General features: G+C 38.0%; 4 protein-coding genes across 4 annotated transcripts; 2 read left to right on the top strand and 2 right to left on the bottom strand.

Moving 5' to 3' along the window:
- The first annotated feature begins 47,240 nt into the window (after positions 1–47,240).
- LOC129729172 (uncharacterized) lies at positions 47,241–47,714 on the top strand. Its single transcript, XM_055687657.1, has one exon. The coding sequence runs from the start codon at positions 47,241–47,243 to the stop codon at positions 47,712–47,714; it is 474 nt and encodes a 157-aa protein (XP_055543632.1).
- A 1,313-nt stretch (positions 47,715–49,027) lies between these two features.
- On the bottom strand, positions 49,028–49,474 carry LOC129729171 (keratin-associated protein 19-2-like). Its single transcript, XM_055687656.1, has one exon. It carries the CDS (start codon positions 49,472–49,474, stop codon positions 49,028–49,030), a length of 447 nt encoding a protein of 148 aa, XP_055543631.1.
- A 2,665-nt stretch (positions 49,475–52,139) lies between these two features.
- On the bottom strand, positions 52,140–53,624 carry LOC129731134 (beta-1,3-glucan-binding protein-like). Its single transcript, XM_055690911.1, has 3 exons — positions 53,284–53,624; positions 53,053–53,207; positions 52,140–52,990 (listed from the first exon to the last, which is right to left on the bottom strand). The coding sequence occupies exons 1-3, from the start codon at positions 53,554–53,556 to the stop codon at positions 52,207–52,209; spliced, it is 1,212 nt and encodes a 403-aa protein (XP_055546886.1). The 5' UTR covers positions 53,557–53,624; the 3' UTR covers positions 52,140–52,206.
- Positions 53,625–61,922: 8,298 nt separating this feature from the next.
- On the top strand, positions 61,923–65,625 carry LOC129729623 (beta-1,3-glucan-binding protein-like). Its single transcript, XM_055688338.1, has 4 exons — positions 61,923–62,235; positions 64,384–64,478; positions 64,553–64,707; positions 64,773–65,625. The coding sequence occupies exons 1-4, from the start codon at positions 62,004–62,006 to the stop codon at positions 65,557–65,559; spliced, it is 1,269 nt and encodes a 422-aa protein (XP_055544313.1). The 5' UTR covers positions 61,923–62,003; the 3' UTR covers positions 65,560–65,625.
- The last annotated feature ends 6,464 nt before the right edge of the window (positions 65,626–72,089 follow it).

Here is a 72,089-nt window from a genome sequence, read left to right as displayed (position 1 = left end):
TCATATTTGTCTTTTTTGTCATTTTTGTCATTTTTGTCATTTTTGTCATTTTTGTCATTTTTGTCATTTTTGTCATTTTTGTCATTTTTGTCATTTTTGTCATTTTTGTCATTTCTGTCATTTCTGTCATTTCTGTCATATTTGTCATTTTTTTCATTTTTGTCATTTTTGTCATTTTGATCATTTTTATCATTTTTGTCATTTTTGTCATTTTTGTAATTTTTGTCATTTTTGTCATTTTTGTCATTTTTGTCATTCTTGTCATTTTTGTCATTTTTGTCATTTTTGTCATTTTTGTCATTTTTGTCATTTTTGTCATTTTTGTCATTTTCGTCATTTTTGTCATTTTTGTCATTTCTGTCATTTTTGTAATTTTTTGTCATTTATGTCATTTTGTGTAATTTTTACCATATTTATCATTTTTGTCATTTTTGTCATTTTCGACAGTTTTATCTTTTTTGTCATATCTGTCATTTCTGTGTTTGTGATTCCATTTTTCTTTTTTTTTTTTGTTTTATTTTTGTTATATTTGATTTTTTTGTTACATCAGGAAGTTTTGTATTTTTTGTAAGTTGGGTATTTTATTGTATTGTCGTAATACTTGCATTTTTGCTATTTTTGTGATTTTTAATACTTTTACTCAATGGATTTTCTGTTTGTTTAATGATTCTTCTCCATTTCCTTTTTCTCATTTCTTCTTTATCTTTATTTCATTTCCCTCTCCAAATTCTCTTTTATACTTTCCTCGTCCATTGCCCCATTCTGTTTTCCGTTTCCATTTTTTTCCACTTGCTTCTTCTTTTTCAGTTTCTATTTTCGAGATTTGCTGTCTATGGCATGTTCACTTAATTTCTTTTCTTATTTCTCATCTCTTTTCCTATTTTCCACATCCACTTGCCAATTCCCTTTCTAATTCCTCATTTTTTCGTTTCTCTTTTCCTATTTTTCTTTCTCATTGGTTTTCCCATTATTTTTTTTCTTTTTCTTCTCTCATTCCTAATCCCGTTTTTGCATTTTCCGGGCGTTAATCTCATTTGGCCTTCCCCCTTTCTCCTTTTTATTTTCTTTTACAGTCTTCTTCTTCCATTACCCTGTCCGGTTTTTTTTCTTGCGCATATTCCTGTTCCATTTAGTTCTCCCGTTTATCTTTCCCTTACCCCATTCTAAAGTTATTTTCCATTGTCCTCTTGTCTACCCAATCTCTTTTTTCCGTTAATTTTTCGTATTTATCTCTTTACTTTGACTTTTATTCATTCAATTCATTTTTGTAATTTTTTTTTTTGAATTTTTTTATTATTTTCGCCTTATGTGTTATTTTTGCCATTTTTATCATTTTTGTCATGTTTGAGATTTTTATTCCTTTTGTCATATTAGAAGGTTTTGTAATTTTTTCAATCTCTGTAACTTTTGTTATTCTTGTAATTTTTTAAATTTGTGTATTTTCTTAGTTATTTACAATAAGTATATTGAAGTATTTGTAAATTTTTTGTAAATTCTTGTTATTTTTGTAATGTTTGGACATTTTGTAACATTTTTAATTTTATACTCTTTGCAATTTATGTAGTTTTGGTATTTTTTTAAATTTCTTGAATTTCCGTTCCATAAGTTTTCCGTCGTTCTACTCCATTTCCTGTTCCATTGCTCCCATCCTGTTCTCTCTCCGTTTTTTCCCACTTGCTTCTCCTTTTCGAGGTTTTCAGTCTGTGGCACTATCACCTCATTTCCTCACCCATTTTCCTTCCCTTTTTCCTATTTCATTTCCCATTTTTCTTTTCTCTTCCATGTTCCACCATTCTTCCTTTCTCTCATAGTATTTTTATTTCTCATGTGTTTATCATCACTATTTCTCTTTCATATGTTTTGTTTTCTAATCTTTCTCACATTTTGTGTTCTATTTTGCTCATTTTATCTTTCCACTTTCTCTTTTCTATTACCTTTTCCAATTTTCTTTTCCCCATATCTTGTCCCATTGTCCTTTCGCATCCCTATTCCAGTCATTCTCCTCTTCTCCTACTTCTCTTTCATTAAACCCCTTTTCAATTTATTTTCCTGTTTCCGTTTCTGATTTTCTATTAGTATTGCTCATTTGTTGTGAAATTTTTCATTTTTCTAATGCATTTCTCTATTTCATTTTTCTTTCTAATTTTCTTTTTCCATTTTTCGTTCGCATTGTCTCCCCAATTTTTTTCTATTAGTTTTTCGCATTTTTCTTTTCTGTTTTCCCTTCCTTCATTTTCTTTTTCTCGTTTGTCATTTCTAGCCCCCTTTACTATTTGCTTTTTCCACTTTCTTCCTTCCCTTTTTTATATCTTTTACTCACTCAATGGTATTTCCTATTTACCTTTGTTATTATCCTCTCTCATCTTTGTTTTCCAGTCGGCTTGCTCATTTCCCTTTTATATTTCTCTCTCCCGTTACCCTTACTCAATTTGCTTTCCCAACTCCTTTCGTAAATTCACATGTCTCATTTTTCATATCCTTTTTCTTATTTTTCTCTCCCATTTTTCTTTCTCATTTTTCTTTTTCAATCTTTCTCTACTGATTCTGTTTCGCATTTTTTGGTCCCGTATCCATCTTTTTTCACTCTTCTGGTCATTTAGAAGAGAAAATTGTAATTTCTTATTCCTGTTTTTTTCCAATTTTTCTATCTGATTGCTCTATTCCAATTTATTTTCTCATTTGGCTTTTTCCATTTTTGTCATATCTACCTTTTTATGGTTATAGAAATGTTTGTGATTTTTCACTATTTTTTTAGTTATGTATTTTTTGTAATTTATGTAATTTTGCTATATTTATGATTTTTGTATCTTTTTGTATTCTTTTAATTTTTTGTAATATTTGTAGTTTTTTCAGCTTTGAATTTTCTGACATACTAGTCTTTGGTTATTTTGTTTCTCAAGCATTTACCCAAGATAAATTGTCCATAACCACCCCAACCCGAGCAGAAGCATTCGGAAGACAGCGTCCGGTCTTCTTACCGATCCATGGCTTCGTCCTGGCCACCGCTCATCCTTTCACGTAATCAAAATGGAAGCTTAAATGAAACCCCTGGGGTAATCTAGGGCATCGAGCTCGAGAGAAGTGGAACCGGGTGAGCTTAGGGAGGTAAATCGCGTCGTAAAGTAGGAACAGCGCTTCAATTGCATTATGGCTTGAAAAGAAGTGCTGTTTTTTTTCTTGCTGTCCGCGTTTCTGATGGAAATCGAGAGTCAATAACTGCTCATAAATTAATTTTTTGTGTGTTTTATGCTTTTTCTGAAATTGCATTGATCAACTTTCCATACTTTGTAATTGCTTAAGTCCAAATAATAATTTCTGATAAAGCACTCGTTCTAATCTCGAACAAACATAGCATTACTCAACAAAATGAGAATAACGTCGTACTGGGCTGAAAATTCAATTTTTATAGAAAAAAGTAAGTTGTACTCACGTCATACAGAATACCAAATGAGTCTGAACCCAAAAATATACTACCAATTCTTCGCTCCACATCGAATCAGAACGCAAACTTTTTATGAACCTCTTTTTTAGTCAGGAGTAAATGATTCCCAGCAGGCACACAGGACATTGTGAGTTGAAGCAGGTACCTAGTGGAAGTGGGAACCATTCGAACTTTTCAATCCACATCAAACTTAACGACACCAATCTGGGGAGAGCTTCTACTGAAGGTCAAACGTGGCAGGTCTGTTTTTAATATTTCGTCGAAGTCCCGAAAGGTGCTTTGGAAGAAAAAAAAAATAGCTCCGACTTCAGGCACCCTTTCATTTAATTTCGTGTTTGTGAATGTTGTGGCAGCAGTTCGAAACGAAAATGGAAAAAGCCTTCCACAAAATGAAATACATAGGGCTTACTTACTATCAGATACAGTTCCATAAATTGAAATGCCATATGTAATACTTTTATCGAAAATATGTAAACCCTTAAAAAAATGCTCCCAGAAACGATAGTCAATAGATTGAAGCTGTCAAATTCAGACTACTCGTTTTTTTTGCTCTAATTAAACCCATGTCAAAAATAATGTCACCCGTTTTTGCTCCTCTGGCAGTTCTTTTCATATGCGAAACGAAAACGCAAAAAGTGCCCAACGGCCCTTCTGATTTCCCATGTATCGATAAAAAGCCAATTTACGGACTTCCCCAAAAATCAGCATAAATTTACGTATTTTACAAGCCACCAGCGAGGAAGAGTAGCAACACGTTCGGACCAAACTTTACAACATTAATTGAACATGACATTTGCTGTAGAGTAATCGCAACGAAAAGAACTATCACTGCTAGCAAAAAAACTCCTGCATACTTTTTTCACTGTGTCGTATGCCACCGAATTTTTTAATGAGGAACAAGCGAAACAGATTTCGACCAGCAGTCGGATAATCAAATTCCAAACTTATCAACACACGTGACGTTTCGCGCTACCCGCCAGAAATAGCGATTCTTCGAAAGTAGCAGGAATAAACTGAAAAACGACCACCGTAGATGTCACTGGGAAATGCTGACAATGATTGGAGTTTCGCGTGAGTAATTTAATAGAAATGATGAAACCACAATCCGATGTTATATGTAATTGTGTTAATTAGTATTTTCTGCTGCTGATGGATGAGAATTAAGTTATGCTAGCCGCGCTCGCATTTATCAGATACACCGCGAAAGGATAATTGTAATTGGCTGTCTCTCGTTACGCATTCTGCTCAATTAAAACGCAAATGAAAAAAAACCCTTCTTTGATCGCAATAATGAAAGATTCAAAAAATGTACAATTCGCTATTGGTGCGATTCGACTACAGATCTGCTGACAGCGAACGAAATGAAATGAGGTAGGGAAATATTTACGATTTATTTTACCATCAATGGGAATCAGACAGGATCAAGGTTTTATATTTTTTCATAAATACCTAAAATGTTTGGATATTTAAATTCTTAAAGATTTAAAATATGTTTCCTGCATATTTTTCTCCTCGTTCTGTATCTATACAATTCTATCAAATAATGTGTTTAGTAGTTTTCTAAAACTTTTTCTTACCTTACTTGGAATTTTCTTTCAGTTCTCATTTACTATTTGCACGCTCATCACCGAATAAATTTAATGTTTCAACATCACAATCTTAGTTCATTAAGGCAGACAATGTGTGCAACAGGGGAAGTGAAAAATAAGCGAACTGAAAATATGATACAGATTTGGAAAAATATACCGCGTCCAGACGACAATCTTAACTTAGCGTTTCTAAACTTACGTTTGAAACTTCTTTGTCTGATATACATATTTAAATTTTTTTCATGTCAATTTTGTTTCTAATGCAAGTTAACATTTTCATTTCTATTCCATTATCCAGTCTATCAATCATACTTCCATTTCTCTTTTGCATTTCCACATCATTTTCTTAATAACTAGGCAATACGGTAACAATCGACGGGGATGTGTTCGAGGTGGTCGACGAGTTTGTGTACCTCGGCTCTCTGGTAACTGAGAATAACGATACCAGCCGGGAGATAAGGAGACGTATTATCAGTGGAAGTCGTGCCTACTATGGGCTCCATAAAAAACTACGGTCGCATAATCTGAGTCTTCGCACCAAGTGTATCCTGTACAAAACGCTAATAAGACCGGTCGTTCTCTACGGGCATGAGACGTGGACAATGCTCGAGGAGGACTTGCGAGCACTAGGAGTTTTTGAACGTCGGATGCAAAGAACCATCTTTAGCGGTGTGCACGAGAACGGAGTGTGGAGGCGTAGGATGAACCACGAGCTTGCGCGCCTCTACGGTGAACCCAGTATTCAGAAAGTGGCTAAAGCTGGAAGGATACGCTGGGCAGGGAATGTAGCTAGAATGCCGGATAGCTACCCTGCAAAATTGGTGTTCGCTTCAAATCCGGCGGGAACGAGAAGGCGAGGGGCGCAACTAGCGAGATGAGTGAACCAGATGGAGCACGATCTGCAAAGTACCGGGTGCTCGCGGAACTGGAGGCAGGCAGCCATGGACCGAGTGAATTGGCGGAACCACGTTATGCAGGCCATGTCTTAGGACGTACGACCATCTAAGTAAGTAAGTAAGTAAGTAAGTAAGTAAGTAAGTTTCTAAATAACTTCCTTCTCTTTCTTTCATGCCTTATCAGTTTCATTCATCATATTTCTTTTCCATTCTTACTGTCTTCTCTCTATTCTATTTCTCTCCTTTTCTTACGTGTCATTCCCAAAGGGTTATCCCCTTTTCGAATTTTCCAGTCTAACTCCCATTTTCTATTTATCTTTCCCATTCCTCGTTTCCATCTTCCTATTTTTTTCTCCGTTCCCTATTTCTCATTTCTCTATCTCGTTCGCCCTCATTCTTCTAATTTCTATTTTTCCATTTCCCTGTTCATTATTTATCATTTCTCTTTTGCTCCTAATTTCCCAATTCTCTTTACAGGTCTCATTTTCCCATCCTATCCAGATTTCCAATCCTCTGTCTTATTTATCTCTTTGTAATAATCCTTTCTTATTTCTCTCTTCCATTTCTTTCAACCCAATTCCCTATCCCATCCACTTCGCTCAGCTATCCTCTCTCGTTTCTTTTCCCCTTTTTCAAATTCTTATTCCCTTTGTACGTCCTCCTTTCCTTTTATTTCGTATTATTCGCTTCAAACTTTATTTCATATGTCTTCTTCTTTTTGCATCCACTACTTTGGCCATTTTCGTTATTGTTTCTGTTCCCATTTTCCATTTCAATTTCTTCTTTGAATTTTTCTTTCCTATTGCTTTTTCCCACTTTCGTTTCCCATTTCCTTTTCCTATTTTCCGTTCTCATTTCCCCATCCGTTTTCTTTTCCCATCATGCATTCCAATTTTCATTCACCATTGCCTTTTTCCCATTTTTTATTCCCCTTTCTGTCATTTTAGTTTTCCAATACCCTTTGCCTATTTTTCTCCTCCATTTTTCTTTCTAATTTCGCTTCACCACTACCTTTCGTATTTCTTTTGCGCATTTCCCATTCATTTTTTCATCTTCTCTCTTTATCTATTCTCTTTTCCAATATCCCTATTTCGTTACTTTTCCCATTTTTCTTTCTCATTTCTTTTCCCACATCGCTATACCATTTCTCTATTCTCTTTCCAGTTTTTCTTTACCTCTCCTATTTCTATTCCAGTTTTTCATCAGCAATTTCTATTTTTTTTTTCCTTTTATCCTTTTAGCCTTTCTTTATAACATTCTTTTCTTTCTAATATTTTTTTCTCATTTTTCTCTTAAGCCTTTATTTCCGCTATTTATTATTTATTTTTCTCCCTTCTTCATTAAACTATTTTTCTTTCTTCCATCTTTTCCCATTTTTGTGTTCTAGATCCGTTGGCCATTTTCCTTTTCGATTTCTCGTTTCTATTTCCCTTTGTGCTGTTTTTTTTTCCTACTTTACATATCATTTACATTTTCTAGTTCCCTTTCTTATTATCCTTTCTTACTTGCGTTTCCCAAATACGTTGTTCATTTTCCTTTCTTATTTTCCTCTAGCATTCCCCTAGTTTTATTGCTCTAGCTCATTTGTTTTCCTCAGTTTTGCCATTTCTTTTCTAGTTTTTCTCATACTTTTTCGCATTTCACGATCCGGTTTCCCTTCCTCTTTCTCTATCTTTCCAAATTTCACTTTTCTTTTCTATTCCTATTTCAGTTTTTTTTTTTTAAATTTCTTTTTTCCTATTTCTTTTCCATTCCTCTTTCCCATTGCCCTTGCCAAATTACCTTTCTACAGTTTCCTGTTTTTCTCTCCCATTTTTCCCCCTTCTTTTTTTGCATTTTTATCCATTCTTTCTTTGTTTTCTTTTTCTCATCTTTCCTAATTATTCTAATTATTCTTATTACTTCTCTTTTCCTCTTTTTTCACACATTATTTCTCATTTGTCTTTGCTACCATTTTTTCCCAATTCTCTTTACAGGTCTCATTTCTCTATCCTATCCAGATTTCCAATCCTCTGTCTTATTTATCTCTTGTTAGTAATCTTTTCTTATTTCTCTCTTCCATTTCTTTCGACCCAATTTCTTATCCCAACTACTTTGCTCAGCTATCGTCTCTCGTTTGTTTTTTCCCTTTTTCAATTTCATATTCCCTTTGTTCGTTCTCATTTCTTATTATTCGCTTCAAACTTTATTTCATATTTCTTTTCCTTTTTGCATCCACTAGTTTGCCCATTTTCGTTATTGTTTCTGTTCCCATTTTCCATTCCAATTTCTTTTTTAAATTTTCCTTTCCTAATTTTTTTTCCCACTTTCGTTTCCCATTTCCTTTTCCTATTTTCTGTCCTCATATCCCCATCCTGTTTCTTTTCTCATCACGCATTCCAATTTTTATTCACCATTTTTTTCCCATTTTATATTCCCCTTGCACACTTTCTTTATCATTTTAGTTTTCCCTTCGCCTATTTTTCTCCTCCTTTTTTCTTTCTAATTTCGCCTTACCACTACCTTTCGTATTTCTTTTGTGCATTTCCCATTCATTTTTTCATCTTGTCTTTTTCTTTATTTCCTTTTCCAATATCCCTACTTCGTTACTTTTCCCATTTTTCTTTCTCATTTCCTTTCCCACATCGCTATCACATTTCTCCTTTCCCAATTCTCTATTCTCTTTCCAGCTTTTCTTTACCTCTCCTATTTCTCTTTCTGTTTTTCATCAGCAATTTCTATTTTCTTTTTCCTTATATCTTTTCTAAAGCCTTTCTTTATAGCATTCTTTTCTTTTTAATATTTTTTTTTCTCATTTCTCTCTTAAGCCTTCATTTCCGCTATTTATTATTTATTTTTCTCTCTTCTACATTTAACTATTTTTCTTTCTTCGCTCTTTCCCCATTTTTGTGTTCTAGATCCGTTGACCATTTTCCTTCTTCGATTTCCCGTTTCTATTTTCCTTTTCGCTGTTATTTTCCTACTTTACATATCATTTATATTTTCTAGTTCCCTTTCTTATTTTCCTTTCCTATTTGCGTTTCCCAAATACGTTGTTCATTTTCCTTTTTTATTTTCCTCTAGCATTCCCCTATTTTTATTGCTCTAGCTCATTTGTCTTCCTCATTTTTGCCATTTCTTCTCTAGTTTTTCTCTTACTTTTTCGTATTTCACGATCCGGTTTCCCGTCTTCCTTCACTATCTTTCCAATTTTCACTTTTCTTTTCTATTCCTGTTTCTGTTTCCTGGTTTTGTTGTCAATTTTCTAATGCTCTTTACCGTTTTTTTAAATTTCTATTTTCCTTTTTCTTTTTCACGATCCGGTTTCCCTTCCTCTTTCTCTATCTTTCCAAATTTCACTTTTCTTTTCTATTCCTATTTCAGTTTTTTTTTAAATTTCTATTTTCCTTTTTCTTTTCCATTCCTCTTACCCATTGCCCTTGCCAAATTACCTTTCTACGGTTTCCTGTTTTTCTCTCCCATTTTCCCCCTTCTTTATTTGCATTTTTTCAATCCTTTCTTTCTTTTTTCCTCATCTTTTTCTAATTTTTCTTATCACTTCTCTTTTCAACTTTTTTCACTTTCGCTCCTTCACTCTCTTTTTGATTTTTGATTTCTCTCATTTTTCCCATTTTTCTTCTTGCTTTTGTTTTTTTCCACTTCTCTATCTCTTATTATTTCCATTGCTCTTTTTTGTTTTTCAATATTTTTTTCCTTTTCCCTTTTCCATTTTTTTCGTTCATTCTCGTTCTCGTCAATTCCCATTTCTCTTTTCCGTTTTCCTTTTATTTTTTTTTTCTTATTTCATTCTCCGATTTTTATTTTGCATTCCAGTAACAACACCTTTTTCGAACTGTTCTTCTTGATCATAACTCACTCCTACCTCCTTTCCTCATCCTCTTTTACACTTATTTCCTTTCTTTTTTTCTCTCTTTTGTGGAATTTTGTTTAATTTCCTTTCATCTCACTTTTCGCCGATTGTCTTTCCCAATTTTCTTTTCCATTTTTCTTCCTTATTTTTCTTTCTCTTAACCCTTTCCCATTTCCTTTACTCAGGTCTCATTCATCATTTCTTGTTTTCCTTTTTCTCTTTCCCTATCTCTTTCCTTTTTTCATTTTCTCATTTTTCTCTCCATTTTTTTACTATTGATTTATTATATTTCCCGTTTTCGTTTTCCGCTTTTTCGTCTACAATTTTCCCCATTTTTTCTTTCTTTTCTCTTTTTCATCTCTCTTTTGTAGCTCCCTTTACTATTTCCCTTTTTTAATTCCTTTTCTGATTTCCCTCTTCCCCGATTTCCTTCGGATTTATATTTCCTTTTCACCTCTCTCATCATTTTTCCCATCTTCGCTTCCCAATCCTTTTTCATTCATTTTTTTCATTTCGCTTTCCCATTTGCCTCTTCTCTTTTTCAATCCTACTTCCCTTTCTTTTATTTTCCATTTACTTTCTCATTTTACATTCTTATTCTTCTTTTCCATTTTCCTTTTCCTATTCATTTTCCTGTTGTTTCTCGCTCCTTTACTTATTTTTTGCATGTTTATTTTCTCTTTCGCTTGCCATTTTCCTTCCCTAGCCCCCTTTGTAATTAACACATTACACTAACTTTTCTCATTTTCTTCTTCCATATTCCATATTTGTTGTTTCTCAAAAATATTACTCAGTTTTCGGCTTCAATATCCCTTTCCTGGTTCTTTTCGCATTTCTCCCTCCCATTTTCCTTCCTCTTTCACTCTTTCTTCCATTTTCCTTTTTTCCCATGTCTCTTTTCTGTTTTTTTTTTTCAATTTCTCTTCCTATTACTCTTTAACAATTATCTTTCCGTTTCCTATTCTCCTCTTTTTTACACATTTCCTTTACCTTCATCTTTTCCCATTTTTCTCTCCAAACTCATCTTTGCTATTTATTTTTCTTATTTTGCGTTTCTGCTTCTCCATTTACATTTTTTTTATTTTCATTCTTTATTTTTTTTTATTTTTTTAGATCCCTTTACGAATTTCCTTCAATTTTGATTTACCTTTTCCCATTTTCCTTTCGGATTTTTATTGCATTTTTTACTCTTCTCATCATCTTTTTGTTTTCCAGTCATCTTGCTCACATATATGTTATTTTCCAATCACGGCTTTCTTTCTACATTAATTAGTTTTTTCGCTTCCCCATTTTCTTTTCAATTTCTCTTTTCCATTTAATTTCCTATTCTCCATTCTTATATTGCTTTTCCATGTTCATCAATAGGGAAGTTTTTGCATTCCACCTTACTGTTTCTAGCTACTTCAAAAAAAAAAAGCAAAGCCTTGGTGCTACATTCCGATTAGGAACTCGACCTTCTGTTTATTATACACTGTCTTCGCAGCCAACTGTTAAGTGTACAGGACAATTGCGGGGCCAGCGCTACGATCCTACTAACACTAACAGTCTCTCCCGAGCCGAGACTCGAACCTACGACAACTGGCTTGTTAGGCCAGCATCGTACCTCGAGACCAGCTGGGAGGCTTCTAGCTACTTCACTTACTTGTTTTTCATTTTTTTCTTTTCTTTTTCCCACGTAGAAGCTACCCTTAGATTTTGGTTTATTTTTCGGTTTCTTTTTCCACATCGTGTTCTTTTTTTTTTGTTTCTCATTTTTTTCCTAATTCCCTTTCTCGGTATTTTTCCCTATTTTGTTTCCCAACTGTTTTTCTCATTTTCTCGTTTATTTTCCTTACATATTTTGCTTTACCATTTCCTTTTTTGAGTTCTTATTCTAGATTTCACTTTTCTTATTTCTCTCTCCCATTTTTCTTTCTCATTTTACAACCTCTATTTCTTAGTTTTCTCCTTCAATCTTTCTCATTTTTTCTCTTTCGTTTTTCCGTTCCATTTTCCCTTTCTGGTTTTCTACCCAATAATTTTTATTGCCTTTAACCGATTTTTTTTTTCCAATTTCCATTTCTGATTAACCTTTTCTCTGTTCTCATTTCTCGTTTCCTATTTTCCTCTCCTGTTTTTCTTTCTCGATTCCTTCAGCCACTACGTTTTCTTATTTTTCTCTTCAATTTTTTTAATTATTATTTATGTAAGATTTGGACCATTGCGACCATTATTTAGATCTTTTGTGGTTACCACGTTTACAATTTATTCAATTTTTCTTTTAGATTTATATTTGCTTTTTAGTCTTTTTATTTTCGTTTCCTAATCGCCTTGTTCATTTATATTTTTATTTTCCAATCATAATTTCATTTCCCTTTTCTTTCATTTTTTTTATTTCCCTTTCCGTTGCTGTTTTCTTTTTGGTATCCCTTTAACGTTTTCCTTTCTCGTTTCTTTTTTCATTCCTCTATCATTCTTCTTTCCGATTTTCCTATACTGTTATCTTTTATCAACTGATTCCGCCATTTACATTCCCATTTTCTATTCTCATTTTCTCCTTCCATTTTCCTTTGCATTTCCAATTTTTTTCTGATCCTCCTTTCTTTTTGTTTTATTCAATAAATATGTTTGACATGGCTCAATAATCCAGGATTTTCTCGGAGCCAGTTTTCTTGTGGAATCCGTATTTGTTCATCATCTCTTCATCTTTTCATTTCTTTTAGCTTTTAGTGTTGTTTTCAATGGTTCTTTACGTTTTTATTATGTTGTAATATAAAGTTCCCAATATTCAGTCATCTGTGTCTTGTTTCCAAATTACCCATCGCCATTTGTTATGACAGGCATGTCTTCCCTTTCTCATTGTTCGAATTTCTCACAAATCTAATTTTCTAATTCTTAATTTTCCCATTTCCACATTCCCTTTATCTCATTACATTTTTTGTTTCACTAATATATATTTTATTCTTAACATCGAGCTTTCTATTCGCTTAGCATCAACCTCAACTCCCACTTTAGTTTCTTGTTCTTTTTTCCAATACTTCTGACTAATCTATTTTCTGTTTTTAGTTACATTCACAGTTTTTCGTTTGATCTTTTTGAATTTCTTCTTCTCTGAAGTTTTTTTTTCTTGATTTTTCGTTCACGTTGAATAACGTATTCAAAATATTTTTTGATCCAGTTGAAGGCATCTAAACTCAAGGTTGGTTTTTCTGCTATTTTCGAATTAACAAATCATTTGCTTTCAAGAATCCTTGTACAATTTGCCAAAGAAATCTGCAGTCCACGAAGATTCTGATAATATGATAGAATTACGGATTGATATCGTTGCCAAGATTATTTTCTACTCGTAATAAAATGAATTCTACAGAAAAGGTATTCAAAATGACACACTTCTCTAGAGTTACCAATCACCAAAATGAGAACAGCTTCTGAAATAAGATCCCAAAATATAAGAGGTTTGTCTTTTACCAAGTTACACTTAAAATATTCATGGATTACATTTCAGATGGATTTTAAACTTCAAACGCAATTTTTCAATCAACAAAGTTTCATACAGAAGGTTTAAGCTTCACCGCAGTTCGTTAAAATTAAGTTAAATCCTTTTCTTCCAGCATTCAGAGCCGTTTAAAAAAGCAATTTTACCCTTCACCAGGTTTGAGTGACATGATTGTCAATTACCACGCTACCGTTCTTTTTTTTTTTTTTTTTGTTCTCGAGCAAGCTTTTATTTCTGCTGACTAACCTTAGTTTCCCTGCGGAAGCCTTTTTTATTTTTTTAATAACAGTACTCTGTTCTATTCGTTGTTCCGGAAGTTACCCATGAATGACAAAAATTAGCACAATCATTGTCTCGTGTACGCGTCAGAGCAGAATGTAGCCCGAGCATGAAATGTAGCTGAAAACTTGACCCAACGAATGGCGAAGAAAAAGGGCTTGTTGCTTTACGGCATGAATTTATACAGTTTGGTCCTAACTGAACTGAATCTACAATATGGAAATTGCTCAGGTGTATTTGCAGGTTCAAAAACAGTATTTTCAACATGAATGGTTGTTAGAAAAATTAGAATTAAATTTCACTAATGTACATCGACAACAGTACTAACCCTGAACATTGCATGATTCTTTGTCCTCCTGCGTCCTCTAGTAAGCATCACTTGTTTATTGTGGCAGTAAAATTAACGCTTTTGCTCAAAAAGTACGCAAAGTGTTAATGAACATAGCACTGCATCGTCACAAGGTTTCCACATAGCCAAAAACTGCACTGCCGTGTTGTTATGAGTTTGCACTTAACAACTTTAATCACACCGATCACCGCGCGCCGGTTAGCCACCGGTGAAAAGCTGCCACACATTTATTCAGCATCGCAATGGCAAAGAAAAAACGGTGCAACGTCAACAACATTAGACCCCGGTTCACACCAACCGTGCTTGCATATACACATTCTCTTGTCATATGGAAATTCCTTTTCCGGTGAATGTTTTGTGGCGCTGCAGAAAGGAACGGAAACTGCTTTCCTGTTAACGACACTCGCACCATTGACATCCTGTTCCCCGTTCTGTCGTAACGGGAGAATTCTATGGAAAACTCCAACGCGGGAGCAATAAAAATGTCGTTAATTTTTTTTGCACTGAGAACCACATTGAAACGCTCTCAGGTGGGCAGTTGATTTTTTTGCTGCCGTTGAATGCCAGCAGACAGCAGACTATAGTTCCAGTTATCCTTCTTTTTTGCAGATTGGGGATTAAGGAATAAAATGTTTAACGTTATTCATCGTTAACCTTTTTCGCATTTTAACGGTTGGTTCAAAAATAAATTTATTGTTCAGTTTGATAGCCGCAAATGGTATCAAAACCGCCAAGTATAATCTACTATATTGCATTGCAAGTATCATTCATACGCACACCACGACAAGTCATGATCGTCCATCAGCGGTGGTTGCGGTGCTCCATCGTCGTTTGCAGGATAAAGCTGTTTTTTCCTCCCCAGCAGCGACGATTTGATAGAGAGCTCAGACCCTTTGCTTAGAATTAGGCCAGCAGTGAAAAATTTCTTCACGCCGTTCCCGGAGCCGAGCTTCACACATTGCATTGATTGTAATTTATAACAGCAGCGGTACCACACGGTGGGGGACCGGGAGGGAATGTTTTATTAAAATTGACGACAGTTTCTCTCCCGACGGGTAACCGCTCTTAGGAGGCATTTTTTCGTCACCAGCGGCCACAACGTTCGACGGGAGTATTTCGATTAAAATAACTGGCAATTTTCGACGGCTGACGGGTGGCACACTTTTGTGTGTGAAGCATAAAGCGAGAGGTTGAATGCTACGGCGTCGGGAGGAGCCAAATGTGGAAAAATTTGCATATGGGCTGATTTACGCTACGCACTTGATGATACTTTCGGATAATCATGCTGTCATTTAAGCTCGTGTGAAGAATTCGTTCGACAAACATTCGTTAGAATGCTGTCGGTTTATAAGATTCATATGAAGCTTTCATTTTTTTTTTTCATTTTTTTGCAAATGTTTGTTTTGTCCGGAATTGAAGAAAAACACACACATATTGTATTCGATTTTTATAACAATCCTGATATAGGTATGATTCAAATAAATCGCGCCAAAATTTAACGAAAAGGCATGTTTTATTTTATTTTCAAATTTGTTTAATATAACTGCATCAGATATAAAACGTATTTTTATTTAAAAAATACTAATAATTTGAAAATAAATATGTACATGTATAGTTATTCCGTCATGATCTAGGACTTCAGATATCACTACAAGACCTGTGATATCAATGTGCCTTCTTTATCATCACAATGAACAACAAATGATAAAACAGTGCAACAAAAATTGACTTATTTTCTGCCTTCTATATATATTTTTTTGTGTATTTTTATGCAAAACTGAATTTCCCCGAAATTGAACATATTTCAACTTAAGGGGCAACAAGGGCGCCATTTTGAATTTTGGAGAAACCGGTAATTTTTGAAGTTTTTTCGACGCCATTTTGTTTTGCGGCCAAATTTCAAAATTCTAAGAGTTTGTCCACATATTAGCATCTTTTTACCCATCTTTTGAAAAAAACAGATCTTAAATCGGACAAAAACTGAGCTCAAAACGGTGATTCTACGAAACCGGGTTTGGCAAAGTTTTAGTATATTTCACAAAGTAAAATAATATCGATTATTTCTGAACATTAATGGTAATTCGCTAAAATCTCAAAGTGGTAGTCAAATTAAATCTTATATTGAGTAAAAAAGTCTCAGAAATCGAATGGTAGGTGTCTGATCTACGTAAAATGTCAGCAGAAAAACCTATTTTTGTATTGTAGGGGAATTGGGGCAAAATAGACATTTTGCTGACATTTTACTTTGATCAGACACCTACCATTCGATTTCTGAGACTTTTTTACTTAAAATAAGATATATTTTAACTACCACTTTAAGATATTAGCGAATAACCATTAATACTCAGAAATAATCGATATTATTTTACTTTGTGAAATGTACTAAAACTATGCCAAACCCGGTTTCGTAGAATCACCGTTTTGAGCTCAGTTTTTGTCCGATTTCAGATCTATTTTTTCAAAAGATGGGTAAAAAGATGCTAATCTGTGGACAAACTCTTAGAATTTTGAAATTTGGCCGCAAAACAAAATGGCGTCGAAAAAACTTCAAAAATTACCGGTTTCTCCAAAATTCAAAATGGCGCCCTTGTTGCCCCTTAAGTTGAAATATGTTCAATTTCGGGGAAATTCAGTTTTGCATAAAAATACACAAAAAAATATATATAGAAGCCAAGGCAAAAAAATTGTTGCACTGTGTTATACATCCATTCGATCATTGTTCCAACGATAACTTTGAACTGCATCTTGAAACACTAACGCATAGTTTCCTAAAAACCATGAGTTACGATAACTTACTTCACCTGAAAATTAGTTTGTAAATGCTGTAAATATTTGTATTTATGATAAACTATAAAAGGTTATGTTCGTAAAACTTTTTAAGAAATAATTTTTTAAAACCCTTGTATTTTGGGAAAGTTTCAAACCAATTTAACTACGCTTATCTCTACCAACAAAGATAATATTTAGCAAAGAACCGGACAGAAACCGACGACTTCGAGGAAGACCTTGCACGTACTGGATGCCAGAGCAGCGAGAGTAATAGGAGACTGGAGAGGTGTAGCCCAAGACCGAATTTTGTGAAGACGTATTCTGGATTCGGTATAGGATCTCAACGATCTGTCGCCATAATAGTAAAGTAAAGTAAAGTTAGTATCTCTACCAACATATTTTGACTCTCTATACACTAAAGCTTTTATTTTAATTTTTGGCTGTTTGTTTTCACGTGAGTTTAATTTTTTGGCTGCTGACACTCTATAAATTCATTTTTGGAACAAAGGAAAACCTATGTGTTCATTTGTAAAAAGTCTCAAATTTTCCTCATTCAACGCATTTATTATATTTTTTATTATATTTATTAGCACTTACTGTTTGAATATATTCGAATAAGAAAAGCTTTTGTTCGTAGCTAGTCCTGGCAAGACAAAGCTCTCTCTTGAGCACCCAGATAGGAGTTTGTTTTTACTCATCGTTACAAAGGGACAGTTATAAAAACCGTACAGACCTGTACGGGTCGGCAGCTTGATGTCTCTTTTAAAAATGAATTTCTCTGTATTTTCTAGGTTGTTCCCAGAAGATTTTTTCATCTAATATCTTTTTCAGACGAACAAAAAATTTTCAATTTTGAACTTTAATAAGTTGCAATCGGATATCGTGGAATGAGTAGAGAATCCGAGATCAAAAGTAAAAACGCAAGTAAAAAATTTTATCTAAACTAACATTTGAAAAGAGCTGATTTTTTTTATTAAAAATTGATACATCGTGCCTATGGCAAAATCCACGCAGCATATTTTCCGCTATTTTTTGACAGTAAAATTCACTAAGACATAGCTGATTTGTATTAAATCAAAGTAAGCCATGTTCTTTAATTACTGCCACCAACAACTGACAGATTTAATCTCACAGCCTAATAAAAAGTTCTTTTCTCATTTCTCTTTTCCATTTCCTTTTCCCAATTTTTCTTTCTGATTAAAATTTACTTTTTACCTTTCTTGTTATGCTTTCTCATTTTGCTTTCCCAATCGTCTTGCTCATTTATTTTTTTTTCAATCTTCTTTCCTTTTCTTTCCTTTTCTTTTTCCATTCATTTTTCTCATTTCCTTTTTCCACTATCCTTTCTTTTTCCTATTTTTCTTTTCTATTTCCTCTCTCCAATTTACTTTCTTATTTTTCATTCTCGTTTTCCATTTCCATTTTTCCCTATTAATTTCTTGCAGTCTACCTTTCTATGTATCGCTCCTTCACCCACTTTTTTTTCTTTTTTTCTCACTATCTCATTTCTCTTCTCTAGCGCTCTTTACTATTGGCTGTTTCCAGTTCCTTTTTTTTTCATATCGTTTTTTTTTATTGTTTCTGATTATTTTTTACCTATTTCACTTTCTCATAATTTTTTTTTCCTTTTTCTTCTCGCTCATTCTCAATTCTAATTTTTCTCTTCCACTTTCCTTATTTATTTTGCTTCTCCATTCCTCTGTCCTCAATTACTCTTTTCCATTTCTATACCCGGTGCTCCCACAGACCGTTATTATAATTATGAATACACCATTCAACTCGTTTGAAATTTCAAAATCGTCGTACGGTACAATTTTGAGTAATGCCTTCCTGAAGGACGTAAAGTACAAAAAATGTAAAAATAACGGAATCCTTATTATGAAGCACGTTTTCAACTACCCTTTTATGAAATAACTTCCAAAATAGTTTCTACACATTCCAGGTATTATATTTCATTACATTTACAATTGGTGGAAAGATTTTTTTCGAAAATCCCACAATGCACAGTAGTCTAAGCTCGGATAATCGTGAATTCTGTATTAGTTTCTGTTTCTGTTTCTGTTTCTGTTTCTGTTTCTGTTTCTGTTTCTGTTTCTGTTTCTGTTTCTGTTTCTGTTTCTGTTCCTGTTTCTGTTTCTGTTTCTGTTTCTGTTTCTGTTTCTGTTTCTGTTTCTGTTTCTGTTTCTGTTTCTGTTTCTGTTTCTGTTTCTGTTTCTGTTTCTGTTTCTGTTTCTGTTTCTGTTTCTGTTTCTGTTTCTGTTTCTGTTTCTGTTTCTGTTTCTGTTTCTGTTTCTGTTTCTGTTTCTGTTTCTGTTTCTGTTTCTGTTTCTGTTTCTGTTTCTGTTTCTGTTTCTGTTTCTGTTTCTGTTTCTGTTTCTGTTTCTGTTTCTGTTTCTGTTTCTGTTTCTGTTTCTGTTTCTGTTTCTGTTCTGTTCCCTTCTACTTCTTTTACAACTATTTTCCCAGTTTCGCTTTCTTTTCCTTTTTATATTTTTCCTCCTAGCTCATTATGTCATTTCCCTTTTTCACCTCCTTTCTTTTCTCCTTAGACTTTCCCACTTCTCTTTCTGATTTATATTTACTTTTTACCTTTTTCATCATTCCTTTCATCTCATTTCCCAACCGTTTTGCTCATTTCAATTTTTTTCAATCCCGATTTCCTTTCAATTCTCTTTTCTCATTCATTTTTCTTCTTTTCCATTCTCTCTATTCTGTTACGTTTCTCAATCTTCTTGATCATTACCTTTTGTCATTTTATCTCCCATTTTTCTTACTCATTTTGATTTTCCATTTCCTGTCCTCAGTTCTTTTCTCGTTCTCTCTTTCTCGTTTCTTTCCACATGAGGTTCTTGCAAATTATCGCTTTGTTCCCGCCGCTTCACTGCCTTTTTTATTTTTTCTATCTTTTGCCATTTTTCTTACCAAGCTTCCTTTACTATTGGCTTTTTCACTTCCTTTTCTCGTTTTCTTTTGTTAATTTGTAGTTTCTCAATGTACAGTTAGAAGATCGCAGTATGTACAGTTAGAAGATGTACAGTTAGAAGATCGCAGTATTCAGCTTTCTTTTCTTTGAAAAAAACACGAAAGGGAAATGGATTACTATTGGATAATTGGAGAATTGGAATTGGATTGGATTGGATAACTGGAAAAGGTAATCGGTAAAGTGCAATAAGAAAAGAAATTGGAAAGTGAAGAGTAAAGAGAGAAAAAAAAAGAATGTAAGAGGAAGGGAAGCAGAAATTAGGATTACGAAAAAGAAACAGAAAAGTTAGATTGAAAAGCGAAAAGAGAAAAAGAGGTTGTAAAATGAGTAATGAGGCAAACCCCTGGGAGAGAGAAATAAGAAAAAATTTAATGGGAAATTAAGAAAAGAAATGAGAACCGAGAAAAAGAAGTGAGAGAAATAGGAGAGAAAAATAAGAAAGGGAAATGAGAAAGGCAATCGACAATGAATACAAAAAATATCCTACTTAGATAAATCGACCAGCTCAAACCGATGTAGGGGTATGAGGTAGAACCATCATCATCATCATTTATCATTTAATTGGAAAACGAAATGAGAAAGTAAAATAGAAAAAAAAAACATGAAAAACAAAACAATGACAAGAGAAAAAAAGGAAGTGGAAAGGGCCAATAGTAAAGGTAGCTTGGAAAGAGAATAGAAAAAAAAATATAATGAAAATAATAATGAAGTAAGTGAAGGAGCGAGAAACAGAGCGATAAATTGCAAGAACCTAATATGGAAAAAAATTGGAAAAAGAGAGAGAGAGAAATAAGAAAGAGGGAACAGAAAAAATAACTGAAGAAAGGAGAAAAAAATAAAATTAGTAAAAAAATGGAAGGGAAAAATAAGATACGGGAGTGAGCCAGACGATTGGAAAATGAAAATAAAAAAATTATGAAAATGGGAAAGAATGATGAAGAAAGTAAATATAAATCAAAGCAAAAAGTGGGAAAAGGATAATCGGGAAAGTAGGTGGAAAAGGGAAATCGCAAAAGGAGCTAGGAAAAAAATATAAAAGAGAAAAGAAAGCGAAACTGGGAAAATAGTTGTAAACGCAGTAAGGGGAAACAAAATCGAAAAACGCGAAAACATAGTACAACAGGAAATGAAAAACAAAATGAGAAAAAAATAATGATAGAAATGAAAAAATAGAAAAAAAAGCAAAATAGGAAAAGAAAAGCAATTGGAACGGAAATCCGTAAACAGAAGTAAAAAAGAAATTGAAAAGAAAACCAAAGAGAGATAAAAGACAAAGAAAATGTTAAAAAGAATGTATGAAGGAGGACCGAGAAATGCGAAAATAAACAGATGTAACTGTAAAAAAGAGGTTGTGAAATGAGAGATGTAAAACTAAAATGGGATAGAAAAATAAAAAAAAAGAATAAAATTGGAAAAGAGAGATTGAAACAGAGGAAAGTAAATAAGAAAGCAAAATCAGTAAGGATAATGGAAGAGAAAAATTAGAAGCGAAAATAAGCGAAAAACAAAAATGGCAAAAATAATGAGAAAGGGAAATAGGAAAAAATGCTGAGAAACAAAATAAAAGAGAACAACATGGAAAAAGGAAGAGAGAAGGGAAAATGGAAAAAGTCAATAGCGAAAAGAGAGCTAGAGAAAAGAAATAAAAAAAGGGAGCGAAAAGTAGGCGAAGGAACGATAAGCAGAAAGTTAGAATGCAAAAAACTAATAGGGAGAGGCAAATGGAACTAGAAAACGAGACTTTAAAATGAGAAAGTAAATGGGAAAGAAAAATTAAAAAAGGGAAATAAGAAAGAGAAATGATAGAGGGAAATGAGAAATGGGAAATGATAATGAGAAAGAATGAATGGAAAAAGAAAAGGGGAAGAAAGCCGGGATTGAAAAAGAAAGATATGAATAAGCAAGACGATTGAGAACTTTACTGACAAAAAACGATTTCAAGTAGAAATATTCCAAAAAAAAACTCTATTTTGCCGTTCAATCTGATAGATTGAAAACTAGAAAATATCCAACTGTTAGGGGGATCAGTCGAAAAACCGAAGACGTCAAAAGAAAGTTTTTATTTTTTGAAACGAACTTACTTGAAACGGTATATAAAATCGATTTTCCACAGTCAAATCACGATTTTTCGAGTTTAGATCACATGTGCACTGTGAAATTTTTTATAGGAATCTTTCCACCAATTGTAAATCTCATGAAATATAATGCGTGGGATGTGTAGAAAATATTTCGGAAGTTGTTTCATGAAACGGTAGTTGAAAAACGTGCTTTACAATGAGTATTTCGTCGTTTTTATATCACTTTTTGTATGCTACGACCTTCCAAAGGTACTTACTCAAAAATGTACCGTACGATGATTTTGAATTTTGACCAGAGATGTAGTACGTAATAACGAATCAAATTGTGTACTCCGATCTTTTGGCGCATTATTTTTGTAATAATGGTGTGTTGTAGCACCGTGCAAAGCTTTTTCTTGGCCTTTTTGAGCAACCAGATAAGAGTTTGTTGAACTCTTCATCGTTATGAATGGATAGTTATGGAATTCGTACACACCTGTTCGGGTCGGCAGCAATGTGTCTACTTCAAAAATAAAAGAGACCATGGAAATTTTTAAATTCAATTATCTAAACAAATGTTCCACAATAACTAAACAGGCACTAAAAATTTCAAAAAATAAATGAAGAATTTCGGGCCAACTCGATCAAATGTTGGGGGCACCCTCCCAAATTGGTTAAGACTTTAAGGGTATGTAGAACAAAATCCTCAGATATTGTAAATTTTAGAGCAGGTACAAATTCAAATTTTCATCGACAGGCACCAGTGTTAGATAGTTCAAAGATTCCTGGAAATAACAAATGGTATTGGAAAATTTATTTTGTTTTCTGAAAGCAGTAGAAAATAAGCAAAAGGCGAGAGAGTTCGGTGGAGTTATTTATCAGCTCAAGGGTAATTGTTACAATACCACATGAATAATACTAGAAAAAATAGAATTTTAACGATTTTGCTTAAATCTGTAAATCTGCACAAAGAAAAGAAAAAAGAATTTGATGATAATAAAAATGTTCATAAAGGAAATCCCCATATGATTAACTTCATAAAACTTTTCGGCTTCCGTTTTTAAAAGCCTCATACACTCAAATCCCTTTACACTGCAGATGTGAATGTTAAAAGCCCGTAAGAACTTAAAACAAAAATAATAAAAAATCCTTCTGGATTCACCGAACCAAACAATACATCCCAGGTGATCCAAAACCTGTTTTGATTATTTTTTATTAGTTCCTATACCCACATTACTACGATTTCATCCAACTGATTCTACGGCCATTGAAAGCACAAGCAAAATATGTTCGCAAATGACTAATTCCGGGGTTAAACATTAGTGCTCTCAAAAGTAAAGAAACATACCTGGCTCGACTAATTTCCGGGTTGTTTTCATACTCCCATTACTTTTCTACGGTCAGTGAAATCTCATGAGAATAGGCTTTGCTAAAGTGCTGCTTCACTAGTTTCGTACTCGCCCTGATTTGAGCTGAACTTTGGAATTCTGAACTATAAAACCTGAAAAGGGGACCCCGTCGAGTATACAACGGTAAATAATAATACAAAAGCAATTTAATTTTTATTCGAAACTCCAGTTTCATCAAGCTTGGCAAATTCTGGCACCTAAATAGAAAATCATCCAACGCCATTATTTACTGAAATATAATCGTTTTTCATGTGACAGACAGTCCGTACTTAATGTGGTTCACCCAAAATGTTTCGGATTGTTGGCATGTGAACCCGCTGGTACCGGAAATCATTCTCCTGACGGGGGCATATTACCACAAATAGTGCCAGAAACTTTATCTTATCTTCACTCTGGCACATTACTGATGCCAACGCTACTGGCTTGGGACACTGCAAATGTGAAAGTATAATAACGAGTATGCACAAATAACATGGCCGAGCGGTTTTATGCCGTACGAAAGTTACTCCTTTCTGCCATTCGGAGCCCGATAAGCGACGATAAAGTGCATAATCGCAAACAAAGCAACAAACACCTCCGGCCTCGACGGGGTGGCACTGCTGCAGCTGGTTTTGTTCCAACCTTGAACAGTATGTGTGGGTGTGTGTTAGTCGGAATTTAAGATATACGCTGGTCCTCGGTCCAGCTAGTGTTTATCGGACGAAACCGCATTTATCCTTCGGGCCAATAACTTGCTGAAAGCGGTTGCCGTATCGCAGCAGGATCCGGGTTAACATTAACCCGTATCGGATGTATTTGCACGTCTTTTGGTTTACGTGCTATGCTATGCTGACCTGCTCCAGTTTGCGACGTTTGGGGAAGAATACTCGAATTGTTCAATCAGACTTTTTGGAAGTATGCATGTAGAAAGTTCAACTTGACAAAAAGCAGAATGGATTTCAGTTTATGTTTTTGTCATTTTTTGCATTTCTGATATTTCTGGCATTTTTAATATTAAAGAAACTTTTATAACTTTCCAAATTTTTGACGTGTCCGAATATATGCGTACTCATTTCTTCACAGTTTATAATTATAATTTGATTTATCTGACATTGCTCAATATGTAAGGCAATCATTATCATTTTTTCCAACTAAAATATTGCTAAAAAGTGAATAATAATACTAGTTACGTCGGTTGGCCGTTGTGATCGAATTTATTTACATTCCCATCCGATTTACGAAAACGGTTATGACGTAATTTTGTTTCAAATGTTGAGAATAATCATGATTTAATTTCCAAAGATCGGTTTGATACATCAGCAAGCTTTTCAATAATAAGTTCATTGATATGTGAGAAGTCATTTGCCGTCGGGACCAATGTAATTAATATATTTACCTCTATTATAGCTCAAGGACAATTTGCAGTAGCGCGGAAAATTGCCACTTCAATGGGTGACACTGGATTGCAATTATCACGATATCGAAACCATAAATTAAGCAATACTCTCTGAGTGACCATAACATGGAAATAATCCTATGCTTGATCCCTTTCACAATCAGTAGTCTCATTTCGTCGCTTTCTTACCTTGGTTACAACGAAACACTATTCATTTCCAATAACTCCTGCGATATCTGTCTCTCTCTCTTACCCACCCCATCATCCAATCGGTCAGACGAAATGCAGCGATGCAATCGAATTGGTAATATTGGCTCAGTGTGGCATAGCATATACCTCATATTTCCACACGAGAAATATCTGGTTTCCTTTCGCTTCGGCGACCGCAAAGTAGACGGTACGATTGGATTTCCCGGGGCTGCTGTGGTGAAAGCATCAATTTCTACTTCCGGAGCTGATGCGCTCCGTGGTAAGGTTTCCTACTTTGCGTGCGTGGTTGGCACCCCAGCGACCGATACTAGTGTTGCCATCACGGCGCAGTGCAATTGGAAAGGGAAATGATGAAACAGCATCAGGTAAAGGTGGTACATCACGCTTATAATTTATTGGATATGGCTTGCGAGCTCTAAGCCAAACCAACAGAGAGAGAGAAAGTCTCAAGCTAATATGTTTAGGGCTTCTGGGTGGATGCAGCCCGCTCCCCCGCTTACTTGATCATCAAGCAGCACCATGAGCATCGACATGAGCGAGGAAACGATAGTGAAAATCTTCTTTCGCAGATTTTGACTTTCACGCGATGCGATATGAAATGTGGGCAAAATTACATCTTCAACAAAGCGGTAATGCAATATTCAACTCATCCATCCATCAATCTTCTTAAGCGCCCTGTTCCATCTGTTTTCAAAAGAGTATGTTAACAATGAATATATGGAGTAGGGAATCAGATGAAGTTTACTTCTGACCGCTCACAATGCCAGAAATGTTCAATATGCAGAGCTGGGCACATTGAAAAATACATCGCTTGTGCAGGTCAACGCGGGCTCGCTCTCGGTTCCGAGTGACCAAATAGGACACATGTAAGCGTGTCACAGGAACGTGATCCTCCGAGAATCGAGTTAATGCATGTTTGAGTAGACGCAAGTGCCACCTCCGGAACATGGAAGGCATACGAATTCCCACCGGAGTGGATTTACTTACACGGTCGGTGCCAGGATATCTGTCAAAAGTGCCCTTGGTGCACGAATTAATGGCCTTCCAGGCGAAACATAAATCAGCGCCAGTAATGCAGTTTCACAGGGATCCCAGTAGGGAGACAGTAATGTCCTGCAACTGTGGTTTTTCGATTGGTAAGAAGCTCGGCATAGGATAATCTGCTACATGAGAGGTGAATTAATTTGGAATGGCACTATTACTATGTCATCTATTTCTCAAGTCAATAATGTATAATGTGTACTGCAGGTAATATGTCATTTATTTCTCAAGTCAATGATTCAATCAATCAATGATTAAAAATCATACAAATTAATTTTCTATTGAGCTTCTTAGTAGAATTGAAATTAATACTGAAAATATCATGAGACTTTGAAGGGGAAGTTTTCAAACGCTAATAGCCCTTACACAGTTGCACGGAATATAATAACCAATGCATTGTTGTTAGTCAAAATTGAAGTTCCAAGAACGAATAATTGCATAAATTTAGTGTTTAATTGGCGTATTCGCCTAACACAGATAACAAAAAGGTAAACGAAATAATTTCAAGCATTCCAATATGATTGCTAAGAGATTCATTAAAGACTTCATGTGAGCAAACGGAGAAACAACGAACTCATCGAGCAATTAAACTGCTGTCTTTTGACACCCTTCCGAGACAGCTAAGGATACCTAGGGTGGAACGGTTTAAAAGCTATAATCTTTCATTTTTTCCTATTTGAGCTCTGGGAAAAAAACCTATGTTGACCAATGTAATTTGGCGTAACTCATTTCTCTCTACTAAATCGTACGCTGCCTTGAAGCCTATGGACAGATGGTGGATCTGCGAGTTGAATTATCAAAATTTATCGAGAATTTCTTGCAAAGTGAACATTTCGTGGAGCGTTCCTCTTAACACCCACATTGTCAGGAATTCTGGTTGCACTTCTTGAGCTGCGGATCAACTTCCTTTGTGGTCCGTAGTTATTTTGCAATTTCTAAGTTAAATTGACAAAGTTTATCAGTGCTTTTGGTCTCTGTGGAAAATTAAAAGAGCATTGTGTTCCGAAGTAGTGCGCGATAATCAAGAAGTGCTTTAAAAGCTAATAATTTAAGTGGTTTTCTCTTGTGACAAGTGTTCCATTAAGGTAAACAAACGAACAGCTTATAACTGGTTAGTGGCAGAAACTGCATGCTACTATACTAATCTTGCATGAGATTATGAAGCTATAAACTTTCAGCTTGTAATATCAAGCTATAAATTTTCAGCTTGCAAAAAACTTGTATGCAACTGAAAAAAGCTTCTTGTGCGCAGCTTACAAGCGCTTACGTAAGGATACAAGAGCTTTGCTGGTGAAACTTGCGCAATTGTGACTTGTGTGCGCACTAACACACAGTGGGCCAATTTACTAAAAACGATGGAAAAAAAATATTTTTAAATATATAAATAAATTAATTAAAACATAATTTAAATTTAACATTGAATTTAAGAAATAAATTGGTCTCACAATAAAACGGAAATTATTAAAATCAATCTTAAATAAGGTTGATAAAATGTCGCTGGAAAAATCTCTCGGTAATCAAACCGAACGGGATATATTTTCCAAAAATGAAATCTGCTAAGTTCCTACAAGTGAATCTCCACCACGCTAAAGGCGCATCGGCAGTCCTTAGTAGGAGATTCAAAAAGGAGGAGCTAGACATGGTTCTTTTTCAAGAACCATGGTGCAATAAAGGTAAAATATTAGGGATTCAAATGAATTCTGGCAAATTATATTACAACGATTCACAGATTTCACCAAGAGCTGCAGTTCTAGTGAACAAAGCAGTAAAATGCTATCCTGTGACAGAATTTGTAAAACGAGATATTGTAGCGGTCATGGTTCAGGTGCCAACCACCAGGGGGAATACTGAGGTAATTGTTGCTTCGGCTTATTTTCCAGGTGAAATAAATGAGGCGCCTCCTCCTGAGATTGCTTCGTTTGTCAAATTTTGCAGAGACAATAATAGGGCATTCATCATAGGCTGTGATGCCAACGCTCACCATACAGTTTGGGGGAGCAAGGGCGTTAATGGTCGTGGTGAGTGCCTATTGGAGTTTCTCTCGTCGAAAAATATAGATATATGCAATAAAGGTAACAAACCAACATTTACAAGCGCTATCAGAGGTGAAGTTTTGGATCTGACGCTATGCAGTCCAGCAATTTCTGAATAAATTGCTAATTGGCATGTATCGGATGAAACCTCACTATCTGATCACAAGCACATTTTGTTTGAATGGATTGGTGGGAAACCATCATCTGTTACTTACAGAGATCCTAAAAAACAGACTGGGATCAATATGCACAATATTTGCGAAAAGATTCATCTTCAAATTGTAGCAGAATTGAAACAGTTTCAGAATTGGAATCTATGACAATTCAGCTAAATGAAATCCCGCCAAACAATCGTCGTGCCATGGTGAAACAAGAAGCTTGAAAGTCTTCGAAAAAATAGTCGGAAACTTTTTAATAAAGCAAAACGTACTTCAGACTGGGCTCAATATAGAAGAGCCTTAACTGAATATAGCAATGAAATCCGGAAATCTAAAAGGAGGTCTTGGGTTCAAATGTGTGAATCTATAGAAAAAACTCCAGTTGTTTCCAGATTACAAAAGACTCTTGCCAAAGATCATACCGTTGAGCTTGGCAATCTAAAGCGTCACGATGGAATCTATACTAGTGGTCCTCGTGATACCTTAAATCTAATGATGGAAACGCATTTTCCCGGTTCTATTGAAAACACGGATTCAGCCATCTCTGATTTAGTTGAATTTTGTTCTACGCAGACTAGCTCTTGGTCTGCTAGAACGGAAAATACTGTATCAGATGTGGCGGATTAAATTTTTACGAGAACCAGGGTGGAAAGTGCTATGAGATCCTTTGAGCCTTTTAAGTCTGCAAGTGTAGATGGAATATTTCCAGCATTGCTCCAAAAAGGTGAAGCAATACTAATTCCTTCTCTCATTGAGATTTTCAAGGCCAGTTTAAGGTTGAATCATATTCCATCAAAATGGAGGGTAGTAAGAGTAATCTTTATACCTAAAACTGGGAAGCGTGATAAGACGCATCCTAAATCATTCAGACCCATTAGTCTTTCTTCGGTTTTGTTGAAGACAATGGAAAAAGTGCTGAATGATTTCATTCATACATCTTACATGCAAACAAAACCGCTTTCAAAGTTCCGGTTTGCCTATCAAACTGGAAAATCCACTATAACAGCGCTTCATACGCTGGTCATGAAAATTGAAAAGTCACTTTCAGCTAAAGAAATTGCTCTGTGCTCTTTCTTGGATATTGAAGGTGCTTTTGATAATGCGTCTTATTCTTCAATGTCTAGTGCAATGAAGAACAAAGGATTTCACACGAGCATTGTTAACTGGATTCATATCATGCTTGCAAAAAGAGAATTCACTTCTGAGTTGAGAGGTTTGTCTATTACGGTAAGGGCAACGAAAGGATGTCCGCAAGGAGGTATTCTTTCGCCACTTCTGTGGTCTTTGGTGGTGGACGATCTTTTTTTTTTGTTCATCTACAATTTAATGTTTAACGGCGCCAATTATATCTGGTAGCTTACTTTCTAAAGTATCTTAATAACTAAAAGCAAATTTTTTATCCTCGCTGCCGACTACGAGCTGAAACTAAATGTAACATAAAGCTAGAATATTTTGCATTAAAAGCACTGGTTTACTGTATGATTGTTTCCATTGCCATAGGTAAGCACATGTTCCGCTGCTGGGCCAAGATATTACGGACTGACATATTGGGTTGTCTCCCTCGGGCCTTGAGTGCGGGTCTGATTGCTGTTTCCGGATCCGGGGTCTTAACGTGTTCTTGTCGTTAGGCTGGATGCAGGCGGAAGGGGGTAGGACTAAACTGGGGCGTGGATGGATTTCAGGAAAACGTACATAAGGGACATGTAGGATAGGTCACGGCTTGCCAAGACATCACGAACAGGAACAGCCGACTGCCTACCTTCGGCCTGCAGGGTAGCTATTAATTTAGACCTGGCGTCACGGTGTACAGGGCATGACCAAACAACGTGCTCTATGTCGTGATAACCTTCACCACAGGCACAGATACCACTTTCCCCGAGCCCAACACGACGGAGATGCGCGTCAAATCTATAGTGATTGGACATAAGCCGGGACATCACGCAAATGAAATCCCGACCTACATCCAACCCCTTGAACCACGGGTTCGTCGATACCTTGGGGATTATGGAATGTAACCACCTTCCCAGTTCCCCCTTGGTCCAAGAAATTTGCCAACTGATGATCGTATTCTGACGTACAAATGAGAAAAATTCATTAAAGGCAATTGGTCTTTCATAAATTCCACCGTTTGTTGCGCCCACCTTAGCCAAAGAGTCCGCTTTCTCATTGCCCGGTATCGAGCAGTGAGAAGGGACCCACGCTAAGGTAATCTGATACGATTTTTCGGATAAAGCACTCAAATGTTCCCGTATTTTCCCCAGAAAATACGGAGAGTGCTTAACATCTTTCATCGATCGGAGAGCCTCAATGGAACTGAGACTGTCCGTAAAGATGAAATAATGGTCCGTGGGCATTTTTTCGATAATCCCTAGGGTGTACTGAATTGCAGACAATTCTGCGACGTAAACAGAAGCAGGATTATCAAGCCTATGGGAGACGGTTAAATTGTTATTGAAAATACCGAATCCAGTGGACCCATCAAGAAGTGATCCGTCAGTGTAGAACATATTGTCGCAGTTGATGTTTCGATTTTTATTGGAAAAAATTTTGGGGATCTGCTGCACGCGTAAATGATTCGGGATTCCACGAGTTTCTTCTATCATGGATGTATCGAAAAACACAGTAGAATCAGAAGTATTTGATAAGTCGACACGATTTGAAATATTCGAAGAAGGGTTATAATTATGGGACATGTGATTGAAATACAATGTCATAAAACGGGTTTGAGAATTAAGTTCGATTAACTTTCAAAATTTTCTATCACAGGACGGTTCAAGACCTCACATTTGATAAGAATGCGAGAAGACAGGCTCCAGAAGCGGTTTTTCAACGGTAGAACTCCGGCTAAGACCTCCAAACTCATCGTATGGGTCGACTGCATGCAACCCAAGGCGATACGCAAACAACGATATTGTATTCGCTCCAGTTTGATCAAATGTGTGTTTGCTGCGGAGCGGAAGCAGAAACACCCGTACTCAATGACAGACAATATCGTTGTTTGGTAAAGCCTTATAAGGTCTCCTGGGTGGGTTCCCCACCATTGTCCGGTTATTGTACGAAGAAAATTCACTCTTTGTTGACATTTTTTCATCAGATACCTAACGTGACAACCCCAGGTGCCTTTAGAGTCGAACCAGACACCAAGATATTTGTGTACCAAAACCTGAGAAATCGTTTTACCCATTAATTGTGTTTGAAGCTGAGCAGGTTCATGCTTCCTAGAAAAAACTACTATCTCAGTCTTCTCCGGAGAGAATTCGATACCTAGCTGTAAAGCCCAAGCAGACAAATTGTCCAAGGTATCTTGTAATGGTCCTTGCAAATCGGCAGCTTTGGCTCCTGTAACAGAGATTACACTGTCGTCTGCAAGTTGTCTTATCGTGCATGAGTTTGCCAGACATTCGTCGATGTTATTTACATAAAAGTTGTAAAGAAGGGGGCTTAAACATGAGCCCTGGGGAAGACCCATGTAGCTAATGCGAAAAGTTGCCAAATCGCCGTGCGTAAAATGCATGTGCTTTTCGGACAGCAATTGTGCAAAAAAATGTCAATAGAAACGGAATCAAAAGCCCCCTTAATGTCCAAGAACGCAGACGCCATTTGTTCTTTGCGAGCATACGCCAGCTGAATATCTGTTGAAAGCAACGCAAGACAATCATTCGTCCCTTTGGCACGGCGGAAGCCAAATTGAGTATCTGATAGTAGACCATTTGATTCGACCCAGTGGTCTAAACGACGGAGTATCATTTTTTCCATCAATTTCCGAATACAGGATAGCATTGCAATCGGCCTATAAGAGTTGTGATCAGAAGCTGGTTTCCCTGGTTTTTGGATGGCGATCACCTTCACCTGCCTCCAATCCTGCGGTACAATGTTTTGCTCCAGGAACTTATTGAACAAGTTCAACAAGCGCCTCTTGGCATTGCCGGGTAGATTCTTCAACAAGTTGAATTTGATTCTATCTAACCCAGGTGCGTTATTGTTACAGGACAGGAGGGCAACTGAAAATTCTGCCATCGTAAAAGGTGATTCTATCGCGTCGTGACCCGGAGACGTATCGCGAACAAAGTTTTGCGCAGGAACAGAGTCCGGACATACTTTCCTGGCAAAATCAAATATCCACCGACTTGAAGACTCCTCGCTTTCGTTGAGCGTTACGCGATTCCGCATTCTTCGGGCTGTGTTCCAAAGAGTGCTCATCGATGTCTCCCTCGACGTCTCGTTCACGAACCGACGCCAATATCCGCGTTTCTTTGCTTTAGCCAGGCTTTTAAGCTTGGTTACCGTATATAGTCGTCGGGTATACCTCCCTTCTGGAAGGCCAAAAACGCGTCGGATCTTTGCGTGGAGACATCGGAGCACTCTTTGTCCCACCACGGAGTTGGAGGCCGCTCTTTGATCGTTACGCCGTGATATTTCTTCGTTTGGTCTTGCAACGCGGCGTCGAGGATTAAGCCCGCGAGGAGGTTGTATTCTTCAAGTGGTGGGTGATGTTGAATCGACGCGACCGCTTTTGAAATCATTTCCTCGTATAACTTCCAATCGACATTCCGTGTGAGGTCATACGGAATGTCAATTGGTCGCATGCGAGTTGAACCGTTAGTAATTGAAATAAGAATAGGCAGATGGTCGCTACGTGAGGATCGAGGATTAGCTTCCATGTGCAATCCAACCGTAGCGACGTCGAACATAAGGATAGATCCAAAGCGCTTGGGCGCGCTGGAGGTTTCGGGATACGTGCCATTTCACCGTTGTTCAAAATAGTCATGTCGAAGTCATCGCAAAGGTTATAGATTAAAGAGGAGCGGTTATCATTGTAGGGGGAACCCCAAACCACACCATGAGAGTTGAAGTCTTCCAAAATCAAACGTGGCGAGGGAAGAAGTTCTATTAAATCAAAGAGCAACCGTTGCCCAACCTGTGCTCTGGGAGGAATACATATTGAGGCAATACAAAGCTCTTTACCTTGTATTGTCATTTGACATGCGACAACTTCGATGCCTGGAATCGAGGGAAGGTTAATACGATAGAAAGAATAGCACTTTTTAATCCCTAAAAGTACTCCTCCATATGGGGTGTCTCGATCAAGGCAAATAATATTAAAATCATGGAAGTTGAGATCAATATTTGAAGTAAGCCAAGTTTCACAAAGGGAAAATGCATCGCATTTGTTTCTATTTATTAAAACTTTAAATGAATCCATTTTTGGTAAAATACTTCTACAATTCCACTGTAAGACAGAGATAGAATCCTTCGTATACGCAGATGAATTAGGCATCGAAGGATACAATCGCTGCAAGGAGGGGCCATTGGGCAGTCAACTGCTTCAAAAATGATCTAACTGGTGGGAGGAATGCTGTGAGAAAAATTTTAATTGGATCGGGTACATTGAAAGTTTCAAAAATCCAGTCCACAATTTCAGAAAATTTCACTAATCCAGAGTTTGTTTCATCAACTGGGAGTGCAAAAGGAACAACTGGGGTTTTAGATGTTCCTGGCAGTAATGGGGACTCCTTCTGGGACTTTAAATTTGCAAGCCCAGGAGGAGTTTGCTTCGGTTTTTCCGCAGCACTGTTTGGTTTGTTTGTAACTTTCATTTCACTTTAAGAAATCTTAGGACCTTTTCGGGGAAGTTTAGGAGAGGAAATATTTTTCCTCTTTCTAGACGCCCCAGGATTGGCATAAGTTGTTCCCGCTGGTGAATCGTCAGAATCGGTTTCATCAGAGGACAACAGATCAAAGGGGTTCGATGTTATGGTAGAAGTGGTCACGGTCTTCTTCAGCATCTCAGCGTAAGATCGCTTTGAACGCTCCTTAAGTGACCGCTTGATTTTATCTCTGCGCTGCATGTACACCGGGCATGTGGAGAGCTCATGCTGATTTTCCCCGCAGTGAATACATTTTTCAGCATTTACACTGCAAGAATCGTCCGCATGAGTTTCTCCACGCTTGCTACATCGTGCCTTATTGCAGCAGTAGGCGGCTGTGTGACCTAGCTGTGGCTTGCAATTGGTGCAATTCATAACACGGGGTACATACAATCGCACAGGCAGACGAACCCGATCGATCGAGACGTGGCTAGGGAGAGCAGATCCGGCAAACGTAACACGAAACGAGTCTGACGGAGTGTACACTTTTGTGCCGTTGACAAGAAACACAGACCGCAATTGCTTGCAATCTATGATCTTTACTTTTACGTCGTGACACAAAGCATTTTTGAAGCAGCCAAAACCGCTTGCCAAGATACACTCGACCGACAGACTCGAATCGGTTATGACACCGTCGATCTCCACGTCAGGTGCGGGTATAAAAACGCGATACTCGCGTGTGAAAAGCTCGGAGCGAGCAATAGCGTTGGCCTGTTCCAGGTCGCTGACCACGACACGGAGCTTGTTGGGTCTGACCTTGGAGATTTCGGTCACGGCCTTGTACCCCTCCGTCAGGTCTTTCGAAATCTGCAGGATGTTTAACGGTTTCGATTTCGGTCCTGCTTTTGGCCGAAAGAAAACAGTAAAGCTGCCCTGAGATCCGTCCGGGTAAAGCCTGGGGCGAGGGGGGACTGGAGAATTAACAGAGGAAGGGTTGGCAGGAGGGACAGGGTCGGAGGGGTTCGGGGATGGTGGCACGGGAGGCGAGGGATCTACATCCATCGCGCTAAACTAGCGCCGACAGAACACGTACCTCTTTACTTCTCCTTTCAGCAGGGTTGGTTGTCCGAACGGTCGAAGCTGCAGCCGTTACAGCCAGCAGCACCAATACAGCAGCTCCAAACAGCCACCAGCAGCGAGCCGGGTGTGTGATCACTCAGCACAGCGACACAACTCGCTGTCAACTGTTGGCTTCTTCTTTTTCCTCCTTTGTGTTGAGATTCTCGTCCACTGCTGTAGCACAAATCGCTTAGCAGCCAAATCGGCTTACGCACCAGCAAACAGCCACGATGCGAAACAGTTGCACAAAGGCGGGCGACCTTGAACCTTCACTCGACCAGGCAAACAATGCCAACACTTGCTCGCGCGTCTTTTGTTTTATATTCTATCGGAGCGATCACCTAACACATCCGATACTGATGCGTGTTCGGCACAGAATCTGGTGGACGATCTTCTCAAAAGCTTAGAAGCAAAAGGTTTCGAAGTTGTGGGCTTTGCAGATGACATAGTCATCTTGGTAAGAGGAAAGTTTAACAACATAGTTTCGGAAAGAATGCAGGAGGCTCTGGAGTATACCCAGTCTTGGTGTATAAAGGAGGGTCTCAGCATTAATCCGACAAAAGCTGTAATCGTACCTTTCACTAGAAAGAGGAAATTCAATCTGAAAACTCTCAAGCTTGGAGGAGTAGAAATTCCATTCAGTGAACAGGTTAAATACTTAGGAGTTATCCTTGATGCCAAGCTAAACTGGAATGCACATCTTGACTATGCAATCAACAAGGCGGTCAGTGCATTATGGTTGTGCTCCAAAACCGTTTGGAGAAAGTGGGGCTTGAGACCGAAAATGGTGATGTGGATATTCACATCTATTATACGTCCAAAACTGACCTACGCTGCGTGTGGTGGCCAAAAACCAAAGAGTCCACCGCTAGAACAAAGCTAGATAAAGTTCAACGACTTGCGTGCATTGCTATAACAGGAGCAATGAAAAGCACCCCGTCAAAAGCTCTTGATGCAATTCTTCATCTGCTGCCGTTGTACGAATACGTGCAACTAGAAGCAGAAAAGAGTGCCTTGAGGCTAAAAAGAACAAAAACTATCTTGTCAGGTGATCTTGTTGGTCACCTGACTATACTGGACTTTTTCAAAAGAGGGCCAGTGATAAGTATGAATGGAGACTGGATGGCACCTCAGGATAACCATGATATTCACTACAAGGTATGCGAAACGTCGCGTACAGACTGGGAATTTGGAGTTCCTGATGTCCGTCCCGGTTCAACGATATTTTTCACAGATGGCTCAAAAATAGGTACCAAAACTCGTGCAGGAATCTTCGGCCCTGGAATTAATATTTCAGTGGCAATGGAACACTGGCCAACAGTGTTTCAAGCAGAGATTTTTGCAATCCTTGAATGTGCGAATGTGTATCTGACTAGGAAATACAAACATGCAAATATTTGTATTTTCTCTGACAGTCAAGCAGCACTGAAAGCACTTGATGCTTATAAATGTACATCCAAGATTGTCTGGGAATGTATTCTCACATCGCGACAGCTATGTCAAACAAACTCAGTAAATTTGTATTGGGTTCCAGGACATTGTGGCATTGGTGGGAATGAAAAGGCAGACGAACTTGCAAAACAAGGATCTAACTCACAGTTTATCGGCCCAGAACCTTTCTGCGGTATATCAAACTGTGCAATGAAAATGGAGCTTAAACGCTGGGAGGAACAAAAGGTGATAACCAATTGGTTTGATGTCAAAAAGTGTTCCCAATCTGAAAGATTTATCACACCAAACGAGAATCATTCGAAAAAGCTCCTAGAGCTCAACAAAAGAGCTCTTTGTACATACGTCGGCCTAGTAACGGGGCACTGTCCGAGTAGATATCATTTAAAGAACATTGGCCGGGTTCAGGATGATATCTGTCGCTTTTGTAATATGGAAAGCGAAACATCGGAACATCTGCTGTGCAGTTGTGGTGCATTACTTAAACGCAGATCAAGGTTTCTTGGCAGTGGCTGTTTACAGCCCAAAGAGATTTGGTCTTTGAATCCTGGGAAGGTGATTGGCTTCATAAACCATATTTCACCTGACTGGGAGCGTGTCGGTGCAGGTACCTGATCACTCAACAGTAGTGGTCATTGTATAATGCAAGGGAACACGTATAGCAATTGACTGGGATATTTTATAAAAGTTCACATCATTGGTGTTCACCAACAAGGTTTCCTGCAACGGCAAGATGTGAAAAAAATGCAGGAGAGAATTTTGTATACGGTATAAGGCAGAGTTATGCCTCGATAGTCTCACCAGTTCGAGAGCAATCTCTTTCACCGCTTTCTTCACCTCGTCCACGGATGACGGATGATCCGCCGCGGATCTACACCTTGTCCATCATTCTCAATAATGATTCTGCTCTCTTTGACACCTATATTTTTCTCACCGTTTAACTGCACACTGAAATGTTGTTTCCAACGCCTGGTCACCTCAGATTCATCGGTAATCAGGTACCTCTCTCTATAGTTAAACATAATGAGGGCTGATATTGGGACTGAGACTCATCGTATCATACTTGGAGAAGCCACTCTCCGCCTCCGCAAGGACACGCTTTCAATACTGATGTTTCTTCCGGTGATGGAATCTCTTTTCAGCGGCTCTAGCTGCTCGATATCTCCTGGAGAATTTGCCTTTAGTCCTCAAGACGCATATACGGTGACTAACCGGCCTCCATTTCATGCTTCATTTGTTTCGCTATAACCACGAAATCAACTCCTCTTTCTAATTTCACGTCGCCATTATAGTAGATGTAGTGCTTAAATGAAGTGTCAGCAATAGGATCTACTGCCCGGAACTTAGGTTCTCCCGTTTTCGGCCACCTTCCATGGCTCCTCACATTCCCAATACGAGTTTCCAAAAAAATGTTGATGATTGGACGTAGAATTTTATATTCGGAATTCTATCTTAGAATGATTTCGCGCCAACCCGACTGAGTGTCTCCAAGAATTTAATACCACACTCAAATCGATTTCATGCCCAGATGACCTTGCACGGAACAACTGCTACCTGTTGGCTTAGCAAATATGTCTGCCGCCTTTTTTGAATCACAAACTCACCTACATTCTCTCCTGATAGTCTAAGAAACATTCTACTGGAATCTCCCACTCATTAAAGTGTTCCAGTGTGATATGCCGTCTACCTTGAATAAGCTAGACGCTCCCAAGTGACCCGGAATCGACGTTATTAGACCATTGTTCCTGAAAGAGTGTGCCAGATCTCCAAAAATCCCGTTGTCAATTATTTTCAAAAACTCGCTTCGTCGAAGTATTTACTAGGTCATGGATATATTTATATTTTACTAGCTGACCCGGCAAACTTCGTCCCGCCTATTTTTTTTGTTTAATTTAATAATTTCAAACATCCCAAATCTATTGATATCTTGCGATTTGTTTATATCGTTTGAAATGATTGGTTCTATCGGAATGACAACAACCTCGACTTTAGCCGTCAGTACATACCCTCTATTCCGGAAATACTCATATTGGGTGGTATTCAGTTATTTTCGTTGTTTTCCAGAAACTGAGAGCGGTCATCTTCGAATTCAAAATGATGTCCAGGGTCAATACTTGGCTTCTATACATTATTTAAATTACGGAAATAGCCATTTTATAATTCAAAATGGTGTCTGAGGTCAATTTTTAGCTCCTTGCATCATTCTGGTTTAAGAAATACTCATATTGGGTGGTATTTGGTCCTTTAATGCTATTTTTCAGCAACCGGAAGTCGCTATCCTGGATTTCAAAATGGCATTTGGAGACAATTTCTGGCTACTGAGCGTCATGCGGGTTTAAGGAACACCCATAATAGGTGTTATTTGATCTTTTTCGGCTGTTTTCCAGAAACTGGAAGTCACCATCTTAGAATTCAATATAGTGTCTATGGTCGAATCTAGCTCCTGTGTATCATTCTGGTTCCAAAGAATCTCATATTGGATGGAAATCGGTCATTTTTGGCTGTTTTTCAGAAACCGGAAGTCGCCATCTTGGATTTCCAAATGGCATTTGGAGACAATTTCTGGCCTCTGAGCGTTATTTCACCCATATTGGGTAGTATTTGGTAATTTTCGGCTGTTTTCCAGTCACCGGAAGTCACCATCTTATAATTCAAAATATTGTGTGAGGTCGATTTGTGGTTTCAGTGCATCATAACAATTCCGGAAATTCCCATATCCCATTCCCATTCCCAGAAACCGGAAGTCGCCATCATGGATTTCGAAATGGCATTTTATTTATTTATTCATTTATTTATTTATTTATTTCATCCAACACAATGGTTTACATGAAATGTGAGTGATGGGGAAAAGCCAACAATTAGGCATAAAAACCCCATATCTTTCAACATAAATATATAAACTTAGGTCTAACACAGAAAAAATATAAGTAACAGTAAAAAGTGACATATCCTTAGTTCTACGCAGAAAGTCATGTAACATAGTCAAGATTGTAAAATAAAAATAAACATATTAAGATTAACAGGAACGGTACTTTCGATGAACATCCATTTTCAAATCGTCTCTTGAAGCAGCTTCCGCCGGAACAATTTAGCTCTCTCTCCAAATTCGAATAGATGAAAATATTCATTAAAAATTGCACTCATCGAGTGTAGCGGTGAGTTTAGGAGATAATCCGTTCTGACTAATGGGCGACGGAGGAAGCCGGCTCTGGATCTCAGACGCCTGGAATGCGCACTGACGTTAAGCTGTTTCAACAGTGAGCTGCAATCAGTCTCAGTTGAAAGCAGTTTGGCAGCAAAAACAGCTTTCGAAACTTTTCGTCTCTTCTCCAACGTAGTAATGCCCAGCAATTTACAACGGGCTGCATATGGAGGCAGGTCGAACGGGTTGAGCCACCTTAGATTCCTGAGGGCGTACCAGACGAACTTCCGTTGAATGCTGTCAATTCTTCGTATCCAAGTTGCGTGATACGGTGACCAAATGACGGCGGAAGACTCCAAGTGAGACCGTACAAACGCAAAATAGAGTGATCGAAGGCATAGCGGGTCATCGAACTCCTGGGTGATTTTGAAAAAAAAGCCAAGCTGTCGGTTAGCTTTGTCAATCACAAATTACTGATGCTGTCGAAAGGATAGATCTGAATCTAGATACACACCAAGATCTTTTACGGTTTCAACACGCTCCAACGAGTGTCCAGCGATCGATTGGAGACAACTTCTGGCCTTTGAGCATCATTCTGGTTAAAGAAACACTCATATTGGGTGGTATTTGGTCATTTGCCGCTGTTTTCCAGACACCAGAGGTCGCCATCTTACAATTCAATGTGTTGTCTCAGGTCGATTTGTGGCTTCAGTGCATCATAACAATTCCGGAAATACTTATGTTGGGTGGTACTTGGTCATTTGCCGCTATTTTTCAGAAACCGGAAATCGCCATCTTGGATTTCAAAATGGTATGTATTTGAAGACATGCCAGAAGAAGGAAGGATGTCGAACCATTATGGACATGTTTGTTACACCTGAAAACATTCACCTGTCAAATTTGGTTGTATTTGCTTGATTGATTCTCGAGCTGTGCGAAATTTGTGTTTCATTTGTGTGGGACCCCTCCCTTACAGAAGAGGGAGGGGTATCAAACCATTATGGATATAATTGTTACCCCTAGAAACATCCACCCGCCAAATTTGGTTCCATTTACTTGATGAGTTCTTGAGATATGCAGAAATTTGTATTTCATTTTTATGGAACCCCTCCCTTCCATAAAAGGGAGGGGTGTTGAACCAATATGGACATATTTGTCACTCCTTAAAACATCCACATGCCAAATTTGGTTACATTTGTTTGGTTAGTTTTCGAGATGTGCATGAATTTGTGTTTCATTTGTATGGGACCCCTCCCTTCCAGATGAGGGAGGGGTCTTAAACTATCTTAGTCACCTTTCTCGGCCCCTAAAACCCCTATATACAAAATTTCACGCCGATCGGTTCAGTAGTTTCCAAGCCTATATGAGTCAGACAGACAAACAGACAGACAGACAGATAGACAGACAGACAGAGCTGCATTTTTATATGTTTAGATATTCATAAAGCAGAGAGCGGGGGCTTAGTGTGGTTGGTAACGTCTCCGCCAACCACGCTCGACGCCTGGGTTCGAATCCCACCGCCGACATAGGTGTCGATGGTTGTGAGGTGGTGTGATCCACTCATAACCAACCCAACTGGTCTAGATTCAATCCTATCCGACACCGGGAGATTTTCTGAGGCGAAAAATCTCTGGGATCACGCCTTCCATCGCATGAGGAAGTAAAGCCGTTGGCGCCGGTCCGTTAATAAACGGGTCGTGAGTCAGGGTCCTGGGTGTGGAGTCGTCTCCCTGGGCGTCGGTGATTGGCCACAACAGTGGCGGAACTAGACCGACGGAAAATAAGCGAGAAAAAAAAATATTCATAAAGCAGTTTCTAGTCAGGTAGCAAGCAGGTTCAGTACTAGGTGCTAGCCACGTAGTTATGGATGACCATGGCATTTCAATTTTGTGCTACCTGGCGAAAGTCTTCGAAAGATTAGTCTACGACGTACTCCACGCTGCTTTTCTACTAATTATATCCAAGTTTCAACCCGGATTTTTAAAGTAAAAGTCAACAAACTACGAATCTCATGACATTCGCTAGTTTACTTTCAACTGAAATCGAGAACAAGCAACAGATTGATGCCATATAATTCGACCTGGCCAACGCGTTCGACAATGTGCTACACCACATTGCTATACTGCCGCGCATAGCAAGTCAGTCCCATTTGCTTTTTCAGTAAAATTGGGTTATTACGCGTAAATGGTAGCTAACAATGCATAGTTTCGTAACAATGGATGAGCTCAACAACTTTGTTCTGAAAAACTGCTGGAAAACATCCGAACATATTGTCCCATCTCGAAAGAAGCAATGTTATCAAATCATACAAAAACGCGTTTTTCTCGGCTTGCTAAAAATGCAGGTGGGACTGACATGCTATGCGCGGCAGTATAGCTAAGCTCAGTTGTTTGAGTTTCCCATTCTGGATTACAGGTTGGCTACGCTCCTATCAGCCAGGGCAAAATACTTTCGTCGATGCCAACGGTCCACAAACCAGTCCTTTGATCATCAACGGTCTGTGCTAAAGTGTGCAAAAACCTTGCAACGCATAGCCTCTATCTGAGATCGTGAAGTCATCGTTGATAGTGAAGCTTAGTTCAATGAGCACCTTTTTATCACAACTGCTGAAGGGTTCGCAGTTCAAGGATTTACTCGACGTATCGCCAACGACTTTAACGGCATTTATACTCTCCTGAATTACTCGTTGATTTGGAGCATTTTGAACAGTCCCAAGCCGTGGGGTGGCCTTTGCTGCACGTAATGATAGTCTTTATACCACTCGGTCCATGGCTGCTGTTCGCCAGCTCAGCAGTCTGCGTAGGGTCCGTAGGACGCCTTAACCTGATCAACCATCACCCACTGTGCACTTCTCCGTCTCGTCCCTGATGGGTTGACCCGGTAATCACAGCACTCCAGTTTATCTCTCTTTCTGTAGATGTGGCACACAATATCTTCCATCCAGTCCTCCGGTATTCGTTCTTTCTCCCAAATCTTGACAATGACTCAGTGCAAGGCTCTAGCCAGTGTTTCCCCACCGTATTTTAACAGCTCGCTGGAAAGTTAGTCCACTCAAGCAGTAAAAAAAAACAAAAGAAATAATAATCGGTTTCGTTAGACTCTACTAGAAATTTGGGAAATAAATATTGAAATTCAGTCCGCGCAAATATATATTTCGACTGTGACATACAGTCTTCCTCAGTGCTAATGTGGACTGGTAAAGAGCAAAGCGTAAATCCTGTTTTTTATTTGTAGTAGGTAAAAAAGGAAATTTAGCACTCTTAATTGGAGTTAGGTAGGGAATTATGCGGTCGATTGTTTACCGTGCCATGTCTGGGGTAGGAAGCAGATTGAATAGCCATGAGGGGTGATTACCTGCGTCTTTGTTGAGAAGCGTGCATGAGTGTTGTTTATAAATTTCTAAACTTTCAGCTACGTCTAATTTCCATAACTTATTAACGGGGCAGAGGAGGTGAATGTTATCCGAAGCTAGTGGATGTTCCTCGTTAAAAATATGTTCAGCTACTTTTGATTTGAAAAGGTGTGGTGGCGCATTTTTTGAAACTTTACTTGCTTTTGTCACTTCTGCGAAATGTTCCCTAGGTTACGTTTAGTTTGTCCAATGTAAACCATGTCACAGTGACTGCATGCAATTTTATAAATTCCAGCTTTGTTCAGGGTATCAATAGGGTCTTTGGTAGACCCCAATTTTGTTTTGAGTTGGGTATTCCTACTAGTGTAGACAATATCCATCCCAAATTTCCTAAATTTTGAACAAAGTGGGCGTGTCAAGTTAACGTCATATTCAACGGCTACGCTTCTCAGCAAAAAGAATGAGTTTCCACCATCGCATCGTGACGGGTGATGTAAAATGTATTCATTACAGCAACCCGAAGAAATGAAAGTCATGGGCACTGCCCCGTCATTCTTCTACGTTGTCGGTTCGGCTGAATATACACACAGCAAAGGTTATACTGTGTAAATATTTAGTGAGACCAGTTCATTAATAGGGTAAGGTGGGGCAAGATGGGTCAGTGCCGTTTTTGAACGTGAAATAACTTTTTTTGTGATGACAATAATTTTGCATGATGCGTAACGTATTTTTAACTACGTATCACGTGTTCATAGTTCATATTTGCATATTGATTGTTTTTAATAAATAAAATATTTTTTCACTTAATTTCTAAGGCGGTTCACACTTTTGAAAAAAACGTGTTCTCTCGTCGTTCGCTATATAATTTGAAGTAAGCCTTTATTGCAGAAGCAATTTCGCTCATGACTAAATAATATGCTTTTAGCATAAATAAAGGTAAAATAAACATAAATATCACAATCGTTAACTAAATTGATGATTGGGGCAGAATGGGTCACCAAAGACGAGGCAGTATATTTCGAACGAGAGCTGATTTCTCATTGTTAACGTTTCAGTTTTAAGGCTAGATTCGACGCAAGTGGTATTGCCACTCCGGACAAAACTTTCATTGCTTGAATAAGCCGACAGTAGAGAAATTCTTCAAAATACTGCAGAAAGTAATCGTCGAGAAAAATTTAACCCATTCGGCGGTATAACATGGACGACATGACCCCATATGTTTATCATTTATGAAGAGAGGGCATTTTTCTAGCTATCCGTAAAAAGTTTATTGAGATTAAATCATGTTTTTGGGCTGTTTGAGAGGGTGACCCATCTTACCTCTTCAAATGAATGAGTCCCTGCCTTTTCAACAGTGCAAAAAAAAAAAACAATCTTCTAAAAATTCTGAAAATGCGAACCAACACTTGATTGTTGTTATTTTCTAGCATAATTTTATAAAATATACATAACATCAATATAATCATCTGAAAGTAGACTGAAACTAACTTCAGCTACGAGATATTGAAAACTTGGCTTAGGTGACCCATTTCGCCCCTCCTTACCCTTTATAAATATTCTTCTATTTATATAAAAGAGAAGTTTTGTATGTATGTTCCAGCATAACTCTCGAAGGCCTGAACCGATTTCAACCAAACTTGGCATATGTATTCTTTGTACAAAGGAAGTGGTCATAGAAATATTGGATAGGGGGAGAGGGTCACCCTTAAAGAAGGAGGGGGTCAAAAGTATAAATTTTATTACCTAATGGAAACCTTTCATTGAATTTTGATGATTTTCGGGTTCTTGGTCATATTTGGAGGCCGGAAGTTGTCTTCCAGAGACCGAAACATGATGTTCGATGCAATTTTAAATCCAAGATGGCGACTTCCGGTTTCTGGGAAGCCATTTGAAGCTGTGGAAAACGCTCACAAACCCCCCAATGTTGATATTTTAGGAGCAAAAATGACTCTTAAAAACCGGTTATCAGTGTCTGACGACACTTTGAAACTTGGGTTACCGACTTCCGGTTTCTGGAAATCTGCGAAAATTAATAATTGAATTATATACTTGGCAATATGGGTAATTCCGGTATCGGAATGACGTCGTCATACGAAAATCGATCATATAATTTCAAATATTGGCCGTTTTTGAAACGTGGTGACGTCTGTTTGCAGCCGAAAATCAGCTTTCGTGCAAATGTTTCTAGAGAAGTGTTTCAAAACATCCAACCTGCTTTGATCCATTTTTGGAACGATTTCTTGACATATTTCTTGCATAATTAGATAACGGAGAGTCCAATTTAGCGTTTTGGATAAAAAATATGTTCGGGAAAGTTGCTGAAGCTCAACTATTACCGAATAAAAATTTTGTTAAGAGCTCCTAAAATAAGAGCTCCTAAAATCCAGCTATTTATAAAAAAAAAATTGTATGTATGTATGTATGTTCCAGGGTGAGCTTCGTAGCCGCAAGGTTACATAGTCCGCCTTGGTAAGCGGATGGTCGTGGGTTCGAATCTTAGTAGAATCAGGCCATTTGTTTTCCAAAGGACTTTAGCATGGGTTTATTCTCAGGCTTCCCACCAAGTACCTTTCCTTCAATATAAATTCTACAGCACCCCTGTTGACTCTCCTTCTAACAAAATTAAGTCCCTGTTATAATAAAACTGGTGTGAGTAACGTATGAAAGTTCTCTCCAGGAAATTGTAATTAGGCGATAGTGTTAGGAGTGACAGAGGCTCGGTATAGTAGAGTAGTAAGCTTGAAACGGAAAGGTAAAACTTACACACAAGCACGGATATGAATGATAAACGTATCACTTACTATCAATAGTGATACTGCCAATAATATGTAGTGCGGAGTACATAAAAACACTTGGGCAATATCACAATAGATCTAATCTCTGGTCGCAGTGATGAGTCCACACAGGAAAAAAAATGTATGTTCCAGCATAACTCTCGAATGACTGTACCGATTTTAACCAAACTTGGCATACGTGTTCTTCGTACAGAGGAAGTGGTCATAGAAATCTTGGGAATAGGAAGGAGCAATCCCCAGAGGAGAAGGGGGTCTTAATTGGTCAGACAATCAAGTTTTTTCATGCATTATAGGAACTTTCTGAATGAATACGATGATAGTTTTTATGCCTTTGGTCATATATGGAGACCGTAAATTGATTTCCAGAGACCGGAACATGATGTCGAAAAGAGAAAGGGGCAGCTATCAAAAAAGGAGGGGGATAAGAAAATCAGGTCTTTTATTGCCCTATGGGAACTTTTTGAAAAGGAACGATAACTTTCATGCCCTCTATCGGTCATGGCCAGAAGTTGATGTCTAGGGACCGGAATATGATGTCCGATGTTTTTGGCGACTTTTGGTTGCTGGGATGCTATATACAACTGTAGAAAATGTTTACAAACCTCCGAACATTGGTATTCCCGGAACCAGGATGACCTTAACAAAGCAGAAATAAAGTCCAACGACATTTTTAAATTCAATATGGCGACTTCCTGTTTCAGAATTTTATGAAAAACGAATATATGCTCTGCAATATGTATATTTTCGATATCAAGATGACGTCCAGAATCCAAATGTTCATCTCTAGCGCAAATTTTTAAATCGTGCATGGCGCGTTACATTTTCTGGAAAGGTTACTAGAATAAGAAGAAGGATTGGACGTAATATCGAAAAGTTGTTTTGAAATCAATTCCGCGATTCCTGCTTTTAGTCAAGCTGTGTAAAACTGAGTAAAATGGTTAACTAATGTCAATATTTCTAGAAAGAGAACTATGTTCAGAAAATGACAATGGGCATCCAACGCTATTCTCAAATTCAAGCAGAAAAATATTCAAATACTCACTGATATTAGGTTCATAGGTCAGAGCTGACTCCCCGAAACCGAAAATTGGTGTCCGAACGAAATTTCCACGAGCATTTTGCTTAATCACCGAAAAAACTGCTATTAGTTACCCTGTTTTTATTTTATTTTAACTTACTAGTACTTACTTTTACTATATGCAATCTATTTGTATACAAAACTTAAGTTTTCCTATTCAACTCTATTTAGTCAATGGAGTTGTATAGGAAAATCAAGTTTATTGATAAAAATAGATTGCATATAGTGAAAATAAGTACTAGAAAGTTTGAATAGTAAAAAACAGGGTAACTAATAGCTGTTTTTCCAGTCGTTAAGGAAAATGCTCGTGGAAATTTCGATTTTTCTACCACTACAGCGCTATCTCTTAACATTGGACATTTTTTCGAGTGTCCCATTACAATGCGACACTCTCACGTAAGTTGACGCATTTCTACACTCGCTAGAGGCACCAAATTTCACAAGAATGGGTAAAAAGCTATGATCTTTCTAGAGTAGCTAACTCGAGCAGCATTATTTTCAATGTGTTTATAGCGCTTGCTAAGCTTGACGAGTCGAAAGGGGCTGGAACTCATGGATTAGCTACTATTGTATTGAAAAAGTGCGCTGAGTCGCTGGTTGTTCCGGTAACGTTGTTGTTTAATCGATCGCTGGATGAAAAAACTTTTGCGGCTTTATGGAGGCGGCCAAAATGAAACACGTCCACAAATCAGGGAGTACACGAAAAGTAGAAAATTACCACTTAATATCAATTCTCTGCTGTCTAGTGAGTTTCACAGGAATATCTCTGATTCATGAGGCCATGCTATCTGCAAGTTAACCGATGATATCAAATTATCAGCCAGGATTTGTCCAGCGTCGCTCTACAACAACTAACTTGCTATGCTACACCAGCGTATTATTTCGGGAAATCGAATGTCGAACTCAGGTGGACTCGGTAGACATCGACTTCGCAAAAGCATTCCATACCGTTCCGCACACCTTCGCAATTGGGAAGCTGAGGCATATGGGCTTCCCCGATTGGATACCCGACTGGTTAATGTCGTACTTGACCGTCCAGGTGAACTTTGCGCGCTCCAGAAAGTTCAACATCCCGTCTGGAGTTCCGCAGGGAAGTGTATTCAAACCGCAGCTTTTCGTCAACGACTTGTGCCAACAAATTTCTTCTACAAAGCTGCTTTTCGCCGATGACCTAAAAATCTTCCGAATTATTAAGTCCATGATGGATTGTGTGACATCGATGACTCGATATCCTTTCACGTTGGTGCAAAAAGAGCGGCATGCGTGTGAACATTAACAGATGCAAAGTGATCACTTTCAGTCGCTGTCATAATTCGACTTCATTAGTACAACATAGACATTACTCCACTGGACCGTGTGCGGTCTATCCGTAACTTGGGTGTCATTATCGATTCTAATATCCGCTTCAACCACACACCTCCGCCATTACCGCCAAAGCTTTGTCGATCTTCAGATTCATTCGCCGCAATGCTCCACAATTTACTGACGTGTACGCGCTTAAGGCACTGTACTGTGCTTTAGTATGCAGTCTTCTATAATACGCTGCTCTTATATGGGCCCCGTATCATATCCAGTGTTGCAAATTTTCACTGTCAGTGATAGATTCTCATTTGAAACTGATAACTGCGAATATCAGCTTCAACACGAACGAGCTAAAGGTGATAATTACTTTCAGCTCCAGTCAGTTGACAATGATAATGCTGACTGGCAGCATTACTGTGATTTCGCACACGCTATGTTACTTTAGCAATGTTCATGCGGTTGAGAATGTAGATGTTTACCTACACAATAAAAAATTCTGAAAATTACAAGTTGCTTCTGACGTAAACTAGGATTTTGTTTGAAAATTATGCGTAATATCATTTAAATTTCAGATGTTTCTGACGTAAACCACAATTTGGTTTTAAAAAATTATGTGCAATATCATTCAATATTGCGTGGAATATCATGGAATTTTCCATCATAAGAGATGGAAGCAATTCTTTATATGCGATTCGACATAAAGTTTTCTTACTGTGTACTTAATCGACTTCATGCAATGGATTGGCTTAGATCAAATAATTTCGATATAAATTGAGACATATCATTTATATCACTGACATGATTTTTTTTGAGAATTGTCACGAGTGACACTCAATTTTAGTGTGATGAGAGTGAGAGCGAAATTGCTGTTGTAACATTTTCATTTTGTAGTGTCAAAATTTCGCAACACTGAATTCATACCACTAAGGTTATGCGCATTGAGTGAATTCAAAAATATTTTTTACGTTTTACTCTTCGTTATCTACTGTGGAATGATCCGCTAAAATTTCAACGATTGTTTGTTCTCGACGTCCTAACGAACAAAGCTCAGACGTTCTCCTGCAAATTTAAATAAATGTGGTTTTTTGATTTTAACTTGATCAAAAATAGTTTTTAAAATAGAATTAAAAATGGAGCTTAAGACAAAGCAGTCGGTACGATGAGCTCGAAGACGAGGAACAAATGAATTACGAATTGATTTCAAATACACAATTTTATTTACACACTAACATAAATCACACGGTCAATAAATATCACTTTCACAGAAAATGTTGCTTCAACTAACGTTTAACCAAACACTCCAAATCCAGAACCGTATCCATACTGATATCCTCCTCCGTATCCACCGTACGGAACACCAAATCCTCCGTAAGGTCCATACCCGCCATACGACCCGTATGAGCCGTACGATCCATATGATCCATATGATCCGTAACCACCGAACGGACCGAAACCGCCATAAAAAGGAGGCGGCGGTGGAGGTGGAGGGAAATATCCGTAAGGACCCCCTCCAAAGCCAAATCCTGTACCAATCAAGCCAACGCCAATACCGATCCCTCCGAAGTCGAAATGCCGTTTGGCTCTCGCGGCTTGCAAGCTTGCGTCTTTATCAACACTAGCGGTAACCTTCGCTTCCTCCGGTGTGGCAACAATGGTCGCATCCTGTACCGGAACGGAATATACGCCACTAGCGCTAAGCGCTACTAAAGCACACAATATCACTACCCGATCCATTTCACCTCGTTGAAATCTACAGCAGAACTCAACTCATAGCAAGAGAAACGTCTATTTCTTATATGGATTCTGAGTTACCAGAAGCTAGCTCTCCGGTTGAGTCAAATCTGAAGCTTGAGGAGTAAATATCCATAAAAGGGGGCCGGTCAATATCACACCTTCTTTCCACCTAAGCGGAGAGCGATTCAGCTGTCAAATTCTGCTCATGAACAACTTTTTAATGAGGTTTTAAGTGTGTACCGAAACAGACCAAGATTGATTCGAACTCCTTGAAATGACCCGAACATTAGAGTCTAACAGAGATTAGAATTCTGAATTTTTGCTTGCCATTATCACCAAGCGTAATAAAATTTCGAGTCACTCTTGCGATCAGAGAAGCATCTGAAAGATGAAGATGATGTCGAAGACAAGTGAGAAAAAACCAGTTTCATTAAACTGCGTGAAATCCCAGCACGGGTAGGCCACAAAAGCAAACGTAAACAGCACCAGTCGGAATTTGAATAACCGCTCTTCCAACGGACGTGGTAAATATTGCGCTTTTTAGAGTGTGTATTTCACCACATTTATTTATTTCCGTGTTTTATTTGGTATGCGTGGGAGAACCCGTTAGCGCTTCCTGATGTGTTTTATGTTGGCTAGAGTTGGCGACTCCGTGACTGGTTGGCGAGCGCTATTTCTGAAAGCAGAATGGGACCAACTTTCGAATACTAGAAGTGTAAAATTTAAGGTGATAACACGCAAAAATATCAATTTTTTTTTTTGCGTTGGCATTGAAAATTATCAGTTTTACAGGATTCAGGGTGTTCAAAATTAGTTGTATTTATCCGGACACAAAAAAGTGTCTTATAATTGCGATACAGAAACCGATCTGGATGCTTTTAATAAAAGGTTCTGTGATCAATAGTTGTAAAGAAAATATTTATTTTGATACACAGAGTTTTTAGAAGTAATAATGATGTAGCTGTGAAACATGGAATTATGGTTACCTAATATTTGGAGATCCTAAAAACATATTCTCCATTCTCCATTATTACAAGATCGCCTAGAGGAATGATTTCCGGTTATCGAGCCTAATCGACATCCAGTTCGGCACCAGCATAAACAGCCAAATCCTGGCGAACCTTCACACTGATAAATATCGTCCTCCTCTATACGTGTATTCGGTTCCATTTTAATTGCGAAACTTTTCCAAAAAAATTCATAAGCAATAAATTTCGATAAATGGAAGATAATGCCCAGTCGGTCACGAGAATGCGAACAGAACATTGCTTCACAAATATTATTTCGCTTCTTTTTCTGTCTTCAAACAATACGTTCATCAAATAAAAAGTTCCCAGTCAACTATCTCGGAACATGACATATGATGTCTGTCTGGAAGGAAAACTTTCCACAGATCGCATTTCACCTTCTGTGAACCAAACAAAGATTGGAATGCCAATTTTTCCGCTATAAACCAACATTCAGGATTATCCTGGTTTAAATTGAAGACAAGCAAGAGTCACATCATTTCAATCATATCCAATCAGCAACCTATAAATTTAAGTCCAAATAGACCGAGAGCCACTCATCAATGATAGTCCCACAACTGACCGACGGATTCAGAACATTTCATTATCTACCGTTTCACAATCAATGGCTCCGCAGGGGCAAAAAACTCATCTCACATAATGGGACAATAAAGAGATTTATGCTCGTTTTCTACCGACCGGACGGCAAAGCGCCTCCCCCAGTGGGCTGAAATTCAGTTATTTCGCTTTTCAGCTCCTTGTAATGGCACGATTTTTCTGCAAAAAAAAAAAAATTGACAAACTGTCATTGAAAGACTTTCGTTTTTGTTCACTCTCCTGTGATGATCAATACTCACATATTTGATATTCACTGTTTTAGCTTAGTTTCAATTGATCAGTGTATTCGCCATTCTGTCGTTTATTGATTCACCAGTATAAATTTTTAAGTTTTATTGGAAAATTAAAGCCTAATCTAACTTCATGACAAGCTTAACCTTGAACCACCTCGTTTTCCACTCAAGTAATAGCACTTTCACTAATATTGAATTTCTTGATCAATAATATCTGAGTATCTCTTCAAATTTCCAGTCAAAAAAACAATCAGATACAACTATTAAGATACTATACAAAATCAGAAAACTTTCGTAGTTTCAATGCAATCTGAAACCAAAGAGCGAATAGAAATGATATAAATTCAAACAAAATCTTCCAAGCAATGCAATAGGACTTGGATGCAAAACATTATCTTTGTTGCAGATCCGCCGTCGCCTCTAGAGCCATCGTTTCACTTCGATTGAACGCTTCGACAGAAGAAAAGTGACGAACAACGACACTCTTTCTGAAGCACCGAGACAGCGTTGATTAATGAAAAATCCCAACAAAGAAAATGCACCCACGTACACTGTGTCTGACTACTAAAAGCAGTATCGACGGGTGAAACATTCAATTCATCTCTTCGAAGATTGATGTAAAAGATCGAACGATGCAAATGTCAAGCTGCTACTCTTCAGCTTTCCCTAAAAACTATTTATTTCGGATAATCAGTTGTATGGGATGGAACGACGAAGATTTTTTTATCTAGAAAGTTATACAGTAACATTAGCGACTGACTGTGTAGAACTTTAACAGCGAAAAACAGAAAAATAAACAAAAAAAAATTTAAAAAATTTAAAAAATCATTGTTTTACTGAATTTGACATATCATTTTACAAACCGCCTAAGCTATCACAAAGCCCACACTCGAACATAATCGACCTGCAGGGCAGCATTCTTGCCATCATTTTCACTCAGATTCCACGTCGGCAGCCAGCTTTCGCGTCCATCCCAAAAATCCGTAGCTGCCTTTGGTGAGCTGTTAAGCCACGGCTTACCACCAGGATTTTCTCCATTATCCGGAAAATATCCGTTCACCCCACCGACAGCCAAGTTCAGGATAAAATGAAACTCCTGATCAAATGGAGCCATCTTGCTTCCATACCGCCAAGGATTCTCCATGTTGAGCTTATCGAATCCTGCCCGCTTCCAAAAGCCTTCACCTCCTAGAATCACTGTCACCTGCTCTTCGTTAATGGTAACGGTTATATTATCCGGGCTCCACGTAAACCCAAAAACGTTAAAGCCCTTGCTGAACGCCTGTTCGGGAGGAACATTTTTTGTAGCCGTAGCCGTGTTCCACCCGTTGTTCGATGGATTCGGTCCAAAGTGTAGCGTTTGGCCGACCTGTTGAGTTCCTATTTGAGCACCGTTGACCGCGAAATTTTCATTACCACGCGACTCCATCAGATCTATTTCACCAGACGCTGGCCAGGTTCCGTATGCGTTCCGTTTCGGCAGTAACCAAATGGCTGGCCAAAGCCAATCACCCGAGGGCAGTTTTGCACGAACCTCCGCTCGGCCGTACTTGAAATTGAACGACTGCAGCGTTCTTACACGTGCGCTCTTGACCGGATTGAGGATGTTCATTTCCGTTCCTCGCCGTTCGCAACCGTAGAAGGCTGGATTCGTACATCTACAGATTGATTCATGAATGGTTCTGACTTCAAAGTTCGTTAAACTTTATGAAATACTCACTGTTCTACCGGTCGATTGCCATACAAACTAGCTGTCCCGGAGCTCAGGAATGCCTCCCCGTACTCGTGCGCAGTTATCGTAGGTCTAATGTACAGGACACCATCCTCAACAAACGAGTTTGACCGATTGTTGGTATACCACTGGAACTCCCAGTTCTGTCGATCGAATAAAATAAAACAAAACGATCACTATGCCGCCGGTATTCAATCACACACAAAAACCAGTTCTCACCCCGCCACCAGCCAGTGTGTTCTCGTGCTCCCAGATTTCAAAATCGAAAAAGTCAAAGTTGTCCTCGAAGATGAGCTCGCCGCTGCAGAACTTACGGCCCCGCTGGATCATACTTCCGCTGGCGGTGGTTGGTGATTTGACGCACTTATACCGATCACGCCCTATCAGTGACTCCCCGCCGCTTAGTCTGGAATCAACGGACTGCGAACCGGTACCAGCGGTGGCTATCAGCACCGCTATCAGTGCCAGCGATGCTCGAGCCGTTGTGATCATCTCTGGCTGCACCTAATACTATGAAAACCGAATGACCGAACCGATCGTTGACGCGTTGCAGACTGAGCATCAACCGAAGGGCCGCAAGTGGATTTATAAGAGCAAAAGAAAACAGGAGAAAGAGAGATAACCCGAGAAGCGTTGCCGGTAAGATTGATTTACTATTTAGAGACAACTACAATAATTTGTTTTTTTTACTTAGCTTATTTTTATTTATCACCATACTCGGGAACCTTTCAATATTTATATCAAATCAATTCCAAATCAAATTTAAATTGATTGAAAAATACAGTCGTAAATGCTTAAAAATACCAACCCTGAGAACCACGGATGGTACTTTAAAATCGTTTTCAGAACATTATTCTGGAATTCTTTAAAGTGTTTTCTTCCTTGTTGAACAATAACATGCCCGGAGCGGCACAAGCGATTTTTTTTCTTCTACGGATCCTGGAGGTAAATCAGGAAGATCCGAATGAAATATGTTGTGAGGACAGGACTGGGATCAAGACTAAACCTTGAGGTATATCTGCTCTTACATGAAATCTATCAGATTTTGAAATATGGTAGACCACCTGCAGAATTCGGTCAGTTAGATAATTTTCTGAAGTTTTGATTAATTATAAACTTTACCTGAAAAAAGCCAGTTAATGATGTAATTTAAATCTGAAATCAACAGCCCAGCAATCTTCGCAGCAGCTTGGTGCAGCAATCCTCGAAATTAAATGTGATAAAATCTTTTCATTTTACCTTTGACCCTATTTTCCGTGTTGCGTGACCAAAACCTACCACGGTGCTCCCACAGACCGTTATTATAAAAAAAAAGCACCAAAGAATCTGAGTACGAATCGAATGGTATTCGTTATGGCGTCCAAAATCTCTGGTCAAATTTCAAAATCATCGTACGGTACATTTTTGAGTAATGCCCTTTTGTATGTCGTAAAGTACAAAAAAGTGATATTAAAACGACGAAATACTCAATGTAAAGCACGTTTTCAACCAGCATTTTATGAAACAACTTCCAAAATAGTTTCTACACATTCCAAGTATTATATTTCAAGACAATTTACAATTGGTGGAAAGATTTATTTGAAAATCCCACAGAGCACAGTGGTCTAAATTCGAAAAATCGTGATCGTTCCAGAATTGACAATGAAAAATTGATTTTATGTACTCAATGTCTTCAGCAAAATTGTTTCATAGAACATGACCTTACTTTTGGCGTTTTTGGTTTTTCGATCAATCTACCTAACAGTTAGATAAAAAAATATTTTTTCTAATTTCCAATATACCGGATTGCTTCCTTCAGCAAAGTTGTGGACAATTTTAGAAGAAAATTAATTGCTAAATACTGCGATGTCCTATCTGTTCGTTGAACACGACAAAAAAGAGTTTTTTGTGGAACACCCCTTCTTAAAATCAGTTTTTTGTCTTGAAATTTTGACCAGAGATTCTGGACGTCATAACGAATCGAATGGTGTACTCAGATTCTTTGGTGCATTTTTTTATAATAACGGTCTGTGGGAGCACCGTGCTACAATATGTTAAAAACAGATTTGAATTTCCAACAACTTGTCCAAACACTTTGTTTGATTCGATCGGCTATGGCTATTTTTTCCTACGCGGAATTCTGATTTAATACGGTTTTTAAGCGATACCGCGTTAATTCAAAAACTTCAACGCGGATTTTCGAACAAACGCGGTTTGGGAACCAAAAGTGTCAACGTGTTTATTGAGTAAAAAACTGAGTCAAAAAAAACTCCGCCCTGTTAAGGATTTGACATCTGGATTTTCGGAATAACGGGGTTTTGGGGTGTCGCAACAATTCATTGACTGGCTACGATCCTACTTATGTGGTCGAATATTACGAGTAAAGCTAAGTTCCTGTTTATCCTCAGAATTTACTAACACTTCTGGAGTACCACAAGGCAGTAATATGGGGCCGCTTCTTTTTCTTCTTTATTTTAACGACGTGGCATTGCTATTAGGAGCTGGGTGCAAGCTGGTTTACGCCGATGACTTAAAATTGTATTTGGCTGTGCGGTCCGTAGATGATTGTCGTGAATTACAGAGACTGCTGGATGTTTTTATTAATTGGTGTCGCAGAAATTGGCTCATAGTTAGTATTGCAGAATGCCAGGTCATGACATTCCATCGCACTGCGAAACCTATTCAGTTCGATTATGTAATTGATGGACACGTACTCAAAAGAGTTGATCACGTGAATGACCTCGGTGTCTTACTTGACGCTAAGCTAAATTTTAACTTGAACCGCTCATCTATTATTTCCAAGGCAACTCGACAGCTCGGTTTTATTAGTAAAATAGGACGTGAATTTAAGGATCCGTACTGTTTAAAGGCTTTATACTGCTCACTTGTTAGACCATTATTGGAAAATGCGTGTTTGATTTGGTCTCCTTATCAACTTGCTTGGACTTTAAGGATCGAACGAGTACAAAAAAGGTTTATCCGGTTGGCTTTGAAAAATCTTCCCTGGCGTGATCCTGCTAATCTCCCTCCGTATTCCGAGAGGTGTCTCCTTATTAATCTTGATACGCTTGAGCGACGCCGGAAAATTCAACAAGCCGTGTTCGTGGCCAAGGTTTTAAATGGCGAAGTCGACTCCCCGAGAATCCTCTCTTTGCTGAACTTTCATGCACCGCAACGGTCACTTCGATCTGCTGGTTTACTTCAACCCAGTGTACATCGCACTTTGTTCGGATATAATAAACCTGTCACTGCATGTGTTCGAGCTTTCGCTCCAGTAGAGGAGATCTTCGAGTTCGGCGAACCGTCACATAAATTTCTTCAGAAAGTGTACATGTCGAATATTTTATAATTGACCATATTGTTTAATAATAGGATTAATGTTTTATGTAATGACTAAGTTGGACCCAATGTATTATTCATTTAATTCTATGTTAGATATGAACTGTTTGTCGTTTTGTTATTGACTCATTGTAACGTAAAATTTCATGTATATTTATCAAAAGATGATGGGGTTTTTATGCCTACATAAGGACGGCCTCAAATAGGCTTTTCCCCATCCACTAACTTCCATGGAGACCTATAAGATCAGATGGAAATAGAATAATAAATAAATAAATAAATGATCAAAAATCGGTCATCTTTGATTTTTTCCGAAGAAAAGTTTTTAAGATAGGCTATTCAGTTGCTTGGAACACTTTTGAACTAATCGAAGTGAGTTTTCTGGCCAAAAATTTTTTGTGTTCAGAATTTTTCACGATTTTCTGCTTGCATGCATCTCGAGGATGTATAGTGATGACAAGAGTTACAAAAAAGTTGTCAAGAGATGACTTTTAGAGAGTTGTCTGAAGTTTCATTTGAAAATATTGAAGCAAATCGATTTCGTTTCTTTTTTTTTTTTCAATATTTTCAAATCAATAGTTTAAACAATTCTCTAGAAGCAATCCATTGACAATTTTTCTCGATCTCTTGTTTTTAATCGATCAGATTATTTAATTTTGAAGAGAACTTCAGCCCTGTTTAAATAATAGTCCAAAAATATGTTTAGTATGGCCTACACACCCCAAAGTTTTAATTCCTATAGGGTGCTGCCAACATCTGCTCAAATCGGCGGCAAACGCGTCATAAGCTCTTTGTTCAGAGTCGGATCCAACCCTAAAATTGAATATGGCACATTGATTCTGTTCAGTGTAATCAGAACGCATCTACTATACTGGATAAAAACGCAATTGCGTTTATCTACTTCCTATTATGAAAACTTTCTTTATATTTGATATTCTCACATACACATTCTCAAAATTTCATTTATGTACCCATTACAATGAGCATTAGAAGTTCAGTTGAAATATATTTGTTAAACGATAAACTTGCTCTGTCTGTGGAGAGTGAAATACTTTCTCGTCGTGCTCGCGGAGTTATTCAGAATTCTTTCTTCTCGAAGTCCGCGAGTTTGAAGCGGACAAGAATCGTTCTCGAAGTTCACGAGTTGGCGTGGACACTCTTTTTAAACGTTAATCGTGATTTAAGAAAAAATACTAATATCACCAAACGACATTATTGGCCCACTAGAACATCTGTACAAAAAGTAACAGCCAGATCAAAACTGGTCGATTAAAATGGTACCTAGCCCTATTTTACATGGAATTGCACGTTTTAAAACAAATATAACTCAAAATTCATAAAATTGTGAATCTTACTACACGAAATGAAGGCGCAGGTCATTGCTTTTAAAGTAAAATAGCAGCTAAACTAAAGAAGTTAGAATCTTGGTGTCAAAGAACAACTTGTAGAGTAGACTTCAATGTTTAATTTAGTTAACAACTAAACCCATGTTTATCACACATTTCAGAGAGAAAATTACAGTTTTGTTCTCAAAAAATATGTGACTGCACATTTGTTCCTTTCTAAGTGCTTCTTATTCTCTCTAATTGGACGTTTTTAAGATACTATTGATTACTTTCTCAATTTTCCAAGGAAACCAGCAAAATTAAGCTAGCTTTCATACTTCTTGTGCTAGACCTTGTTAAAGGCAAACATAACAGAAAACTGAAAATAATTAATAACTCTGCACTAGATAAATTTCGTCCATATGCGTAGAAGGATTTTTTCATCAAAAAGGGTCCTCTACCACCCCTTAAAGGATTTTAAGTGAGCTCCCTAACACCATGTATACATATCGGGGAATAGAAGTACCAGTGATTTCTTTCTGAAGGGAGGTTTTGATAAAAAAGCTGAAGAGAGAGGCAGATTGAGTGAGAGAGGAACTCGAATCAATGACTATTATGTAGCAGAACGGGATTAGAAAACAGTGGATATAAGTGCGGGAAAGAATATGAGAGAGAGAATAGAAGAGAATAACGTAAAACATAAAAAAGTGTTTTCCCACTAACATTAGCGATACCGTTTACCGTGCAACGCACGTGTTGTTTGAATAAACCGTGATATTAACAGCAGGGTACCAATGGAAATCGAATTTTCGAATTTCGTTAATTGATGGAGCTCAAAAGTTCCATCATCTCGAAAAATGTTCTCATGGTATATAGTAACTCAATCGTACAGCAGCCTCTTTCTTATAATCAGGTGTAGTAACGAAATTTTATTCCCACAATCAGACGTCTTATAGTCTGAAATAGTATATTTCTCCAAAAATTTTTATCGGAATAAAGTGCTCATATTAGACACCCTGTTTCCCTGTGGCAGTGGAATGAATCTAGCAATTAACTTAATTTCGTGCAGTTGTTATAGTCTCCGCATGGGTTTGCAATCCCCAGTGGTTCGAGTTGTTCGGCAAGAGCGGTCAAAAATCGTTTTTGTTTATATTTATTCCCGGTTTGGTTAAATTTCCTAGTATCTTATTGATTATGTATAATAGGGTACCAATAGAACATATGGAGAAATATTGACCATCGAATAATCGAAACGCGGCAGCTCTCAAAAGTATTGTCCTCTCAAAAAAAAAGTCCCCCTGCGAAATTTGGGCATAATCGGGTTTATACCTATCTCAAATAATCAGTTCATGATAAAAGTACTCTAATAAAACAATTGGATTTGCTCCATAATGAAAATATACACAAAGAAAAAACCACCATACTGGGTGGCGAAATCCTGGAAAAACCTGGATAATCAGGGAAAGTCAGAGAATTCAGTTTTCGATCAGGGAAATCAGGTAGTATCAAAGAAAACTTTTTTAAATGACTATTCAGCTCTAAAACGGGTTTTTTAGCATAAAAGTCTAATACGAGACTGATCAAATACTTTTTTCATTGAAATATCAGAGCTCCGTTCATCTACGTTTCATTTTTTTGTTCTAAGTGCTGAAAAATATCGGGAAAATTAATGTTATATTTAAAAGAATATCAGGGAAAATCAGGGAATTTATTTTTGAAAACTTGTTCGTCCTTCTTTTTCAGCTGCTTCTGAAGGTACCGAACACCTACTCATATCGCGTGTTTGAATGTAAATTGTTGACCAAGTATGCTAACAAAACCGTTGCTCTGTCATTCTCGGATTTAATATCGATCCAATAAAGTGATGGAAAACCACGAAACTACCTTGACCTTTTGTGAACAACAACGTAAACGGACTTCGAGATGTCGTGCCTGAAACCGCTAAAAATTTACGTCCTTAACGTCTTTAAATTTGACGTCAACCTTAGAAAATCAAAAAAAATCAATCTACCGAGAACAAATCAAAACTCCTTTAGAGTAGAAAAAATGGTTCAATGATTTTTCTTAGCAAAAATATCCTAATTTAAAGCGGTTATTCAAAATTATAACATAACTAGAATTAGAAAGTTGCTGACCAGAGCAGTTTAATGCGCCTAAATTCATAGTGTTTTACGTTAAAAAACTTAGTAACTTGGTGTCGATAGTTATAAAATTCCAAAATTCCGTTGTTTGAAACAATAGTTCGTTCTGTGAAAATGCTACGCAGTCGCTTATTTTCTTAGTTAATGTTAACCCTATTTTACCAGTCAACTGATAAAATGGTAGTACACTAAGGTCTTTTTTACGTGGGGGATGCGTTCCAAATTTGCATGGGCCCGCCTAAAAATGACTTTTTTGAGTTGCAAATGTAACGAGGAGAACCGGCTTAAAATATTTGAACCTCGTTTGAATGATAGTGGATAATCTAGAGACCGAAATGCAATATTATAAAGTTTGAGTATTTACATAAAAAATTGTGACTTTTTTGAAAACTGATATATGATCGCTCGTGACCTAAAGCAGAAAACGTGATTGAAATGAGGTCGATATCTTGTACCGTTTTTGAGTAATGGAGAAAAGCAACCCGCGTAAAAAAGGACCTTACTGTATTCGTTAACCTGAGTAAAATATATGGATTGACCTATTTGTTATGCTCGTTCTATTTATTCTAATGTTCAAGCACTTCAATCTGGCAAAAACTCCTTCCAGGCGGAAATAAAATGAATATAATATATTGTACCAATTCTGATTCTCTGTCTTAATCTTCGAGTGTAGAGTGTTTCATTGTGTTGTATTCAAATTTGTATGCTTTGCAATCGTTCGTTAAATAAAAAATATATGATATTTGTAATAGATTGTGTCATGGGAATAGGCGTTGACAAGTGTCTAACGAAAATTGATAGCTCCTTAGCTTTTTCTGTTAATCATTAAATTGTTTTTGTCAAAAACAGATGAAATATTCAATAGTTTTGTAATAATTTCTAACTTCGAAAATAAATGACTGTATAAAAACCAAATAAAAATAAGGAAAATACAATTTCATTATCTGGCGAAATTTATTAATTATTTCGATTTATTATTCAATTCTTAGGGTATTAGAGTCCGCACTATGATCACTGCAGGAATTCAAACTCGATTTCTTGAGTAATATTTTTACTTTCATTTTTCCATTAATCAAAACTGGTCCACTATTTGTGAAAAAAAAAACTGGTCTACTGACACCCAAGGCTGGATGCAATTAGATGCAAACGTAAATATTGATATAATCGATAAGTCATCATCAAAACTACTCACATCTAAAATTTCAACGCCCAATCAACACATACGTGGGTTTTCATCGCTGTTGCTGGCGTCAAAAAAAAACACCATTCAAACACCATTCCCAGTACGCTTATGTACATGCAATTAAAATTGTAAATCATCCCACCAGAGAGAACACTTCTCGTCATCGTGTCACTCGTCCAACAATGCATCAACATCAACAGCAGTACCTAATAGACATAATTCTACCCGGCATGTGAACAAATAAGTTTTCACCGCATTCGCAATTATTCGATACCTGGGTTCTTTTTTCCTCGTAAACACCCGGAAGGCAAAGCGGGACTCGTTTTAAATTGAAATATTCGCTTGAGCAAGCATTGTTATGCATTATTTGATGACTCCAATTGAGAAAGGTTTTGTTCAACGATTTACCCTGCAAAAAATACTAATTGAACCAATTAATATTATTCATAGCTGGATGATAGTAAAAGACCACAGTATTGTTTACTGTGTCTTTAGAACGCAAATATCGGCCATCAGTTTCAGCTCTAGGTGGAAAGCACTAGAGTCTTCTCCTGATTATGATCATTCAAAGTTCAATAGACCAAAAGCATTGTCGGTAGCGATAATATTCTCTAATGGATTTATGGGAATTGCATTTCTGATCTGACACTTGCTGAATACTCATAAATTCATCTCCGCATCTCAGCTGCTGTTGGCAGAACATTGCGATGCATATGCCATGATAGTAATCAGCATCCATCGTGCTCCCTCGGCAGAGCCACGGCATCATCACCTAAGTAGTAGCTTTTTTCGCCCATTAGAACATAAATAAACCAAACTGTCGACTAGAACAGCTCTTAGCTGAGCAGTGTCTTAACGGATTGTCCCCAAAGTGTACTAAATCAGTTCGTATTCTCCTTCAAACGAATAATTCCGCTAAATCAACAGGTGAGAAGAGGTCTTCCCACGCGAAAAATGATTTAAGGAACTGAAATGCGGAATGAGCTGCAGGTTGCTATAAAACGGGGCGACTGTGGGCGTCCTCCAGTTAGAGTGGTCCTGATAGCCCACCAAACGGTGAAAATGAGAGTGCGATCCGTTTCGGCAATTTTTGCGATTTCGGTTGTGTTGCTGTGGGTGCATTCCGGTACTGCTGGCAAAACCAGCTCCAGTGCGAAATGTGAAAAGTCAATAACTTCCGCCAGTGGAACCAAAGCTGCCGCCGGTGAGTGTGGGCTGTGTTAGTCTACTCGTTATCGGAGTAGATTTCCACCAGGTTCAGCGACACTTTCCAGTTCCAAATATAATGCCTAGTGTTTGTGTCAAATTTCAAATGTTGTAGTATGAGTATCAATACTATTTCCATTCAAAATGTATTACATAACTATGGAACAAAAGTCCATAAAATAGTGTCAATAAAATAGTGAGAAACAGTCATCTCTAATAATTAAATTTGTTTTTTGAACCACTTAATTAAAAGAGATTTTAAATACGGTTGTTTCCCCAGCAAAATTTGTTTCGATTATGAACTTTGTGCATCACAGCAACAAATTCTTATGCGAAATTAAGTTGCAGTTACATCTCAGTTTCTTATACAATGACAAAAAAAGCGCAGGAGGTGGAGCCAATTGCAACATTTTCGTTGTTTCAACACAAGTTTCTAGAATGAAACCGCAATGTGTATGAACTAATGCTTGGAATTTATTAACAACATGCAAATGCTGCATGGTAAAATTTCAGCTACGAAGGTGCATCGTAACAGCAACTAGGGCGCAATAGAAACTTCATGGCGTTGTGGTAAGATTGTAAAACGGCAAATGGTCAGAATGGAAAGAGATTGTCTGTATAGCGATTTATCTTTGATTATTTCCAGAAATTTGAGGATTCATAACTCCAGTTATCAATTTCTATTCACGTTTCTCGTTTGTACTATTTACGTCATTTGCTGTAGAAACACTTGCAAGTTCATGGCTCAGTTTTAAATATTGCTTCCCTTGTCATGCTAATGGTCATTACCAGTTTTAATTTTGCTTCTTCAATTCATCAGTACCTCAGCGTGATATTGAAATTCAAAGCAATTTATCACATTTCGTTTTAGAGACCCACACTTTTTGGACGACTTCTAGTCCAAGTACCCAAAAGTTACAACGCAGTATATAACCTCATCTCAAAAACAAATATAAGGCGAACGATCGAGCAAACGTTGCTGTTACATGGCTTCAGAACATGACAGCAACTTTTAGAAGTATTTTTGTGTGTTTGTTTTTTGTATCTCGCAAGCATCACGTTGGCAACCTATATGCTCCACCCACTAGATCTATTCAGTGAAGGTTGAGTTTTCAACTGCCGTTTACACGTTTCAACAACAAATCCAACCTCGCGAATTACGTTGTTGGTGTGAAGATTTTCGAAGCAGCGATGCAACTTTAGTTGTTGCTTGTTTCTTTACAATTTTATCGTAGTAACAAAAAATGTTTCTCAAAACCTCGGAATTTCATTAGTGCAACAAATGATCACAATTTATTTTTTTATTATGTTTCAATTGTTGCTTGGGTCTCCATGATGGACCGTGCACAACAGCAACTGATCCGTTACATCCAAAACGGTGTCCCTCTCGCAAGACTAGACATCAAACATATTTTTTGAATGCGGGGATGCGCAATTCATTATTCAGACTACCTGCGAAATAGTTAATGAAGCTCATGACCCAGTTCACCAGGCATGAGTGCAAAGCAGCGTGCGATTCAGTTAAACGTAGTGATTTGTGACAAATTGACATAGAACACAATCGATTCTGGAGGTTTTTTTTTGGACAAAATTATAACTTAACTTTGTGACTCATTTAAAGTTTTTCATTCCTGGGCACATATTGAATGTGTAATCAAACAACAGCCATAGAGCGCTTCGACCAAAAATGATCTGAAAATCCGCATTTTTTTTTCAAATTCAGATTTGAATAAAACTTTGCCCACGGTTAAATGGTTGTTTGCTGAATATGGATAAGTTCATCAATAAAAATTGCAGATGTTGAATCGAAAACACGTACTTTGAATTCTACACGAAACTTAAATATCGAGTTACTAAAATATCAAGTTACTAATACTCAAGTAGTTTGATTGCTTCAATCAAGCCTTCTGCTTCCACCATCCGCTGCCGTGAAGAATTTCTAAATCAATTTTCTAAGGAATTACTATATGTTTTTCATTCAATATTGTGATTTTGAGTTAATGTTGAAAATTTACCACTATGAACAATCGGTTAATCCCTCGTATTTTTCATATCCTTTCAGCGTCGTGTCATTTCTTATACAATCAATTTTTATACAATCAATTACTAATAACTAATAACGGGGCTTACGATTCATACTTCTCAGGCACTTACTGCACAGGAGATTTAATTTTCGAGGATAGCTTCGACAGTTTTGATTTGGACACTTGGCAGCACGAAAACACGCTGACAGGAAGCACCGTATGTTAATTTTCATAAATATCAACCAGGTAATAAATGCGACCTTTAATTTCAAAATCCTCTCCTGCTTTCAGAAGTGGGAATTCCAGTGGTTCACCAACAATCGTTCGAACTCGTTCGTGAAGGAAGGAAACCTTTTTTTACGACCCACCCTGACTGTTGATGAGTTCGGGGAAGCATTCCTGCGCTCTGGTGTCCTGAACATTCAAGGGGCAACACCGGCAGAGCAGTAAGATTTTTTTTTTCAGATAAATTGATTTGGAATTTCATTCTAATTTCCTTCCACTCTGATAGATGTACCAGACAAAGCTTCCTAGGCTGTGAACGTACTGGAAGTCACTTCCAGATACTGAACCCGGTCAAGAGTGCCAGCCTTCGGACGATTGAATCATTTGCATTCAAGTACGGGAAGGTTGAAATCAGCGCTAAACTACCGGCTGGTGATTGGCTGTGGCCATCAGTTTGGTTTCTTCCCAAATACAATGCCTACGGGGTATGGCCTGCTTCAGGGCAAATCGATCTTCTGGAATCGAAGGGAAATCGGGACTTGATAAAAAATGGAATCAATGTCGGTATAGAGCAAGTTTGTTCGAAACTTCAGTTCGGACCGAACGCCGCCTTCAATGAAGCGTCAACGGCAACGTTTACCCGAAACTCGGAATCCGCCAAGGGATATCACACTGCGTTTCATCGGTATCAGATGGAGTGGACTCCGGATCACATCACCTTTAGCATCAACGACATTGAAACGGGAACGGTGAAGATCGGAACAGGGTTTTGGGCAAAAGGAAACTTCAACACCACCGCACCGGGGATGGACAATCCTTGGCGTTACGGTACCATCATGGCCCCGTTTGATCAAGAATTTTATCTACGAATTTCGTTGGCAGTCGGAGGCACGGAATACTTCTCGGACGAAGGTATCAATCCGACCAAGAAACCCTGGACCAACGAGTCACCTCATCCGATGACGGATTTCTGGAATGCGAAAAACGATTGGTTGCCAACATGGAAGCTAGACGAAGGTGAATCCAGGGATGCCTCCATGCAGGTGGATTACGTGCGCGTGTGGGCGCTGTAGATTTTGATTTAAAATATGATGTTTACCTTCATCCATTCTGATATTAGTTAATAGTGAATAAAAACGATTTAAAGGAATCCCAAAAAGCTAAGATTTTCCATTTTCGTCATCGAACTAATAGTATGTTAACCTTGGATCAAACTCGTGATCAAGTTCAATCGCTGCATTATGTCCATTAACACAGGGGTTGTTCTATTGTATGGCCAAGTTATCAAGCACATCATCTGCAGCGAAAAGCTAGCGAAGTGAGAGCGTTGCATCGTCCGTTGTGAGCTTGTCGCGCTATTCGTGTTAGCATTCGGTGCGCTTGAACTTCGTGATTCCCCGTTGAGCAACGTATAAACCAGCCTCACAATCGTAAGCTGAATGAAGAATGAGCGATCAGTACCTATCTATTCCGGTCGGTTGCAGGCCCGATCTGCTTGGGCTTCTATGGTTGAATCATATACCTAATCGTTAAATTATTTGAACAATATTTTGTCATCTATAGTTTGCGCCTGGTATATGTTTTAGTTATTTATTCTGAACGTGGGTACCGATAAAAGTTGATTGAACCGCTCAGGGGAGCTCAAACAATGCTGCCAGCTTTACGGAAAATAAAGCTCTAGCACAGACAAACAGCCAAGCAGAATTTCCAACATGTGTAGAATTATATAAAATTATCTATACGTTACCAAAGAGTGCTACCAGCGATGCCAGTCTCGGACACATGCGAAAAAACAATGTTGTAGCTATCAAATCACCTTTAGTGTAAGAATGATTCATAACGTTTTTCTGCTTGAAAATTTACGGAATAACGTCTGTCTGTGGCTTTAGTTTCGCACAATATTGATGTCATTTCACGACATGTAGTAGACAGATGGATTAACTGTAACTTGATGAAAAAATCACTCAGAATTCTTCTAAAACGTAAATAATAAACAAAAACTGGCGTTATAAAACGCATCAATGCACAATAGCATGGGCGTAGTCAGAATTTCGATTAGGGGGGGCAAGTTCTTCAAAATTTTGGAAGTAAAAAAATGGTATTTTGAAAAAAAAAATAATAGTAGTTAGTGATCAACACGGATTTGCTCCGTACTTTTGCCGCTACAATGTCCTTAGTGGATCAACAGAAAAACCGGGGCAATTCCACGCAACATAGGGCAAGCATTTCAATCAATTGTTTTTGATCTGGCTGATACTTTACACTGCCCGTAATTCAAAAATTGGCTAATATGCCATTTTTACCAAAAGGACAAAACAGTTTTTCGTGATGGTAAACACCCTAAACAAGGTCCCTATGGAAGAAGATTGTCGAAAAATGCATTTGGGAAGGCAAGTGTGAAACGATATTGGCTAATATCCAAAAAAAAATGAGGAATTGGCTAATATCTAATATATTCCAACCTGTGGCTTGTACACGAACCAGTGTGTTATTACTGTGATTTGTTTCGTCTAACTTTCGAAAGTGTGTGTGCATCAAATTTTTTATTTTTTATTTATCAATTTCTCCTGTAATTTCGCGACAAAATTGTTGAAGTAGATTTTACGCTTCGGGCTTGCCAGAAATCCTCGATGAGACGCATCTTGGGAACGTTGGGCGGGTTCGCCAACTTGGGTACCACATCGACATTTAGCTGTTCCATCTCCTCAAACGATCGCCTCGAATAGTGAGCCGACTCTAGATCCGGCCAAAACACCGTGTCTTCGGCCTTATGGTATTTTTTGGTGAACGACGCAACACCCTGCAGGTACTTCGCACTATAATGCCCTACCAGTCGTTGCCATCCAGGGTGAGACAGGTCTCGTCGTCCATCACCACCGCCACGTCGTGAATTGTCGGGAAAATCGATTTGACCATCTTATTCAGGCGCTGCCGCTGCGTCATTGCCTGCAGCTCCGAGACTAGTGAACGGGTATTGACCGTCCATGTTCGCCAAGCACTATTTGATCGGTTGCACAGACCTCCAGGCCAAGCGCACGCAGCGATGTAGCCACTTTTACCTCAGTCTTCCTCTTCAGTATCCTTTGGAGTTTCTTGGCGCTCAGGGTCGCTTTCTTTCAATGCTCTGATTGGTGTCCAATAGTGCTAAGATGTTGTAGATGCCGGAACGGGCGTATCCGGTGTCCACGAACTGCCGCACGATGTCCGTTTTCGACGCGGCGGGGTACCATTATTTAAACACGCAAATGAATTTTTTTCTGATGACTCATGGTTTAGTTTCGTCAGTGCGTGTAGAGATAAACCCATGAAAAATTGACAACTTTTGTCCATTTTTTGGCGCAAACGTTATTAAAGTTATGGAAAATAAAATTCTGCTCCAATTTCAAAAATTAGGGGGGGGGGGCAACGGCTCCCCTGCCCCCCTCTGGCTACGCCTATGCAATAGCTCACAATAGCTGTATGGCCAGGGCGGTTATAACTCATTTTTGTACAATATTTTTTTGAAAGTACTGAAATCGACAGATATAAACGTTAACTAAAATAAGCGTTTCCGAGACTGAGCCTATAAAATAGAGTGCAAATAGAATACATGGAGAAAACTTGATTACCAAGTTTTAAAAAGCAACTCTGAAAAATATTCTTGAAAAAATCCCCGTATTAAATAAAAAATAAGTTTGACTCTTTTATTTTTGAAAAACTACAATGAAATTTGATATTGTCACAAAAGCCACCCGTATTTTAGGATCCAAATATCAGTTTTTAAATTAAGAAAAAAACATTTGGAAACACTTTTATAAATTGGACCTGAAAACAACACATTGTATTATGGGAGAGAAACTTCGTATAGACCTTTCAATTCAAAAGAAAAATAATCATCTTTAGTTGTTTGCAGCTGGAACCTTCAACAATTTTTTTTGCATCTTAGTGGTTCGTTTGGTAGTAATTTTGTGATTCTATCGCGTTTGAAACATAACTCAAAGTTTACATTAATATTAGTAATAGTAGTGGGTTTTTTCATTTTGTTTGGGGGGGGACGGTCCGCCCCGGGTGTCACCCGCTAGGGGGTGACACCCGTGAGGAAAATTTTCATACGTATCGCCCTAAAAAAAAAAGATTAGAGTAGATTTACTTATCTTTCCAATCGGGTAAATAAAATCCGCGCTATTGCAAAAAAATCCCGTTTGAAAATACGTATCAAAAAAAAAAACCCGCGTAAGAAAGAGTGTGTATAATCCCAACCATTTTTTAAAAAATGGGTAGATTGAGTGCAATTGAAAACGAACGAAAATGATTTCACTGCAACCTGGTGGGGGTGACACCCAGGGGGAGAAGGGGTGACACCCAAATTTCCCGCCCCGGGTGTCACCCGGTCACGCTACGCCACTGGCTAGAGGTGAAGACAGCGGAGATAACTTCATCCATTCCTCCGGTAGTCTTTCCCCTACAAATCCTAGAAATTACACAGTGGAATGCCGTTGCAAGTGCCTCTTTGCTGTGTTTATGAAGCTTTGCTGGTAGTCTGTACTTAACTGCTGCTCGATTTTTCTTTGGTGACCCAGACTCCCGTTTGATCTCCAGGATATCGGGACACTGTTATCGTTTGTCAGAGCTCCAAGTTTAACTTCCCTTCCGCCTCCTTCAGTTCCTCCGCTGTTGAGGTCGAAAAACTGCTTCTACCTGTCGACCACCTCGCACCCGCTTGTGATCAGGTTTCCTTTCTGGCCCCTCTACTTGTCTGGACTTGGTGTGTAGCCCTTACGGGAAAAGTTGACCTTTTCGCAAAAATTAAGCGTGTCGGCGGCTCGATACAGTTGCTCCAACTCATCACGATCTATGTCCTCCTGTTGACATTCTTCTCTCCTGAGAAACGTGGTCAACTCATTTCGAGCTCGTCGATATTTGGCCGCGTTCATTCTTGTAGCGATGTTTAGATAGCTGTTCCAAGCTATTTTTTTTCTTTCCATCGCTTGCTGGCATTCCCCCCATAGCCAGTCATTTTACCGGCTCAACGTTATCTCATCTAGTGTCGTGTTGGAGGCCTCTCCGATGGCCAAGCTTAGCTTGCCCCATCCATCGTCGAGATTCAAAGGTAGTGCCTCGTCAAGTGAGCGCGCATAACTACCGGATGTTCTAAGATAATTTTGAGAGGCCATGTACTGCTACTAGGTGGTGGTCTGAGTCTATATCCGTACCTCTAAGGGAGCGTATGTTTTTGATGTTCGAGAAAACCCGATCATCAATGAGAACGTGGTCAATTTGATTTTTTATTCGGTGGTCAAGTGATCTCCAGGTTGCTTTATGGATGTCTTTGTGTGGAAAAAAAAGCTGCTTCTCATCACCAGGCCTCGAGAAGCTGCGAAGTTGATGCATCGTTGACCGTTGTCGTGCTTGTCAATGTGAAAGCTTTGAGGTCCTATCACCGGTCTATACAACACTCAGGTACCTACTAACCTGGGCATTCATATTTCCAATAACGATCATGATGTCCCGTGGTGAGTAGCTGTCGTATTTTGCTTCCATCTGCGTGTAGAACGATCCCTTCTCGTCATCAGGTCTACCTTCTTGCGGGCTTAACGACCTTTAACCATCGACAAACACGTCCTCTTATTGATCGCCTTCCAGTTGATCAGGCTATCCTGCATTCTGCCCAGCACACAACAACTCGTTCCCATTTCGTTGATTGGTCCACTGCTCTGGTAAAACTGAGCGTTGCCGCCACGGACTCTCCACACCTTCTCACCTTTGCCACAGATCTCCTGCAGAGCCACAAAGCCGAACTTGCGGCGTTCTAAATGCTCAAGAAGCATCCTGTCTCCGCGAACGAAATTTAATGACTTACAGGTCCAGGTACCAAGTTTCCGTTCGTGATCCGTTTTTAATTACCTAGGTTCGTGTCGAATGTTTCGAATTATATTTTTTCAATTGTTCGTAATTCCCGTTGTTGGGGACAATGAAACACTGCAACTTATTTTTGACAAAACCGCAAATTTCGGACTGAACCAAATCAACCACATCAAAAATCAACAAAACTGTTACTTGGACTTTTTATTTACGAACATTTATGATGATTTCTGTGTGACTGAATCATTGAATCCTCTATGAAAAAATGAGGCGTATCACACGGCAATCGAATACTCTTTATTTATACATGCGCTCCAAAAACCCAACGACTATGAATACGAGGAAGTTTTTGAATATGGAAAGGCAAATTAAGAAAATATTCGCAATAGCTTAAACAATGTTAACTGGCAATTTATTCTTAAGAATAGAGGAAATGTTGACGTGGCGGTGAATACTTTTTATTAAGTTTTATTTGATATAATTAAACAGGAAATACCTCTGAAGAAAAGGAGACGTACTGGAAATACAAAAAATCCTGTCTGGTATAATAGTCATATTAAAAATTTGAAAAACCGTAAACAAAAAGCACATAAAATCTATAAAAGACACAACAGTAGTGAAAATTTAGCAATCTATTTGGATATATGTGACCAACTGAATCTTGCCATCAGTAATGCGTTTGATGAATATAATGCAAAAACTGAACTTGAAATAAAATCCTGTCCGAAGAACTTCTATAGTTACGTGAAAACTAAACTAAAATCTGACAATTTTCCCTCTATAATGCATCTTGACGAAAATGTCGGGGATATCTCGGAAAAGATTTGCCATCTTTTTGCAAAATTTTTCCAAGAAATCTATACAGCATTTTCTGAAGAGGATCGCGACCACGATTATTTTGCATTTTATCCAAACTTCTCGAGGGATATGGGTGTAAACAAAATTCATGTGCAGGATATTTTTCAGGCGTTGAATAGCTTAGATGCCTCAAAAGGTCCTGGACCTGACGGAATTCCGCCAGAATTTATGAAAAATCTTGCAACGGAACTTACAGCTCCATTGTTCTGGCTCTTCAACATGTCATTGGAATATGGATGCTTCCCATCAAAATGGAAAAGCTCGTTTCTAGTGCCTATTTTCAAATCAGGCCGGAAATCCGACATACGTAATTATAGTGGAATAGCCCTAATTTCTTGCATTCCTAAACTATTCGAAGCAATTCTAAATGAAAAACTATTTTCCCAAATTAAAAACCGAATAACTGAGAAGCAACATGGCTTCTTCAAGGGCCGTTCAACATCGACCAATTTACTTGAATTTATAAATTATTCATTGAATGCAATGGATAATGGAAACCATGTAGAAGCTCTTTACACAGATTTCAGTAAGGCATTTGATCGCATAGACATACCACTATGCTACTTTTCAAATTGCAAAAAATGGGACTTGAGCCAGAACTCCTGAAGTGGCTCGAATCATATTTAACCAATCGCCAACAAATAGGTAAATTTAACGGACAAAACTCAAATCTGATTCTAGTCACTTCTGGTGTCCCCCAAGGCTCTCATTTAGACCTCTTCTATTCATATTGTACGTTAACGACATTTCCTTTATTCTCGAAAAACTAAAAGTGTTAATTTATGCCGACGATATGAAGCTCTTTTTGGAAATAAGAAATGAAGAAGACATCAATGCATTCCAGAATACATATTCTACACATTGTGTAAAATAAGTTTACTAGAGTTAAATGTAAAAAAATGCA

This window comes from Wyeomyia smithii, chromosome 3, assembly GCF_029784165.1.
Source record: "Wyeomyia smithii strain HCP4-BCI-WySm-NY-G18 chromosome 3, ASM2978416v1, whole genome shotgun sequence".
NCBI classification, from domain to species: domain Eukaryota; kingdom Metazoa; phylum Arthropoda; class Insecta; order Diptera; family Culicidae; genus Wyeomyia; species Wyeomyia smithii.
The sequence above is the reverse complement of the archived record's forward strand: the minus strand, read 5'-3'. Positions and strand labels throughout refer to the sequence as shown.

Coding starts and splice junctions, on each gene's coding strand:
- LOC129731134 (XM_055690911.1), bottom strand. CDS start 53,556: ATGATCACAACGGCTCGAGCATCGCTGGCACTGATAGCGGTGCTGATA. Junction 53,208..53,283: donor ACACACTGGCTGGTGGCGGG/GTGAGAACTGGT, acceptor TTCGATCGACAG/AACTGGGAGTTCCAGTGGTA. Junction 52,991..53,052: donor GGCAATCGACCGGTAGAACA/GTGAGTATTTCA, acceptor ATCAATCTGTAG/ATGTACGAATCCAGCCTTCT.
- LOC129729171 (XM_055687656.1), bottom strand. CDS start 49,474: ATGGATCGGGTAGTGATATTGTGTGCTTTAGTAGCGCTTAGCGCTAGT.
- LOC129729172 (XM_055687657.1), top strand. CDS start 47,241: ATGATATCAAATTATCAGCCAGGATTTGTCCAGCGTCGCTCTACAACA.
- LOC129729623 (XM_055688338.1), top strand. CDS start 62,004: ATGCGGAATGAGCTGCAGGTTGCTATAAAACGGGGCGACTGTGGGCGT. Junction 62,236..64,383: donor TGGAACCAAAGCTGCCGCCG/GTGAGTGTGGGC, acceptor CATACTTCTCAG/GCACTTACTGCACAGGAGAT. Junction 64,708..64,772: donor GGGGCAACACCGGCAGAGCA/GTAAGATTTTTT, acceptor CCACTCTGATAG/ATGTACCAGACAAAGCTTCC.